General features: G+C 51.0%; 3 protein-coding genes across 5 annotated transcripts in view; all 3 read left to right on the plus strand.

Annotated features, from left to right (window-relative positions):
• Positions 1-27,379: 27,379 nt before the first annotated feature.
• On the plus strand, positions 27,380-37,321 carry KRT78 (keratin 78). 2 transcript variants are annotated; one of them, XM_032173652.2, is made up of 9 exons: positions 27,380-27,763; positions 28,190-28,404; positions 29,491-29,551; positions 30,023-30,118; positions 31,593-31,757; positions 32,097-32,222; positions 36,450-36,670; positions 36,947-36,981; positions 37,062-37,321. In XM_032173652.2, exons 1-9 carry the CDS (start codon positions 27,380-27,382, stop codon positions 37,319-37,321), a joined length of 1,563 nt encoding a protein of 520 aa, XP_032029543.1. The 2 variants fall into 2 exon arrangements, with proteins under 2 accessions (XP_032029543.1, XP_032029544.1); XM_032173653.1 differs by lacking the exon at positions 27,380-27,763 and adding an exon at positions 28,040-28,093.
• Positions 37,322-42,108: 4,787 nt separating this feature from the next.
• KRT79 (keratin 79) lies at positions 42,109-55,052 on the plus strand. Its single transcript, XM_032173654.2, has 9 exons — positions 42,109-42,636; positions 44,798-45,018; positions 46,134-46,194; positions 46,308-46,403; positions 52,090-52,254; positions 52,443-52,568; positions 53,219-53,439; positions 54,080-54,114; positions 54,383-55,052. Exons 1-9 carry the CDS (start codon positions 42,160-42,162, stop codon positions 54,586-54,588), a joined length of 1,608 nt encoding a protein of 535 aa, XP_032029545.1. The 5' UTR covers positions 42,109-42,159; the 3' UTR covers positions 54,589-55,052.
• A 7,321-nt stretch (positions 55,053-62,373) lies between these two features.
• The window catches only part of KRT4 (keratin 4), a 7,101-nt gene continuing 396 nt past the window's right edge, over positions 62,374-69,078 (plus strand). The window contains exons 1-7 of one of the 2 annotated variants that reach the window (XM_032173658.1): positions 62,374-62,877; positions 64,495-64,709; positions 65,655-65,715; positions 66,990-67,085; positions 67,614-67,778; positions 68,126-68,257; positions 68,687-68,901. In XM_032173658.1, the coding sequence (XP_032029549.1) occupies positions 62,374-62,877; positions 64,495-64,709; positions 65,655-65,715; positions 66,990-67,085; positions 67,614-67,778; positions 68,126-68,257; positions 68,687-68,901 (1,388 nt within the window). Of the gene's footprint in view, positions 62,878-64,494; positions 64,710-65,654; positions 65,716-66,989; positions 67,086-67,613; positions 67,779-68,125; positions 68,258-68,680; positions 68,902-69,078 lie in introns of both variants that reach the window. The other variant, XM_032173657.2, reaches the window with a different exon arrangement.

The raw sequence follows: 69,078 nt of genomic DNA on the forward strand, positions 1-69,078 counted from the left end.
GCATGGGTGGTTGTGTATTTGCGTGACTGGCACTGGACGTGCTTGTGTGAGAGTCTTGCATGGATATATGTTTGTGGGATGGTTGTGCGCCCCAGTGACTGTTGTGTGTACATGCTTGTTGGAAAGGCCTGTGTGGCTTTTGTATATTGTTTGGGGAACATATCTGTTGTGAGTTAGTGTTCATATAGGTGTTTTCTCAAAGGCGTGTGTGTATGCATGCCTGTTCCTCTGTGTGTACATCAGTAGTCCGGGTCTTAGGCCCAGAGGGCAGAGGGACACTGGTGGGCTGTCCAGTGTGAGTGCCTGTGGGGAGCAGAGGAAGAGGTCTAGGTTTTCTGGGTTGAGGCTTGAGTGGGTTTGGTCAGGCCCCTGAGCTGATTTGTTCCTACAACACCCTCATAATCCTCTTTTTGGTGGTTCTGTGTGTGTGTGTGTGTGTCAGTAACGACTTGCACACCATTGTGAATCTGCGTGTAATGACTCCACTGATTCCTTCATGTCTGTTGGTAACAGTTCTATATATCAGGTGTGCACCACATGAAACATGCATGTGTGTGTGCCTGGGCATCTTTGCAATGACCCCCACAGCTGGATCTGTGCACTGAGTGTGTCCAGCAGTCATTGTGCATGTGTGTGTGTGTGTGTCCTACAAAGTGTGTGTGGGTCAAGCTGCAGGGTCCTTCCCCAGCCCCGGGATCTGGCATATCCTGTTGCCTACTCCAAACCCCACCATGTACTGACTCTTGGCTTCTTTCTCCTTCCCACCCCAGTCCCTCTCACGGTCCTCGGGGATCCTCTCTTGGTATGGGAAAGCCTGGATGAAGTTGAAGGCTGATCTCCCTGTGGAGGTGGTAGAGTTTCCTCCAGGTTTGCTGTGGGGCCAGGTGGAGGCCACTCCTGGCTAAGGTGCTCAGGGAACAGCCACAGCCATGGAAAGAGCATACACTTTAGAGCCAGAGAGTCTTGGGTTCAAATCCAGATTTGCTCACATACTGTGCCAGTGTGACCTTGAGCCACCACCTAGGCCTCAGTTTCTCCCCAGTAAAATGGGGATTATGTTTGTTTTTGGAGTTGCTGTGAGAAGCATCGATAAGGTGAACACGAAGCTCCTAGCATGGCACACATGGCCCACAGTAGTCTCTGGACAATTGTGGGTCCTTTTCCCTTTTTGAGGGATCACTTGGTTTAAGGTCACTTTGAGATCTTGCTTTAAAATCACTTTGCGATATTGCAGGCACTGCTGTAGGGATTGAGCCTGGCCGGCAGGGTAGCATCTGGCCTCTGACCTTCAGGGGCCCTGGCACTGTGGAGAGGGCAGAGCCAGAGCTGGAGAATTCCCCAGAGCTAACCCCTGAGGGGCCTGTCCTGGCCTCTGTGAGACAGAGGCACAGAGCTGCTAAGCTTTTCCCCACTTCTGGGGAAGTGCGGTGTAGGGGGGCACAGAGATGATCTTGAGTGGTGGAGGTGAGTGACACTCCAAAGAGACAAACAGGCAGATTCCAAAAAGCCACAGTCCATCAGCCACACCCATAAAGATCTGAAGACACAGAGACACCCCCAGAAAGACAGGCACACAACCTCCCGTTTCTGAGGGACAGAAGGCCCCACCGCCCATGGACAGACACACAGCCTCCCAGAAGAACAGATACCAGATTCCCCTCCCGAGAGCGGGACAAATTCTCCCACAGGGAGAGAAACGCATTCTCCCCCCAGCACTCTCCTCCGCCCCGGGGGAGGACGCGAAGGGGGCGGAAGGCAGGTCAGGCTCCCCCTGCTGAGTCAGGCTCTCCCGGCTTAGCGGGCAGGTCTGGGGTAGGAAGAAGCCGGGCGCCCGTCCAGCTCCAGAGGTGGGGTGCAGGATGAGTCACCGCGGAGCGGGCGCGACCGGCGCCGCCCTGGGCCCCCGGCCCCCGTGGGAGCGCTCGGGCCCAGCCAATCCGCGGCCGCCACCCGGCCCTAGCGCTCTGCCCCGCCCCGCCGCGCCCCGCTGGCTTCCAGGTTCCCAGGGCCCCTAGCCGCCCCGAGAGACCCCTGACGCGGCACCCAGCCAGACCCCGTGGTCTCTACTTCTGGAGAGAGGCTGTCGGTGACGGAGCACAGGGCTCTCAGGGGAACCAAGAGGAGGCCCTCAGCCCCTCTTCGAGGGGCCCCTCCCCGCCACTCCCACCTGCGGATTAGGGGCACGGGTGGCTCTGCGGGGGGTGGGAGGTAGCCTCGCTCTTCTTACTTCTTACCAGCCTCTGAGCTCTTCCCGGATTGTCTCTGCGGGGCACTCAGCTCCTCCTTGAAGGAGACAGGCTGCCTTGTTTGCCAGGCTCAGGGGCACAGGGGCATTTCCTGCCACGGCCTTGACGGCGTAAGTTCTCTGTCCACAGTCAGCAACACCACACGCTGTTGTCTGCTTCAGAAAATGCGGTAGGGATATGTGCTAGGGAAAATACAGTCAGAAAATATGCTCGGAGGGTCACTGTCCCTAAGACCCTGGTGATGCCAGCTGTTGGCAGGTGCACCTGACTTGCACCTGGGCCACAAAACACACACACACACCCCACACACATGCACAGGTTTAGACGGTGCAGACACACACACACACAGACAGATGTACAGATGTTCAGATGTTACACGATTCTCATATATAGCTCTTTATTTTCGGGCACACAGAGAGACACATTCAGTGGTAGAGGGAAGTCTCCTGGTTCTGCCTCTTAACTGGTGATCTGACTTTGGGTCAATTATTGGATCTCTCCAACCCTATGGCCCTATCTGTCAAATGGGGATAGCTAGAATATCTTCCTTAAAGGATTGTCCTGAGGATTAAAGGAAACAACAGCTGGAAAGTACATTGAAATAATAAATGGTAGCTATGATGATCTCCCCCACAGATACAGCCACACACACAGGCATGGACACATGCAGATTTACACACACACAAAACCTCAGACATCAATACATGTATAGGAGCAGGCACATATCAACACAGGTGTATTTGCACAAAGACACAAAGACACAAACAGACCCCCCCCCCTTCCCCCACCACCAAGGAAAACAACCCCCGCAACAACCATGAAAGCAAGTTTTACTGCCCAGGGTGTGATGGGAGCAGGCAGCCCAGCTGGGTTGGGGGTGGAGGCCTCCGCGTCGGGCGGTGCCCGCCCTGCTCAGGTTCCCACTCAGCCCCAGGGACAGGACGCCTTCATTCTTCCAACACGCCACTCTCTGTCCCCAAGAGTAGTCACCCCATCTTTTCTCCACTGTCACCTGAAATCAGGCCCTACCCTCTCCCAACAGCATGAGCTCCAGGGTGGGGGCCCCCAGGGTGGTTGTGATTGGTGGGAGGGCACGGTGGTCTGGTTCTCCAGGGACGGTTTTGGGGTCAGCAGGGGTGGTGGTCCTCTGGGTTGGTGGATTCCGGTTTTGGGGATTTGGCTGCTTGGCCTGGGAAGTAGCCCGAGGGGGACCGCCAGCCCCTGGGAATGGCTCTCTGGGCCCTGGACAGTTTTAGGCAGCTCTGCTCTACTTTGCCTTGTGCAGCTCCCCAGCTCTTGCCTGACCTCCTCCCTGGAGCTGGGGGCATTTGGAAGTGGTGCTCTAGAGCCAGGGAGAGCTAGAGGCATCCCTGCTCCTGACCCTGGCAGTAAGAATCCTTTCCTGTTCAATCACTGCCACACCAGTCTGGTCTTCCAAGTAGTGTTTTCCCATTGCCCTGTCGTTTCCCCCCACAATGAACCCTCGGTTACTAGATAATCCTAGTATCAGAGACTGCAAGGGACCCCCAAGGCTACTGGGTCTAGATTCGAGGTAGAAAATTTCACATCTGAGGTCACACAGTGATTCTGTAGCAGCAGCAGCGGGATTGAACCTGGGGCTCCTGCCTCCCCATCCAGAGAAGCCCCGAGTCTCAGGGCTCCCACCACCTCCCCCACTGCCCATTTTCACAGGGAGCAGGTTTGCGCCCCTCCCGTGGACTATGTGGTCCTAAGGGCTTTTGTTGGAGACCAGAGCAAGGAGATGCTTGGGCCCTGGCCTCTGGGACTCCCAGCCTGATAGGGGAAGAGAGTGTCAGATCCAGGCAACAGTGGAGCACCTGAACACACCAGGCCGGGAGGCTGGCACAGATTCTGGGAGGGTTATCAGGCAGTTGCCTGCAGAAAAGTTTTGAGGGAGAGGAGGGGCATGGACAGGCCTCTGGACCGTGGGGCGAAGGGTCTTGAGGGAAGGTGCCTGAGGCTTGCTCTGTCCCCTTCATGGAGTAAACTTGCTGCTTCCAGTTCCGGGGACTAGATTCTGGGGGTTGGCCATAAGATACCAGGTGACTCTTTGCTTAGAGTACAACTGAAATGGCCCAAATGCTTCACCCAGGCCTGGACCTGATGTAATGTCCTGTAGTATGACCTCCAGGGCTGACCCTGGCCAAGCTCAGGGGCTGGTCTCCTCGGGGGAGCTGGGGAAAGCGGTGATTTCTCTGATGCCTTGCTGACCTCCATTCTCTTGCTGTGAACCAACTCAGTCCAAGCTTCTCAGGGGCCAACTGACTCTCAAATGTGACCACGTCCTTCCTGAGGGTCCTCCAGAGGACTGGGAAGCCTTCTCAAATGCCCAGGCTTTCAACAACCCCCTTCCTGACTCTCAGATTTTGTGCCCCCACTCCTGCCCCCAGGGCCTGGATGAGTCAGAATGGTGGGGCTCCCAGTTGGCAAGACTCAATTTTGCTGGCTGGGAGTTTTTTCAGGGTGCTAATTAAAAGGAGCCACCCAGAGAGAATGACTTCACTTGTTCACACACACACCCTTTTGCCCTGCCCTCCCTTCTGCCCCCATTCACACGCTGAGCCAAGGCAGGGGCGGTGGGTGGGGGGAACCCAATGGCAAAAGCGTGAGCATCTGTGTATGTCAACAAGCAAACTGCAGGCTCAGAGCATTTTTGACATTTTTTTTTCCCTTAGTCAAATGTTGCAGTCGCTGCATTTCCCCTGCTGTTTCCCTCCCGGCTGAACTGGACAGGCAGAACTGCCTCTGGGTGGGAAGGGAACTAGGTGTCTCCCAGTGGGCCCCAAATAACACCACTATGGTGGGGAATCCCTCCCTGGCCTGACCTCAATCCCGCCAGCTGCAGTCTATTCCCACCAGCGTCGTCTTCTGTGGATGGGACCCCAGCTGGAGAAACCTTGGTGGGTCCACGTTCAGTACAGGCTTCAGCGAGGTTCTCTCCAGTCCTTCACAATCCTCTGTGTTCCCTAAATTCTTCTCCAAGTAAAATCACAATCTCTTCCAGTGCCGGGTGGCAGGATGGGGCTGTGGCACCCAGGGTAGGCACTGGTGCAGGTCCAGTGGTATCTGGATGGTGTTGCTGATGGCCTAGAGCCCCCAGATATTCCTGCTTTGATGCTTGGTACAACCCATATTGACCTCCTTTGTTTTAGCTAATTGGGGCAGCTGTGAGTTTCTGGATTCTATCTGGCCTGGGTCGGTGGACTGCCTTCAGACTCCGGGGTGCCAGGGAGCAGAGGGTGTGTTGGAGGTAAAAGGGCCAGGCTGGTGCCGCCCTGGGAGCTGGGGGAAGCGGGAGCTGGGGGGAGCCCGAGCTCACCTCTCCACCTCCTCCCTCCATTCTAGGATTGCCCTGCAGGGGTCGCCCTAAGCCAGGCTTCCAGGCGGCCAAAGCACCCACCCTCTTCAGACTCCGGGTCCTCCCTCAGGCTCCTTGACCCCCAAACTGGGGGTTCTCTTCTCTCTGTGGGGTCCCCTCAGCCCTCGGGAATCCAGGAAGGGACATGAGGAAGGGACAGAGACAATGTGTGACCCAGAGGCTCTGAAGCGACAGGAGTGACAAGTGTCAGAGCACATGCAAACGACATGCAAATGAGCCTGGCCAGTGCCAGAGGGTGTCTGGGCCCAGGCACTGTCTCCAGCAGCCCTGCAATTGTCTGCCTCTTCTCTACCCATCTGTGTGCGTTAGGGTCCGTTTCTCTGCCCTTCCCCACAAGTAACCCACTGCGCCAGGCATGTGCTAAGTACTTGGAAACCTCAATTGTCACCATAACCCATGGCAGGGACCATTATCCTCATTTTTCATACGGTTTCTGTATGGCTCCCGTGGGGTTGTATTAGTGTTTCCCAGTCTTCCTGCCCCCTACAAATTAATAGGTGTTCAGTGAGTCTGAAAATAATGTAACGGGGGCCCCACCCCCACCACCTAGAGAGCAGAGTTCCTCTGAGAGGTCCCTGAGAATGGGGGCTCTGGGCTGTGGTTTGGCACAAAAAGACTGGGGCAGAGGGTCAAATGTGGGAGGGGGATCTAGAGAAGACATTTTGACTATTTCCCAGCTTCCATGGGGCCACCTCTCCCTGCCTGACCAGGGTCCCTGGACCTAGTCCTTCTGTATATTGACTTTGTCCTTTCAGAGATGGCTGTAGCCACCTAACTTCAGTCCCCTTTGTGGCAGCACCAGCCTATTACCCTGTGGTGGGTCAGGCTTGCCAAGAAACTTTTAAAGGGGGTTTGATGTAGTTCTGTGCCTCCCTCTTGCAAAAGGCCTTCATGAAGCCTGGGGGCTTCGAGTGACACTTGTCCCCTCTCCTTTCCGGAATAGAGCTCCAGAGACCTGGAAAGGGCTGTGGGGAACCGACGCCCTGCTCCTCCTTACATTTGTCACCGCGTCTTCCTAGCACTTAGCAGGGCCTGGGGAAGCTGGGATGGGGCTGGGGGTGGTGGCCCTAGGTGAGGTTTGCTCTGTCTCCTCCTCAAAGTGTTCTGCTCCAGCCCCAGCTGGCACTTTCATTCCAGTTTCCTCCTCGCACATTCTTCATTTCCCTCCCCTGCTGTCTCTGCTGCTTTCCACACCTTCCCCGGTCCCTGCCCATCTCCTGTCTCCTGAATCTCCAGCCAGGTCCCCCTCTTCTCTGCGTCTGCCCCTCTGGGAACCTTCTTGGCTGGTCACTCTGGAGTCCCACTGAGTTTCTCTTCCCTGGAGACCCTCGGGGCTTGAGCGCTCCTCTCTGTGGCTGGGAATGAGATGGCTCCAGGAATGAAACCCTGGCACATTCCAGAGTTTGGAGGCTCTTGGTTGCCCAGGAAGCTCCCAGCATGTACACTCCTTGGGGCCTGAGGCCCCTGGCCCACCATTGGCTTTGAGGCAAATGGCCCAGGCCTCCCTGGGGCAGTGACAGCCCAGGGAAGTAGGCACTTGGGCTCAGCCACAGGCCTCCTTTCCACCATCTCTGCACCCTATTCCCTCCCACACTGCATGCAGCCATGCGCCTGCCCTCTCAGTCAGGTGGCACAGAGGCCTGGCCCCCCTCCTCATCCCTTCTTTCACTTAACAATCTCTCCCCCTTTCTTCCCAAGGCCCCTTACACTCCCCTTCACTGGAGCCTTCGCTAGCTGCCCAGCCCATGGCTCTGCTAGTTGCCCCATCTTGCCTGAGTGCATTCTCTCTTTGGATTCCTCCATCCCCTCTGGTGGATGGGTGGCTATTCCAGCTGGAGAACAGACAGATGCAGGCATAGACCTGAGAAATGCTTTACAGATAGACCTGGGTTCAAATTCTTACTCTGCCACTATTGGTTGTGTGATCTAGGACAACCAAGCCTCAGTTTCCCCATCTATAACATGTGGTTAATCAGAGGTATGCTATGTAAAGCACCTGTCATGTAGTAGTTGCACATTAAGTGATAATTCTACTTCTTTTTTTTTTTTTTTTTATTTGAGACAGGGTCTCCCTCGGTCTCCCAGGCTGAGTGCAGTGCAGTGGTGCGATCATGGCTTACTGCAGCCTCAAACTCTTGGGTTCAAGTGATCCTCCTGCCTCGGCCTTCCAAGTAGCTAGGACTATAGGCACGCGTCACTACATCCAGCAAATTTTCATTTTTTTTTGTAGAGACGGGGGGGGGGGTCTCACTTTGTTGCCTGGGCTGGTCTTGAATGCCTGGGCTCAAGTAGATTCACCTGCCCCAGCCTCCCAAAGTGCTGGGATTACTGGCGTAAGCCACTGCACCTGGCCTAATTATTCTTGATACATATAATGCTACTGACAACTGAGACAACTTCCTGGAAGAATGGTCTTCTTTGCGACCCTTGAATGAAAGGAAGGGACATTCGTGACATTCAAACCCTGCCTCTAAGTGGCCCTTTCCTCCTGAGATGCCCTCCCCACCCAGCCCTCTTTCCTGATTTTGTCTTCTTGAAGAGATGCAGGGGGTGTGGAGTGCCTGCCTTCCGGGAAGGGGGTTGGTTGTGTGCTCTGAAGCTGCCACCCCCTACCCTCCACCTCTCAGTTCCCCCTGGCAGGGAGTGGCCTGCTTGCCCCGGGGTAGTGCCTGCCTGGGCAGGTAGCAAAGTGCTCCCAAAGCCTGGAGAGGGGCTTAAACTTCTGTTGGTGGTTGGGAGCTGCCCTGGACACCCTGAGTGGCTGGGGAGAGCACGTGGGCCCAAGCAGGGAGGGAGAAATGGGGGGTGTGGCATGCGTTCTGCTGGCATAGAGCATTCCCGGGGCAGGGGTGGGGGTGCAGGGCGGGGGTGGCTGGTGCTGGTTTCCTTCCTTAGTTTCGATCAGAGGAGTGGGTTTAAGGCTGAGCTTGGTTGAGCTAGCAGCTCTTCTTCAGGAAAGCTGAAAGCTTTGAAAGAGAAAAATATCGTTTGTTCCAGAGTCAGGGACACTGTCCTATCAGCCTGGGGTACTTTTGTCTCTGATGAAGACCCCTCACCAAGAGATATGTGTTTGGGGTGGAGGTGAGGAAGGTGAACATTCACACACAACCTTCACACACCCGCACCTGCACATTTATAACACACCCCCATACACACTCACATGCCTAGCTTCTGTCTTTCTCACACACACCCGTACACACTGATACATGCAAGCATCCACTATACCCATCCACAGAAGGTACACATTCCCACCCCACCCTTCCACATACACCAATGCCTGGCTCACTCACACATAACTGTGTTACTTTCGTAGCCCCTATGATTTTACTGGTCCGCACATGCCCCTGCATGATCATAGATGATCTCTGCACCTTTGCACTCATGCCCCCCCCATTTATTTACACACATCCTACAAGCTCCCTGCATACTCTTGGCCCTACACTTTTTCTTTCTTTCTCTCTGTCTCTTCCCCTCTCATCTCAGGGAGCCAGAAGGGATGGTTGTCCTCAGATGACAGTGAGAGCAAGAGGAGATCCAGGCAAGTCAGCATCTAGTAGGCCAAGCCTGGTGGGGAGTGGGGCTCAGAAGATAGTAATAATAATAATAATAATAATAATAATAATAATAATAATAATAATAAAATCGAGGCTGAGTGAGGTGGCTCACGCTTGTAATCCCAGCACTTTGGGAGGCCGAGGTGGACAGATCACGAGGTCAGGAGATCGAGACCATCCTGGCTAACATGGTGAAACCCTGTCTGTACTAAAAATACAAAAAATTAGCCGGGCCAGGTGGCAGGAGCCCATAGTCCCAGCTACTCTGGAGGCTGAGGCAGGAGAATGGCATGAACCCGGGAGGCGGAGCTTGCAGTGAGCCGAGATAGCGCCACTGCACTCCAGCCTGGGTGACAGAGCAAGACTCTGTCTCAAAAAAAAAAAAAAAAAAGATAATAATAAAATCGAATAGTTGGTGGGCACTGCTGTGCTAAGCACTGTTCTGAGCACTCTGCACATGTCATCTTGGTTAACACACACAATAGCCCTAGGAAATAGGAATGATTATCCCTCCTTATTTTTATTTTTATTTTTTTGAGACAGAATTTCACTCTTTTCACCCAGGCTGGAGTGCAATGGCGTGATCTCGGCTCACCGCAACCTCTGCTTCCCAGATTCAAGCGATTCTCCTGTCTCAGCCTCCGGAATAGCTGGGATTACAGGCATGCACCACCACGCCCGGCTAATTTTGTATTTTTAGTAGAGATGGGGTTTCTCCATGTTAGTCAGGCTGGTCTCGAACTTCTGACCTCAGGTGATCCACCCACCTCAGCCTCCCAAAGTACTGGGATTACAGGCATGAGCCACCACGCCCTGATTTTTTGTTTTTCTTTTAGACTGAGTCTTGCTCTATCGTCTAGGCTGGAGTGCAGTGGGGCGATCTTGGCTCACTGCAACCCGAGGCTCCCAGGTTCAAGTGATTCTTGTGCCTCAGTCTTCCGAATAGCTGGGATTACAGGTGCCTGCCACCACGCCTGGCTAATTTTTGTATTTGTAGTAGAGATGGGGTTTTGCCATGTTGGCCAGGCTGGTCTTGAACTCATGACCTCAGGTAATCCACCCGCCTCTGCCTCCCAAAGTGCTGGGATTACAGGCATGAGCCACCGCGCCTGGCCGATTATCCCCTTGTGATAGCTGGAAAACGGAGGAAGGCACAGAGAGGTTAAGTCGCTAGCTTGAGGCCCCACGGCTAGGCCGTAGTGGAGACAGTGTCTGAACCCATGCAGTCGGACTCCTGATCTGATCTTGACCATCAGGCCCTAGGGCCCCTCTCTCCCTGATTCTCAGCCTCATTTTGTGTTCTGCCCAAGGCGTCTCCAGGATCTCAAGAGTTACCTTCCGAGAGTCTATGCACTGTGAATTTTCCCACGTTGGCCCAGGGCCTACCCGGACTTCTCAAGGTCCAGAAAAAGGCCTGGGAATCACCAGTGCTCTGAGTCCCTATTTGGGGGCCTCTGGCCTTATCCCCACATCAGGGAGGTGGTGGCAGAGAAGAGGCTTCCAGGAAGATCATGAACTGCCCCTTGCTTCCATTCCAGGCGTCCAGCCCAGCTCCCAGGCATCTGGGTTGCAAGAATCCTGGCCACCTGCAGGGGGAGTCAAGAGTGGGAGAAACTGGCTCCTGCTCCTGCTCCTGCTCCTGCTTGCAAGGGAATACCGGGAATGGGTCTGGGCCCTGGAAAATCCTGGACAGGTGTCTGAGAGCAGGACTGGATTAGACTGTGCTGCCTGGTGAGCCACCGTCTGGCTCCTATGGACTCCAGCGTGTGTATGTGTGATCGTGTGCCTGTGTGTGTGTGTGTGTCTGTGATCAGATGAGGCTTCTAGAGCAAGGCTCAGATCTCCTCTGGGAAAGAAATCAGGCGGTGGACTTGTGAAAACCCCTGAGAATCTGTGCAAGAGAATATTCTGAGCCTTTCACAGTAATCTAAGGATGTGTTTATTGACAGAGATGGGGGGAAAGCCTGCTTAAATTCATATGTGTAATATGATCCTACTTATGGGAAATATATATATATATATGTATATATAATTTTTTTTTTTTTTGAGACGGAGTCTCACTCTGTTGCCCAGGCTGGAATGCAGTGGCACAATCTTGGCTCACCGCATCCTCCGCCTCCCAGATTCAAGCAATTCTCCTTCCTCAGCCTCCTGAGTAGCTGGGATTACAGGCATGTGCCACCATGCCTGGCTAATTTTATATTTTTAGTAGATATAAAAAATATATTTTTATATTTTAGTAGGGTTTCACCATGTTGGTCAAGCTGGTCTCGAACTCCTGACCTTGTATTGTGATCCACCCATCCCAGCCTCTTAAAGTGTTGGGATTACAGGCGTGAGCCACTGTGCCTGGCTTTTTCTTTTTTTTTTTTGAGATGGAGACTCACTCTGTCACCCAGGCTGGAGTGCAATGGCATGATCTCAGCTCGCTGCAACTTCCACCTCCCGGGTTCAAGTGATTCTCCTGCCTCAGCTTCCCCAGTAACTGGGATTATAGGCAACCGTCACCATGTCTGGCTAATTTTTGTATTTTTAGTAGAGACAGAGTTTCACCATGTTGGCCAGGCTGGCATCGAACTCCTGACCTCAAGTGATCCACCTGCCTCGGCCTCCCAAAGTGCTGGGATTACAGGAGTGAGCCACCACACCGGGCCTGGAAATATGTATTAATATGAATAGATGATGCATCTATTGCAGTAGAATATACTGCTATACCAGACACGTGAGTATGGTCACACATTGCATAATGAGGTCTCGGTTGTATATATGGTGCATATATGATAATGGTTCCATACATTATAATGGAACTGAAAAATTCCTCTTGCCTATTGACATCGTAGCCATCATAATATATCAAAACGCATTACTCACCTGTCTGTGAAGATGCTGGTGTAAAAAACCTATTGTGCTGCCAATTGTATCAATATATAGCACATGAAATTACATATAGTACATAATGCTTGATCGTGATAGTAAAGGACTATGTTACTGGCTTGTATATTTACTCTACTTTTTATCATTATTTTAGAATGTATTCCTTCTACGTTTTTTTTTTTTTTTGAGATGGAGTCTTGCTCTGTTGCCCAGGCTGGAGTGTAATGGCGTGATCTCGGCTCACTGCAACCTCTGCCTCCCAGGTTCAAGCGATTTCTTGCCTCAGCCTCCTGAGTAGCTGGGACTACAGGCATGTGCCACCATATCCAGCTAATTTTTTGCATTTTTACTAGAGACGGGGTTTCACTGTGTTAGCCAGGATGGTCTCGATCTCCTGACCTCGTGATCCGCCCGCCTTGGGCTCCCAAAGTGCAGGGATTACAGGCGTGAGCCGCTGCACCTGGCCCTTCTACTTATTTATGTTTTATTTAGAGGCAGGGTCTCATTCTGCTGTCCAGGCTGGAGTGCAGTGGTGCAATCATAGCTCAATGCAGCCTTGACCTCCCAGGCTCAAGCGATCCTCCCACCTCAGTCTTCCAAGTAACTGGGACTACAGGTGTGTGCCACCATGCCCAGCTAATTTTTGATTTTTTGTAGAGACAGAGTCTCACTATGTTGCTTAGGCTGGCCTCAAACTCCTGGACTCAAGCCATCCTCCTGCCTTGCCCTCCCAAAGTGCTGGGATTACAGGCATGAGCCACTGCACTCAGCAATGATCTGTTTTGTTTACAGCTATATCCCCGTTGTTAGAATAGTGCCTGGCACATAGTAAGTGTCCAATAAATATGTGCTGACTGAATAAATTGAAAGATATTTGTATATAGAAACACCTGGAAGGTTAAATACTAAAATGTTAATAGTGGCTACTTCTAGGCGACAGAATTTTAGAAGAGTTTTATTTTTTCTGATTTTATTTTATTGTCTGTTGATTTAACATTTTTAATTCTGAGTATTATTTATATAAAGAGAAGGAAGCACCAAAAGGGTTAGGATCTTCTCCCTCTACATCTTTTTTTTTTTTTTGAGAGGGAGTCTTACTCTGTTACCCAGACTGGAGTGCAATGGTGCGATTTCGGCTCACTGCAAACTGCCTCCTGGGGTTCAAGCAATTCTCCTGCCTCAGCCTCCTGAGTAGCTGGGAATAGGGGCGTGCACCACCACGCCTGGCTAACTTTTTGGTATTTTTAGTAGAGACGGGGTTTCACCACATTGGTTAGGCTGGTCTTGAACTCCTGATCTCAGGTGATCCACCCACCTCGGCCTCCCAAAGTGCTGGGATTACAGGTGTGAACCGCTGTGCCAAGCCCCCCTCTACATCTTTAAAACTACAAACTTTCTGCCGGGAGTGGTGGCTCATGCCTGTAATCCCAGCACTTTGGGAGGCTGAGCTGGGCGGATCACCTGAGGTTGGGAGTTGAAGACCAGCCTGAGCAACATGGAGAAACCCCATCTCTACTAAAAATACAAAATTAGCCGGGCATGGTGGCACACGCCTGTAATCCCAGCTACTCCGGAGGCTGAGGCAGGAGAATCGCTTGAACCCGGGAGACAGAGGTTGCGGTGAGCCAAGATCGTGTCATTGCACTCCAGCCTGGGCAACAAGAGCGAAAACTCCATCTCAGAACAGACAAACAAACAACAGAAAAACAACAAAACAAAACAATAAAAAACCAACCAAACAACAACAAAAAAACCCTCTAAACTTTGAGTTTAAGAGGCCAGGCAGTGGGTGAGACCTGCCTGTTCTACTCCCTCTGCTTCCCCACCCAACATCAGCCTTCCCCAGTTCTCCCTCTCTCTGCCCCTTCTTCACCCACAAGCTTTAGCTGGCAGGGCTCGCTGGTCTTTCAAGCCACCTTAGCAGGCAGAGTCATTGGAACAATAGATCAGGCTGACTCAGGAGCTGGGAGAGGGCCCTGGGCCATACAAGAACCCTCCCCACCTGCCAGGTCAGGCCAGCAAGCAGTGCCTCTGGGGCCAAGGGGAACTGGGCTGATGTTGCAGCAGGAAGGAGTGAGGTTAGACCTGAGAGCTTCCTGATGGTAAAGGAGGCTGCAGCAGGTCAGCGAGGTCACAGAGCCCGTGTTTGTTCCTGGAGGGCAACAGGTGCACTCCACTCTCCCCTAAATGGGATTATTCGTTGCATCTGAAGCACCCAGCACAGTGCTTGGCACTGAGAAGTGCCCAGTCAATGTTGATGGGTGGATAATAGTATGAATGAGCTTGTCTGAAGTGGGGTGTTGAGGTCCCGCTCCCTGTGTCTCCATCCTAGTCTCAGGGTTTGTTCCAGGCTGTCCATATTGCAAGATGAAATGAGTCCTGGCCTAGTGGGCTCTAGTCCCAGCCTTCTTATGTGTCCTTGGCCTGTTGCTCTTCCTTTCTGGGCTTCAGTTTCTTGTGCAGTGAAACAGCGTGTTGGACGAGATATTCTGCGAGATCTCACTGCTCTGCCACCTGCACTGGCAAGTGTTACGCCCCTGTGGGATGCTTTTGCTGTTGGCTTGCTCTAGTGTGTGTTACTTTGATCTTTTTTTTTTTGAGATAGATTCTTGCTCCACCCAGGAGCACACACTTGCTCTAGTGTGTGTTACTTTGATCTTTTTTTTTTTTTTTGAGACAGATTCTTGCTCCACCCCAGGCTGGAGTGCAATGGCGCGATCTTGGCTCACGCAACCTCCACCTCCCGAGTTCAAGCAATTCTCCTGCCTCAGCCTCCCAAGTAGCTGGGACTACAGGCACCTGCCACCACACCTGGCTAATTTTTGTATTTTTAGTAGAGATGGGCTTTCGCCATGTTGGCCAGGCTGGTCTCAAACTCCTGACCTCGTGATCTGTTCACCTTGGCCTCCCAAAGTGCTGGTATTACAGGCGTGAGCCACCGTGCCCGGCCTACTTTGGTCTTCTTAACTAGGGTCTACGTTTCCCAAGGGCAGGCATGAATCTGGTATGGTTCTGTGTTGCCCCAGCACCCACAGCACTGGGCCCTCCTGCCTGGCTGTGCCTAGCATGCTGCTGTCTGTGCCCCCGAGCCCAGCTCACTCCACCCTCTGTAGCCCCGACCAGCTGTGTCACTGTCATGACCCAGGAAAGGTGGTTACCTGGAGGAGGGACCTGTGGGTTTTCCTTTTGAGGAGTGGGTGGGCTTCAGGGAAGAGCACATCAGTGGGTTTAGGGATTAGATTAGATATTAAGAAAATTTCCTCTCCCTTCCAGGATAGATTGGGAGAGATGACTCAGTTTCTTGTTTCCCCTTTCTAACTCTGCTTTTCATTACTTCTCTCCTTTGGGAAAGTTTCCCAGACTAAACCTCTATGTTCTATCCCCAAGTCCTGACACCTAACGCTGCTCCTGTTTCTGGTCTTATTTTCTTGGGTTTGTGTGTGTTTAGGTGTGGGTACCACTTCCTCTGTCAGGGAATTTCTGAAACTTTTTTTGAACAATGATCTCTAATAATAAATTCATTTTATATTACAGTTCTGTGTGCACGCGCGCACACACACACACACACACACCGAACAAAATTTCATGGTGCAATATTACCCTTACTACCTGTGATGCACACTTATGTGCTGGTAAAGACTCATGCAATTGATTTCACAATCCACTAGTGGGTTGTAGCTTGCAGTTTTGAAAATACAGATCTCCTCTCAGATGGAAGTTCCTTGAAGACGGGCAGAACCTTAGTTCCAACACCCAGGGCACAGCACTCAGATGGCCACGGGAGAGAAGCTGGCGAGACGGTTGACAGGGAGGGAGCTGGTCCATGTAATCCCCCACCCTGTCTCCCAGTCCGGGTGTTCCTGCTGCAGCTTTGACTGAACATCCTCAGGGTGTAGGAATCCTGGCAACTTTCCGCTGGAAGTTGCCCTTCACCCTCTGGGGTGTTGGGAGGCTGTCCTTAGTAACAGGCCTCATAATATTTGCCAAGTCAGGAGCTGTTGCTAGCAGCAGGGCACCCAACTGGCTGAACCTGATTGGGTCAGGGTTGCAGTGGCTGGGTACTAAGCCCTGGACAGGCATGTCTGGAGTCTCAACTCAAGTTCTTGTCTGAACACTTCCCTCTTCCCCTCTCAGGGGCCCCCAGAGTTGGAAGCTCTGTCTAATCCCCTTCCTCTCTCAGGCACCAGCAGTTTGTTCCTGGATGTGTGTTCCTGACTCCCAGCCTGGGACAGTCTCCCTTTCTTCACCCCTGGCCCATGGTGTGCTGGGCCTGCTTGAGCAAACTCAGGAGACCTGATTGTGTGCATCTCTTCCCAGCTCTGCATTCAGTGACATCATGGTGGCAGCTTGAAATCAGCCATGGAATATTTGCAGCACGGAAAATAGCAAACGCTACAGAACAGACTTATCTTCCCTCCCTGACAGAGAGCCCCTTGTGTAACAATAACATGCCACTGCCCCATCCCTGAGCAGAGTGCTGTGTGTTGCAGCAGAGTGGCAGCGGGTGTCTTCTCCCTTGGGCTCTCCCCATAGCCCCAGCACCAGGGAAACTTCTGGTCTCTTTGTTATACAGGAAACATGTACATATACACACTACATGAAGGCTGTACAGTGTTCCCGGGAAGACTATTGGGGCGGTGTATGTTTAGAAGATCTGGGTTTTCATCCTAACTTGGCTTCTTTCCATCTTTGACATCTTGGACAATTGCTTTATTTCTGTGTCTGTAGAGTGAGGAAAACTAATACCCATATCTCAGATTATGGTGAAGATAAAAGAAGATGAAGGATCTGCACAGGCCCAGCACAGTGATTGGCACTGAGAGTTCCCAATAGTATTTTTATTTATTTATTTATTTGAGATGGAGTCTCACTCTGTTGCCCAGGCTGGAGTGCAGTGGCGTGATCTCTGCTCACTGCAACCTCCACTTCTGGGGTTCGAGTGATTCTCCTGCCTGAGCCTCCTGAATAGCTGGGATTACAGGTATGCGCCACCACACCCAGCTAATTTTGTATTTTTAGTAGAGATGGGGTTTCAGCATGTCGGCCATGCTGGTCTTGAACTCCTGGTCTCAAGTGATCTGCCTTCTTTGGCCTCCCAAAGTGCTGGGATTACAGGGGTGAACCACTGCGCCCGGCCTACCCAATAGTATTTTTTAAAGTGTGTTGTAGAACATGATCATGTTAGCCACCATGGGTAAAAGGGCCATTATTATTCCAAAGTTTGGCATCATCCCTCACTCCCACCCTCAGCGTGGAACTTGGAGACATATACTTCAGTTCTGGACTCCCAATGTTTTGCTAATCCTTTCTCTCCAAGGTCTCTGCCTTAGGAATGCCCTCCTGTGGGTTTCGGGGCCTCTCTACCTGGGCATGGGTGGGCTGCAGAGGCAGCAGCTTGGCTTACCTGTGGGGCACCCTTTCCCTGTTGCAGTGAACCCGTTGCCTGGGTGGGTGCCACTTTCCTTCACTGCCAGTTCAGTGAGGGGAGAGGGGGCCACCTGCTGCAGCCCAGCAGGCAGGAGGGTACCAGGGGCAGAGAATGCCAGAGTGTGCTCTGCCTGGGTATGGGGTAGAGAAGAGGTACACTCTGTAATCTGCTCCCTCCTTTCTCTCTTGCCCGACAGGCCAAGATTGGTGCTAGAAGTCAGGGAATAGCCACATTCATCTTTGCCCTTCCTGGCTTTAGAGAAACTTAGAGCCCTTCCTCAAGGGATTTTAGTAGAGAGTACTCAGGGTACTGTGTAAGCCACTGAAGAAACACAAGATGGACTCAGATGGCACGAAGACAAACGTCTTACTTTTTTTTTTTTTTTTGAGATGGAGTTTTGCTCTTGTTGCTCAGGCTAGAGTGCAATGGCGTGATCTTGGCTCACCGCAAACTCTGCCTCCAGGGTTCAAGTGATTCTCCTGCCTCAGCCTCACTAGTAGGTGGGATTACAGACATGCTAATTTTGTATTTTTTTTTTTAGTAGAGATGGGGTTTCTCCAAGTTGGTCAGGCTGGTCTGGAACTCCTGACCTCAGGTGATCCACTCGCCTTGGCCTCCCAAAGTGCTGGGATTACAGGCATGAGCCACCGCGCCGGGCCTTTTTTTTATTTTGAGATGGAGTCTCGCTCTGTTGCCCAGGCTGGATTGCAATGGCGTGATCTCTGCTCAGTGCAACCTCCGCCTCCCGGGTTCAAGCAATTCTCCTGCCTCAGCCTCCCGAGGAGCTGGGATTACAGGCATGTGCCACCATGCCTGGCTAGTTTTGTATTTTTAGTAGAGACAGGGTTTCTCCATGTTGGTCAGACTGGTCTTGAACTCCCGACCTCAGGTGATCCGCCCACCTTGGCCTCCCAAAGTGTTGGGATTACAGGTGTGAGCCACCGCGCCTGGCTAAATGTCATACATTTTAATAGTTATGTTTTATTTGAATAAGAATTAGAGCATTAAGAATTAGCACACAGAAGCCAAGATTTCAAGGCTGTTATTGTTTAGGGTCAGGATAAGAAAAAAGTGAACTGATTTAGATTTGATTTAAAGAAAAATCTTAAGTACACCATAATACCTATGGAATGTCGATGCGGCTTGATGGTAAAGGTTGAATGCAAATGACTGATGTTCAAGATAGGATATCCTGGGTTAGAATTTGGCAAGTACTTCTCAGCTGCAAAAGCCAAAAACTGAGAGAAGCTTCCATTGTGCCTGGATCAGGGAGGTCACTGGGGTGTCAATGGTGAGGGAGGGGAGGCTGACCAAAGGCAGGGACAGGACACAGCAGCCTTTTCTGTGCAGGCCCTCTCAAACAACACAACAGTGGCCAAGCCCTTCATTGGCCTGTGAAAGCCAGGGGACCTGAACACATGTGGATGGGCCAGCCTCCCCTTCTCCCAGGCGGAGCTCTATCCTCACCTCCTAGCCTACACTCTGCTCCCTTTGTGCCTGGAGGCTCTAGACCCCAGGAGATGACTTTTGTTTTTTCTTGGAGCATGCCAAGAATAAGAATGCCTGCTGCTTCTGCTTCAGGAAAACCCGCTGCCTTCCACAGTCTCTGAATTGGTGCCTCCAACACTCTATTGCCCTTACTGGTTTTCACGTAAGTTTCCCAGTTCCCCAACACTTCCTCTCCCTCACCAGACTGCAAGTTCCTCCAATGCAGAGACTTTGATTAATCTTCATTGAACCTGGGCTCCCATGGTGACTGGCACCTGGTGGTGCTTACGAAATGTTGAGTGAATGACTGTTGAGGGATGAGTTTCAGTTTGGGATTTAGGTACGTTGCTCCACTTCTCTAGGCTTCAGTTAGCTAAGGTATCCTTTAACACTGACACTCCTGGGGCTCTGAGAGGAACACGGTGTGGTGGTAAAGTGCAAAGACTCTGAAGCCTGCAGCGTGTGTCCAGATCCTGGCTCTGCCATTTACCGTTATTGTTCTCTTCGTGCCCCTTTCTGTAAGTTTCCCCTTCTGTAAGATGGTGATGATAAAGTACCTACTTCATAGGGTTGTTAGCATTAAATATTTTAAAGTTGGAGTGTAAATGTAAACACTAAATGCTTATGATATGTAAGTTCTGAGAACTGGGCCTGTCGTAAAGGCCCCCTTATTGTTTGATCTTTGGATAAAATAGCTCACTGACAATGTTATCTTTTTTAAAATTTTTTATTATTATACTTTATGTTCTAGGGTACATGTATACAATGTGCAGGTATGTTACATAGGTATACATGTGCCATGATGGTTTGATGCATCATCACCTCATCATTTACATCAGGCATTTCCCCTAACGCTATCCCTCCCCCAGCCTCCATCCCCCAACACGCCCCGGTGTGTGATGTTCCCCTCCCTGTGTCCATGTGTTCTCGTTGTTCAACTCCCACTTATGAGTGAGAACATGTGGTGTTTGGTTTTCTGTCCTTGTGATATTTTGCTGAGAATGATGGTTTCCAGCTTCATCCATGTCCCTGCAAAGGATATGAACTCATCATTTTTTTATGGCTGCATAGTATTCCATGGTGTATATGTGCCACATTTTCTTTATCCAGTCTATTATTGATGGACATTTGGGTTGGTTCCAAGTCTTTGTTATTGTGAATAGTGCCACAATAAACATATGTGTGCATGTGTCTTTATAGTAGCATGATTTGTAATCCTTTGGGTGTATACCCAGTAATGGGATTGTTGGGTCAAATGGTATTTCTAGTTCTAGATCCTTGAGGAATCGCCACACTGTCTTCCACAATGATTGAACTAGTTTACATTCCCACCAACAGTGTAAAAGTGTTCCCATTTCTCCACATCCTCTCCAGCATCTGCTGTTTCCTGACTTTTTAATGATTGCCATTCTAACTGGCATGAGATGGTATCTCATTGTGGTTTTGATTTTGCATTTCTCTGATGACCAGTGATGATGAGCATTTTTTCATACGTCTGTTGGCTTCATAAATTCTTCTTTTGAGAAGTGCCTGTTCATATCCTTTGCCCACTTTTTGATGGGGTTGCTTGTTTTTTTCTTGTAAATTTGTTTAAGTTCTTTGTAGATTCTGGATATTAGCCCTTTGTCAGATGGATAGATTGCAAAAGCTTTCTCCCATTCTGTAGGTTGCCTGTTCACTCTGATGATGTTTTTTTTGCTGTGCAGAAGCTCTTTAGTTTAATTAGATCCCATTTATCTATTTTGGCTTTTGTTGCCATTGCTTTTAGTGTTTCAGTCGTGAAGTCTTTGCCCATGCCTATGTCCTGAATGGTATTGCCTAGGTTTTATTCTAGGGTTTTTATGGTTTTAGGTCTTACATTTAAGTCTTTAATCCATCTTGAGTTAATTTTTGTGTAAGGCGTAAGGAAGGGATCCAGTTTCAGCTTTCTATGTATGGCTAGCCAGTTTTCCCAGCACCATTTATTAAATAGGGAATCCTTTCCCCATTGCTTGTTTTTGTCAGGTTTGTCAAAAATCAGATGGTTTTAGATGTATGGTGTTATTTTTGAGGCCTCTGTTCTGTTCCATTGGTCTATATATCTGTTTTGGTACCAGTACCATGCTGTTTTGGTTACTGTAGCCTTGTAGCATAGTTTGAAGTCAGGTAGTGTGATGCCTCCAGCTTTGTTCTTTTTGCTTAGGATTGTCTTGGCTATGCAGGCTCTTTTTTGGTTCCATATGAAATTTAAAGTAGCTTTTTTTTCCAATTCTGTGAAGAAAGTCAGTGGTAGCTTGATGGGGATAGCATTGAATCTGTAAATTACCTTGGGCAGTATGGCCATTTTCATGATATTGATTCTTCCTATCCATGAGCATGGAATGTTTTTCCATTTGTTTGTGTCCTCTTTTATTTCCTTGAGCAGTGGTTTGTAGATCTCCTTGAAGAGGTCCTTCACATCCTTTGTAAGTTGGATTCCTAGGTATTTTATTCTCTTTGCAGCAATTGTGAATGAGAGTTTACTCATGATTTGGCTGTTTGTTCTTGGTGTATAGGAATGCCTGTGATTTTTGCACATTGATTTTGTATCCTGAGGCTTTGCTGAAGTTGCTTATCAGCTTAAGGAGATTTTGGGCTGATACGATGGGGTTTTCTAAATATAGAATCATATCATCTGCAAACAGACAATTTGACTTCCTCTTTTCCTGATTGAATACCCTTTGTTTCTTTCTCTTGCCTGATTGCCCTGGCCAGGACTTCCAATACTATGTTGAATAGGAGTGGTGAGAGAGGGTATCCTTGTCTTGTGCTGGTTTTCAAAGGGAATGCTTCCAGTTTTTGCCCATTCAGTGCTGGGTTTTTTTTTTTTTTTTTTGACAGGGTCTAGCTCTGTGGCCCAGACTGGAGTGGAGTGGCGTGATCTTGGCTCACTGCAACCACCGCTTCCTGGACTCAAGCCATCCTTCCACCTCTGTCTCCTTAGTAGCTGGAACTACAGGCGTGTGCCACCATGCCTGGCTAATTTTTGTATTTTTTGTAGAGACGGGGTTTTGCCATGTTGCCCAGGCTGGTCTTGAACTCCTGAGCTCAAGCAATCCACCTGCCTTGGCCTCCCAAAGTGCTGGGATTACAGTTGTGAGCCACGGTGCCCAGTGACAACATTATCTTGATAGTTTTTGTAGGTCAGACAGAGGCTCTCTGGGATTCAATGAGACATTCGACAAATTTTCTGATGTTCTTGAAGGCAAGATGGGAAAAATGGGATCTGGAGAAAAGTACAGCTGGGTAGATTCCCAAACAGAGGGAGGGTTTTTAAGAAGAGCACACCACGGGGCCCTGTCCTTGCTTTTCTTCAAGACCAGGCCACTGGAGCAATAGGAACTCCCCCACCACACCAACATGCCAACTTGCAATCAGCACAGACCCTCTCAGCTCCTTCCTCCTCTTGGTTTCTGTGCTCATGTATGTATCTTCCATGAGACTGGACAGGTTGGGGAGGTGGCTTATGCATTGTGTATTTCTTGTGTCACTTAGCTGAGTGTTCAGCCAATAGCAGATGCTCAATAACACATACTCATGTGCACATAGAGTAAGGAAACCACATTTGCCAAATGAATGGGATGCTCCCAGCTTGGGTGGGCAGGTTGTGGGGGATGTTTATTGTTTCAGAAAAGATAATTGAGAATCAGAAGGATCTCCAGAGATTGGCAGGAAATCACCAAGATGAAACTGAATGGGGATTCATTCATTCAACTAATATGTACTGAGCACCTACTGGCTGCCAGGCACTGTTCTTAAGTGCAGAGAAGACAGAGGTGAGCAAAAGCGACAAAATCCCTGCCCTCATGGAGCTCACATTCTAGTGCAGGAAAGCTGCCAAACAGAATAAGTGAGTAGAATACACGGTGTATGAGGAAGCGATAGATGCCAAGTAGAAAGAAAGCAGGGAAGGGGAGAAGAGTGGCAAAGGAGGGTTGGTCTCAGGGTTGCAGTTTTGGTTTGGGGCAGCCAGAGAAGGTGGATGAAGGCCAGAAGGAGATGGGGAGCAAGCTAGGAGGGTATCTGGGGAAGAGCATTCCAGGAAGAGGACACAGCGAGTGCCAAAGCCCTGAGGCTGGAGTGTTCTGGAGTGTTGGAGAATAAATTAGGGGATAAACTAGGTTAGCCTTCTTTTGTGCCTTATACTTTTCTTATTGTAATTACAATTAAAGATTTGTTTCATATCTGTTTCCCCAATAGACTCTAAGGTCTCTTAGTTCAGTGGCTGGGGCTTGGTCTCAGGTAAATTTCTGTTTTTTTTTTTTTTTTTTCTTTTTTGAGACAAAGTCTGCCTGTGTTGCCCAGGCTGGAGTGCAGTGGCGTGATCTTGGCTCACTGCAACTGCTGCCTCCTGGGTTCAAGCAATTCTCCTGCCTCAGCCTCCTGAGTAGCTGGGACTACAGGCGCCTGCCACCACGCCCGGCTAATTTTTGTATTTTTAGTAGAGACAGTGTTTCACCATGTTGGCCGGGATAGCCTCCAACTCCTGACCTCAGGTGATCTGCCTGCCTCAGTCTCCAAAAGTGCTGGGATCACAGGCGTGAGCCACCGTGCCCGGCCTGGTCTCAGGTGAATTTCTAACTCTCAGCACAGGGCCTGAAATATGGTAGGTGCTCAACCATATGTTGTTGAATAAATGAATAAATGTGAATAAATGACTTTTGGGTGAAAAGATCGACTGCACAAGCAAGAACTGGCTTGACAGCAATTAGAGAGAAAGGTTGGAGAGTTGTAGCTGTGGCCAATGGTGAACCTAGGGTGGTACAACGAGAGAAGGGGCCACAGGGAAGCCACAAGAAGCTGTGCTGAGATGCTGGGCGCGGTGGCTCACATCTGTAAACTCAGCACTTTGGGAGGCTGAGGTGGGCGGTTCGCTTGAACCCAGGAGTTCAACATGGGCAACATGACGAAACCCCATCTCTACCAAAAATGCAAAAATTAACCAGGTGCGGTGGTGTGTGGCTGTAGTCCCAGATATTCAGGAGGCTGAGGTGGGAGGATAGCTTGAGCCTGGGAAGTTGAGGCTGCAGTGAGTGGAGATTGTGCCACTTCACTCTAGCTTGGGCGACAGAGCAAGAACCTGTCAAAAAAAAAAAAAAAGCTGTGATGGCAGGGGCTTTCCCATTGACAAGGGCCAAGGTTGGGAGAGGCTGCAGAGCATGAGGTGTGGTTGAGAAGAGTTAACCTGGAGCAGAGGAAACTGAGGAAATATATACCCATTAGAGCCTTGACACTGCAGGATTTAATATTAAGTCCATGATGTGAGCCAGTTATACTTTTGCTGCTGCATGAATTGGGATCTTTGTGCACCTTCGTGTGCAAAACCAAGTCACTCGGCTGCTGAGGGGCCTGGTTCAATCTCCAGACTGTTTTGTCATTCTCTCCATCACTGCATGACCGTCTTTCTAAGTAGAGCAATTATTTCTAAGTAGGGGCAGTATCTGTTACAGCAGCAATTGCAAATCTGGGGATTTTGCAAGGTCCCTGGGTATAATGGTCATGGATAAAAATTCATCTCTTTAAACAAATAGTTATTGATGCCTAGTGTATGCCAGATGCTGAGCTGGATAGAGGGGTGGACAGGACATACATCATGGAGCTGTGATTCAGTGTTTAGTGGTGCTGTCTTAGAAAGTTTGAAGGGCGGGCATGTGGAACAGGGAGGAGGTTCATTGTGGGCTGCTCCATGGGGCAGTGGTCTGAGTTGCGTACAGGTGGTGCCTCCAGCCTGAGGAGCTCTGTGGGTGGCCTTGAGCAAGTCCCTAAGATCCCAGAGGGATGGGCCAGAGCAGACTTAGAGGTCACCTGGCAACCTCTTAGGTTGCCCAAGAGTATATTCTCTATGCCCTGCCCCACACCTATGGGGCCTCAGGGTCCTCTAGTGTAAAACAAAGGCATTGGCTCAGATGACCTTGAAGTGCCCTTCTGGCTCAATTATTATCTATAAAATTACAAATATGGGGAAGTTCCATGGAGGTGGATTGGGCCCCATGCCAAATGTGGCCTCTGTCCTCCACCCTTAATCCTGAGAGGGAGGGATGGTAGAGTTCATTTCATGGAGATCTTTCTCAAGCACATTTGTGGGGTCTGGAAGGCAGGCACAGAACCTTGCCCCTGCACAGTGGTCCCCAGGGGGTAGGGCTTGGATTCCCCTGAGGAATCAGCAGAATTCAATGCATTTCCCAGCCCTCTTCTGGACTCTGGGGCTGCTCCACATTGCCTCCTCTCTCCTTGTTGCACCTAATTCTCCTCCTGGGTCTTTTCTCTCCTGTTCTCTTCCTTACCTGGTCCCTTGCTCCTTGAACTCCTCTGTTCTCCCCACTGAAGGCCCTGCCTCTTCTTCCTCTTGAGGTCACCTGCCATTCAGTTTCATTCAGGTGTGCTGCCGGTTGGGGCCAGGGGAAGGAGGAAGGGGCTTTTAATCCTCTGGAGGGAGGTGAGGCACACTCACTGCTATCTGGCCTTGGGGTGGAGTATCTGTGGGATTGTTCAAATTGCTAAGAGTGACTTCCTCATAGCACATCTCTTGAGTGTTCAGTATTCTGAGCCCTTGTTTGTCCTAACTTTGAGTTGCATTGTCAAAGGTCCCAGTATCCTTGCTTGCGAATGTGCCAGGCTCTAGAAGAGGGGAGGCGGACAGGGAGAAATAGCCCCCTTGCCATGTAAATAAGAAATTTTAGATACTTCCCCAAATCAGAGTGGTCCAGCTTTGCCGGCCAGTGGTGGAGGGGCTGAAGTGGAGTCTACCGGATGCCTTCCTTCCAGGAGTCCTGCCACTCAGGAGAGGTTGTACTGAAGTATCAGATGAACCCTAGAGTTCTCCTTCACCCACCAGACTTTCAGGCCAGAGGCAGAGGCTGTCCTGTGGGGAACCCCAAATGTTCTGTTTCTGCTCCCAGTCCATCAGGAGTATTTTTCTTTCTTTTTTTTTTTTTTTGAGACAGAGTCTCGCTCTATCACCCAGGCTGGAGTGCAGTGGCACGATCTCAGCTCACTGCAGCCTCTGCCTTCTGGGATCAAGCAATTCTCCTGCCTTATCCTCCCAATTAGCTGGGATACAGGCGCCTGCCACCACGCCTGGCTAATTTTTTGTATTTTTAATAGAGACGGGGTTTCACTGTGTTAGCCAGGATGGTCTCGATCTCCTGACCTCGTGATCTGCCCGCCTTGGCCTCCCAAAGTGCTGAGATTACAGGCGTGAGCCACCGTGCCCGGCTTAGGAGTATTTTTCTAAATGCACCTTGCTTTTTTGTTGGAGATGGAGTCTAGCTCTGTTGCCCAGGCTGGAGTGCAGTGGTACGATCTTGGCTCACTGCTCAACCTCTGCCTCCTGGGTTCAAGCAATTCTCCTGCCTCAGCCTCGTATGTAGCTGGGATTGCAGGTGTGCACCATCACACCTGGCCAATTTTTGTATTTTTAGTAGAGATGGGGTTTCACCATGTTGGTCAGGCTGGTCTCAAACTCCTGACCTCCAGTGATCCACCCACCTCGGTCTTCCAAAGTGCTGGGATTACAGGCGTGAACCACTGTGCCCGGCCCTAAATGCACATTTCATTTCAGAGCCTGGGTGGCTCTGATTTGTAACCTGAGGAAGCGGAGCCTGATGGCAGGTGGATGGGCCTGGCCCCAAGTGCTTGTGGAAGGAGCAGAGCCATAGGCTGGGTCAGAAACGTGCTGTCCCATGCGATCCTGGATGGAGATGCCTGATTTCAGTGGGTGGTGCCTCATGGATGATTGCTGGGTTGGGCAAGAGGAAAGACTTGGAAACCCTGTTTTTCTGTTTCATTTCCAAATCCTGGAGTGTCTTTTAGCCAAGGATGGCAATAACACCTCCACTAACCTCCTCTGTTTGTGGCGCTGCAAGGGCCTTCCTTCTCCAACTCCTTGAGGCAGATTCTCCCTTGAGAATCCATGGCACTCTGATGCTTCCTCTGAACCCCTTCTAGTTTTCTTTCCTCTTCAACCTCCCCTCGCTTCCCTGTCTCCTTCAGGAAGCCTTCCCTGAGGGCCTCAGTGACTTTGCTCCTGCCATCCCTCCCTGTCCCTCAGCACTGACATCCCAGTCTCCTGCCTGCTTCCTTGTCTTTGGGCATGCCTATTTCTCCAACAGCCTGGGAGCTCTGAGGGCAGGGTCTGGGTTTCCTTCTCCCTTGGCTCTGCATGTGCCGGACACTTATTCTCCAGGCACGTCAGAGTAAGTCAGCTAGAGCCAAGTGACAGATACAGTCAGGTCAAGAGGATCTTGCTCTCCAGGGCCCAGCCCAGGTACGGGAGTGGATAAAAGTCTCGTGCTGGGGCCCCAGGGCAGAAACTCACACACCTTGACAATCTGTCTGTCCGTCTGCAGCTGCGTGACTGTCTGTCTCTGCCATGTCTCTCTCCCCATGCCGGGCCCAGAGGGGCTTCAGCGCTCGCTCAGCCTGTTCTGCTCACTCAAGGGGCCGCAGCAGGGGAGGCTTCAGCAGCAGGGGCGGCTTCAGCAGCAAGAGCCTTAATTCCTTTGGGGGGTGCCTGGAAGGCTCTCGTGGGAGTACCTGGGGGTCAGGGGGAAGGCTGGGGTTGCGGTTTGGGGAGTGGAGTGGTGGGCCTGGGCTCTCCCTGTGCCCTCCGGGGGGCATCCAAGAAGTGACCATCAACCAGAATCTGCTGACCCCACTGAAGATTGAGATCGATCCCCAGTTCCAGGTGGTGCGGACACAGGAGACCCAGGAGATCAGAATCCTCAACAACCAGTTTGCTTCCTTCATTGACAAGGTGAGGGTCAACTCAGCCAAGCCCCTGTCTCTGTGCCTCCCTTGGAGGAGCTGCTCTTGATGGACTTGGAAATGGGAAGTTTGGCCTCCTTCTACCACTTTTCTAATAACTTCTGCAGCAAAGAAGTCCCTCCTGTGGACTAACTGGACTCTCTCTGGCTATGCTGAGGCCCTGTTGTTCCATGATTGGGGCTCAGGGACAGAGAACTGCCAGCCAGCAGGGGGGAAGGCCCTGCCCCATTAGTCTGTCCAGTCATTTTGTTGTGTTCAGAGTGTCATGGAAGGTCATGAGGCTTCCCCTGCCCAGGTTGGGCAGGGAGACAGGGGAAAGGTGAGGCTGATGGGAGGGTCCCTCAGGCTTTACATTCCAGAGGCTGTGCACAGGGAGTCCCACGGGAGCCTCAGGGATCCTCTGCTTCTGCTGCAGGTGCGGTTCCTGGAGCAGCAGAACAAGGTCCTGGAGACCAAGTGGCACCTGCTGCAGCAACAGGGGTTGAGTGGCAGCCAGCAGGGCCTGGAGCCTGTCTTTGAGGCCTGCCTGGATCAGCTCAGGAAGCAGCTGGAGCAGCTCCAGGGAGAACGAGGGGCTCTGGATGCTGAGTTGAAGGCCTGCCGGGACCAGGAGGAGGAGTATAAGTCCAAGTAGGCACACTGAAATTTCCCCATGCCATGTGGGCGGGGTCTGGGATGACTCAGATTGGGTCTGTCAGCCAGGAGGTGTCCCACATACTGAGCACCCAGAGGCACATGACTGGCCTCCCCTCTACCCCTCTGCGTCCCCCTTTCCCAGGCTCTCAGGTGCCCACCTGCTACAGGTAAACGAGGTGTCCCGCAGTCCCCACCCAGGTCTGGAGAACCTTGGAGAAAAGGCAGGGAGACCGGTGTCCTACACGCCCCAGCTACAAGGGCCCATGTTTCCGGTCAAGGCTGGGAAGGGCTTATTTAAACAATGCCCCAGTGGTTTTTTTTTTTTTTTTCTTGAGAAATTCCTGTTCAGCGGGCTGTGGGCTGAAGTGATTCAGATGTTCTCTGGTTCCAAGGAGGGAAGGGAATCAATTTAGTGGGGCTGTCCCCAGGCCTGTGACACAATTCACATATGGGCTGTGGTTCTGGGCTCCACGCCTAGGTCACCTGGTGGAGTGTAGAGAGCCCTGGACTAATGGGGGCTTGGGTTGGGGCAACTGTGAGTGAGGGGTAGCTGTGTGGCCTGGGCAAGGCATCTCATCTCTCCCAGACTTGGTTTCCCTTCTGTAAACTTGGGAAATGTCACCTGCCCTTCTGGCCTCCCAGGGCTGTTGGGAAGATGGGATGTGAGGTGGAGGAAGGAAGATTCTGGAAAGAGCCCGGGATTGGAGTCAGGAGACCTGGGTTGGCTCTGCTTTGTCTACCTAGTCATCTGTGGGGTCTTGGTCAAATCGTCTAATCTCTCTGATAAAACCCAAACTTCCTGCCTCAACTGATGGGTGTGAGTAGCAAGTGGGAAAAGGTATTCAAATGTGCCTTATAAACTGAAACAATGTGGCTGTCGTCATCAAAAGGACATGGGCTGAAAGGGTGGCACAGGTACATAGCTAGGATGTGGCAGGAAAGGAGAGAAGGGCTGGTTATCGTCCTGTTTGAGGGCATTCTAAGGCAAGGAGTCTTTTTCAGGGAGGTCATGCTTAGACGTGGGGGCATGAGCTCTGACCATGGAGCCTCAAACTGCGTCTTTCTCTACTTATTTGGCAGGTATGAGGAGGAGGCCCACAGGCGTGCCACACTTGAGAATGACTTTGTGGTCCTCAAGAAGGTGAGGGTGGGGGCCAGTGCTCCACTTACGTCCTGAGCATCCACTGTACACGGAGCCTAGTCCTAGGCTGGGAGGGAAAAGGTGGGAGGTCCTGATTTAGGACAGGCTATCACTCTGCCTGCAGGGGTCCCCTGGGGAAATGGGACATCTGCCTAGGCACAGGGACCCCAAGACAAGATCTGACTAAAGGACTGCTTGACGAGCTCTTGATGTCACTGCAGGAGAGGGCGGGGAGGGAGAGGAAGAAGCAGAACTGGTTGCGATTAATCAGGGAAGACTTCCTGAAGGTGATGTTGGGTCAATGTTGGGCAAAGGAGAGAGCAGGACAACGTGGGGCTGGAGGAGGAAGGAGGGGGTCTTGGGAGGCATGGTGGATGGGTGTTGAGCAGTGCATGAACAGAATTCCTGAGCCAGAGTAGGGCCCCCAAAGGGGAAGAGGTGGTTACATGTTTTCTCTCCCCCTGTCTCCAGGATGTGGATGAGGTTTTCCTGAGCAAGATGGAGTTGGAGGGCAAGCTGGAGACTCTGAGAGAGTACCTCTACTTCTTGAAGCATCTGAATGAAGAAGTGAGGCTAACCGAAGGGCAGGCAGGAGCCAAGAGAGAGGACTGGGTGGGCAGGCTCCCCGTGGCTGTGAGGAGAGTGGCCAAGAGGGGAAGTCTGTTAGGGTGGCTTAGATTCTGGGTCATTCAGTCACTCGACAACCAATTACTGAAAACTTTCTATGTGAATTGCTAGGTCCTGGGGATACATCAATGAATAACCAGAAAAAAATCACTACAGATAAAAAAATTGCTTTCTTTTTTTTTTGAGATGGAGTCTTGCTCAGTTGCCCAGGCTGGAGTGCAGTGGTGCGATCTCAGCTCATTGCAACCTCCGCCTCCCAGGTTCAAGCAATTCTCTGCCTCAGCTTCATGAGTAGGTGGGATTACAGGCACCTGCCACCACGGCCAGCTAATTTTTGTAGTTTTAGTAGAGATGGGGTTTCACCATCTTAGCTAGGCTGGTCCTGAACTCCTGACCTCGTGATCCACCTGCCTCGACCTCCCAAAGTGCTGGGATTACAGGCATGAGCCACCACACCCGGCTAAGTTTGCTTTCTATTGGGAGACAGACAATAAGCCACAGACTTAGTAAATAAGGAAATTATATAGTATGCAAGAAGGTGATAAACGCAATGGAAAAAAGGAAAATGAGAACAGAGAAAGGATTGGGAACATGGAGCAGGTGCCAATTTCAAATCATGTGGCCAGGGTAGGCCTTATTTAGGAGATAAAATCTGAGCAAAGATTTGGAGGAGGTGAGGAAGGTCACCACGCAGGTGGGTTTCTGGGATTCCAGGCAGTGGCTGCAGCCCACAGTGGGAGTGTGCTCTCTGAGGAAATGCAGGAAGGTCAGTGTGGCCAGAGTAGTAGGAGCGAGAGGGAGAGGAGTGTGATAAGAGGTCTGAAGATGGCCGGGCACGGTGGCTCATGCCTATAATCCCAGCACTTTGGGAGGCTGAGGCAGGTGGACCACCTGATGTCAGGAGTTCGAGACCAGCCTAGTGAAACGCTGTCTCTACAAAAAACACAAAGATTAGCCAGGCTTGGTGGCAGGTGCTTGTAATCGCAGCTACTAGGGAGGCTGAGGGAGAAGAATGGCTTGAACCTGGAAGGCGGAGGTTACAGTGAGCCGAGATCGCACCACTGCCCTCCAGCCTGGGCAACAGAGTAAGACTCCATCTTAAAAAAAAAAAAAAAAAAGAAGAATAAGAAAAAAAAGAGGCCTGAGGAGTGATAGAGGCTGGGTGATTTCGGGCCTTGCAGGCCATTTTCCATTAATGTCCAAGCTGCAAGAGACCTCAGAGACCACCTCCTATGGCTCTCATTTTTGAATGAGGAGATCGAGTCCCATGGTGAGCAGGGCATACTCAAAGCCACCTGGGATGAATGGGGGTCACGGCGTGTAAGCAGAAATTCACCATCCTGCTCAATCATCCTAGGCTTCACGGGGAGAGGGAGCTGGGAGTGGGTGGACACTGAGTCTGTCTTCCCTGCAGGAGCTGGGCCAGCTCCAGACCCAGGCCAGCGACACGTCTGTGGTGCTGTCCATGGACAACAACCGCTACCTGGACTTCAGCAGCATCATCACTGAGGTCCGCGCCCGGTACGAGGAGATCGCCCAGACCAGCAAGGCTGAGGCTGAGGCCCTGTACCAGACCAAGGTGGTGGGACCTGGGGGCAGCACCATGCTGGAAATGGCTAGGTCTCCATGCCCAAACTCTAGGGTGGTCATTCACCTCGATCCCATTGGGGCAGATCCAGTTACCTCCCTGAAGGTCTGGGGCTGGGTGGGCAGGGCCATTTCCCCTCCAGGTGGGAGGCGATAAAGAGGAACCGTGGGAGATAAGCTTGGACTTCTGGAAGTACATCCCACTGTGTCCTGGCTCAGGCGTTTAACCCACACTCCAAATAAGGAGTGAGAGATGGCTTTTCAAACATGAGGAGATGGTCAAAGGTGGCGGTCCTCTCAACTAATGGTGTCCCCTCTGTTCCCCTGTCAGTACCAGGAGCTTCAGGTGTCTGCCCAGCTTCATGGGGACAGGATACAGGAAACGAAAGTCCAGATCTCTCAGCTGCACCAAGAGATTCAGAGGCTACAGAGTCAGATTGAGAACCTCAAGAAGCAGGTAGATTCCCAGAGCCCCCCAAATGTCCTCTCATTGCCTTTGTGCCTTCAACTCACTTCCCAGTTCCTAGCTTCTCTCTCCAGTTGAGTTGCCAGTGAGTTTGTGTCGAGGACCTTGATAACTTGCTGGAGCTTTGGATAATTTGGGGAGAAGAGAACTTCAAGCCCCATCTAGGGTGAATTCAGCCTTCCTGCTGTGACTTCTAGCCGCATGTTGGCTTTTGTGGGATAGTGCCACTGCCCTGCACTTCCCTGGCGTTGGGGAGGGGGCTGACAGCATTGTAGCCTATGTCTAGGTGTACATCTTGCTTTCAGCCCCTTGGGGAGATGGTTAATTCATCTGTTTTCTCTTTTCTTATCTTTCTCTTTTCTTTTTCTTTCCTTTTTCTTTCTTTTTTTTTTTTTTGAGACAGAGTCTTACTCCACTGCCCAGGCTGGAGTACAGTGGCGTGATCTTGGCTCACTGCAACCTCTGCCTCCGGGTTCAAGGGATTCTCCTGCCTCAGCCTACTGAGTAGCTGGAATTACAGGCATGTGCCACCATGCTTGGCTAATTTTTGCATTTTCAGTAGGGACGGGGTTTCACCATGTTGGCCAGGCTGGTCTCAAACTCCTGACCTCAAGTGATCTGCCCATCTCAGCCTCCCAAAGTGCTAGGATTACAGGTGTGAGCCACTGCACCCAGGCTCATCTCTTTTCTTTTTCTTTCTCTCTCTCTCTTTTTTTTTTTTTGAGACAGAATCTTACTCTGTTGCCCAGGCTGGAGTGCAGTGGTGCAGTCTTGGCTCACTGCAACCTCTGCCTCTGGGTTCAAGGGATTCTTCTGCCTCAGCCTCCTGAGTAGCTGGAATTACAGGCGCTCACCACCATGCTTGGCTAATTTTTGCATTTTTAGTAGAGATGGGATTTCACCATGTTGGCCAGGCTGGTCTCAAACTCCTGACCTCAAGTGATCTGCCCGCCTCGGCCTCCCAAAGTGGTGGGATTACAGTTGTGAGCCAGTGAACCCAGCCTCATCTCTTTTTTTTCTTTTCTTTTCTTTTCTTTTCTTTCTTTCTTTCTTTCTTTCTTTCTTTCTTTCTTTCTTCCTTTCTTCCTTTCTTCCTTCCTTTCCTTCCTTCCTCCCTCCCTCCCTCCCTCCCTCCTTCTTCTCTCTCTCTTTCTTTCTTCTTTTTCTTTCTTTCTTTCTTTCTTTCTTTCTTTCTTTCTTTCTTTCTTTCTTTCTTTCTTTCTTTCTTTCTTTCCTCTCTCTCTCTCTCTCTCTCTTTCTTTCTTTCTTTCATGGAGTTTCACTGTTGTCCGCCCGGACTGCAGTGCAATGGCGTGATCTCGGCTTCATGCAACCTCTACCTCCCAGGTTCCAGCAATTCTGCCTCACCCTCCAGAATAGCTGAGATTACAGGTGCTCGCCACCGCGCCTGGCTAATTTTTGTATTTTTAGTAGAGACAGGGTTTCACCATGTTGGCCAAGCTGGTCTCCAACTCCTGACATCAGGTGATCCACCAGCTTCAGCCTCCCAAAGTGCTGGGATTACAGGTGTAAGCCACCGTGATCAGCCCACATCTCTTTTCTTATCTCTTCTTTTGATTCTTACTTCTCAAGCTCAGCAGGGACTTTAAGGTCAAACACTGAAGGTCCTGGTGCCCTGTGGGGGAAGTTGGGAGCCAGAGCCTCAGAGAGTAGGTGAGGTGGGCGGCAGGGTGGGGCTAACTTCTCCTTAGGTAGGTGCATTACAAGGGTCAGAAATAGAGGAAGGGATTGGCAAGGGGAGGGAGGCCGTTTCCTGCTCCTCCTGTGGTGTAGAGACCTCACTTCTAGATGTGAAGTGTTCTGAATTCTCAAACTGTTAAGTATTCTTGCACTCATACTTCCTAAACCCAAAATATCAATTTGGGGATCAATGGAGGATGAAGAGCAGAGACCGCAGAGTCAGGCCATTTCCTCAAGCACTACAGCTTGATTTGAAAGTCACATGTGGTCCCTTGACTCCCAAGCAGAGCCCTCTGGGAAGAGTTCTGGGAGTATCCAGAACCCACACTTCATCCCAGACCATCCTTCTGGTTCTTGTTTGCAAAGAGAAGCAGGGCTTGAGATGAATGTGATGAATCCTCTTACTCAATTTGCTGCCACTATGTTTCACCAACAAATTTGGACCCCTTGCTTTGGAGTCCTCTGGGGTGGCTGTTAAGATCCTGATTCCTGGCCTCCTGGCAGAGCTGAGGAGTCAGAATCTCTAAGGATGGGGCCCAGAAACCTGCTTTTTAAATGAGGTTGCCCAGCTGGTTCTGAAGCATGTGGTCTTGAGAGTCCAGTGGCAGCACGCAGGAGTGTGTACTGGGTACCTGGGCCTGGGAATCACAGCTCCTCACACAGCAATGTGCCTTTCCCAGGACAATCCCTCCTGGGGATATAGCACTGTCCCCTGCTCCTTTTCCTGCACAAACATGATGAACTGGGCTCCCCTGTGCAGGCCCCTGTGGGTTAGGATCCCAGTTCTGCCACTCTTCTGAGCCTCAGTTTCTTCATCTATAGAGTAGAGATTATGTTTCTATCCACAGAGTGGGAATCGAATAATAACAGCCTTTAGACAATTCCTTCTTTCCTGAGTCAGATGTGAGGGCAAATCAACTGTAAGGCTGATAAAGACAGGGATCTCATCCTTCCTCTAGCTTTCTGTTGTAAGCAAAAGGATTATATTTTTTTTCTTTTTTTTTTTTTTTTGAGAAGGAGTCTCGCTCTGTCACCCAGGCTGGAACGCAGTGGCGCGATCTCAGCTCACTGCAACCTCCGCCTCCCGGGTTCAAGCGATTCTTCTGCCTCAGCCTCCTGAGTAGCTGGGACTACAGGTGCGTGCCACCACTCCCGGCTAATTTTTTTTTTTTTTTTGTATTTTTAGTAGAGACAGGGTTTCACCGTATTAGCCAGGATGATCTCTATCTCCTGACCTAGTGATCTGCCCACCTCAGCCTCCCAAAGTGCTGGAATTACAGGCATGAGCCACTGCGCCCGGCAGAGATTATATTTTTCAAGCCCCAAATTGAGGCACATGGTTTGATGTACTCTGACAACAGGACAAAGTATTTGAAATGGGACTGTCTGAAAAAAATGAGAACCGTTGTGGCCCTCAGGGGGAGCCTTGCAGATAGTGATCCATGGTATAGGAAGAGCTTTAAGCACCCTGGGAGAGGTGCCGAGGGCTGGGGGTGGGAAGAAATAGGGAAAGAGCACTTGGGGAGGTGGCACAGGAGTGGTACTAGTGTCCTAGGCCTGTCATGACAAATCACCACAAATTGGGTGGCTTAAAACAACAGAAATGTAATCTCTCCCAGTCCCGGAGCCTTGAAGTCTGAAGTCAAGGTGTTGGCGGGGCCGTGCTCCCTCTGAAGGTGCAGCGAGAGTACTCCCTGGGTCTTGCTAGCTTCTGCAGGCTCCAGGAGTTCCTTGGCATTTTTCGTCTTATTGCTGCATCATTCCCATCTCTGCCTCTCTCTTCTTCTTCTTTCTTTTTTTTGAGATGGAGTCTTGCTCTGTCTCCAGGCTGGAGTGCAGTGGCATGATCTCGGCTCACTGCAACCTCCACCTCCCAGGTTCAAGCAATTCTCCTGCCTCAGCCTCCCAAGTAGCTGGGACTGCAGGCGTGTGCCACCGTGGTCGGCTAATTTTTTTTTTTTTTAGTAGAGATGGGGTTTTACCGTGTTAGCCAGGATGGTCTCGAACTCCTGACCTTGTAATCCACCTGCCTCAGCCTCCTAAAGTGCTGGGATTACAGGCGTGAGCCACCATGCCCAGCCCTGCCTCTCTCTTCTGATGAGCTCTTCTCTCCATGTCTGTCTCTGTGTTCTCTCTTCTATTCATAAGGACACCAGTCATTGGATTTAGGGCTCACCCTAAATATGGTATGATATGATCATGAGATCCTTAATTAATTACATCTGTAAAGACCCTACTTCCAATAAGATCACATTCTGGGGTCCTGGGTGGACATGAAAGTTTTGGGGGATTCTCTTCAACCTACTGCAGGAGGTAAGGAAGTGAGGGAAGCCATACCTTCCCTGAGAATGAGAGGAGCCTGTTGCAGGGGTGGTGTTGGTACACACGGCCATGGATAATTTTGAGCTCATAAGATTATGATCCGCCCCAGACCTCAAGTGATATCCACAGTGGGTGCTTTGAGAGGCTATGTTGGACTTACAACCACCTTCTCGTTCATTTCTTCCCCGCTTCCAGAACGCCAGCCTGCAGGCCGCCATCACTGATGCTGAGCAGCGTGGGGAGCTGGCCCTCAAGGACGCTCAGGTCAAGGTGGACGAGCTGGAGGCTGCTCTGAGGACGGCCAAGCAGGACCTGGCCCAGCTGCTGTGCGAGTACCAGGAGCTGATGAGCACGAAGCTTTCCCTGGATGTGGAGATTGCCACTTACCACAGGCTGCTGGAGGGCGAGGAGTGCAGGTGAGGGAGGCTTGGAGGGACCTGGGAATATGAGGTTGGGGAGGAGGATGGGATGCCAACACAGTGAGCTGCTTGCTAAAGAGGATTCTGAGAGATTTCCTGACATTGTGAGGTGCTAAGGGCAACCGACGCTGCAGAGAGGGATTTTAAGTTGGGGACCGTGGATTTTATCTGCTGAGAGGGTGGGTGACCTGCTTTGAGGGGCTTAAAAGCTCATGGGGATGCATTATTCGCAGTATTTCTTAGCGCATCCCCCTCTTGTCCTTTTTCCCCTAGGATGTCTGGGGAGTGCCCCAGCCAGGTCACTATCTGTGAGTATCAGGGGACTTTAGGGATGGGATCCCCACGGGGAGCTGAGGACCCTGCTCTGACCCGGTGCGTTTCTTGGCAGCCTCGGTGGGAGGCAGCGCTGTCATGTCTGGAGGAGTTGGTGGAGGCTTGGGGAGCACTTGTGGACTCGGTAGTGGGAAAGGCAGCCCTGGGTCCTGCTGCATCAGCATCGTGACCGGAGGCTCCAACACCATCCTGGGCTCTGGGAAGGACCCTGTTTTGGGTTCCTGCTCTGTGTCTGGCTCCAGCTCTGGCTCCAGCTGCCACACCATCCTGAAGAAGACAGTCGAGTCGAGTCTGAAGACATCCATCACCTACTGAGCGACTCAGCAGCCACCTCCTTCCTGAACACATTTGGCCTGCTCCCCCCATCAGCCGGCTCTGCAAGGTCAACTCCGTGACCACTGCCCACAGCCCAGGCCAGCCCACAGCCCAGGCCAGCCCACAGCAGATGCTGCAAAAATCAATAAAGTCTCCCCTCCTGCTGTTCTGAATGCTCTAAGTGCTTGCACACCTCACCTGGCAAAACAAAAGCTGTGTGGCTCCCCAGCTTCCTCTCCTCGGAAGGCAATTGTGGCATATCTGTGTCCAAACGTGTCCTATTGGCATCTCACTCCACATCCCAGCCACTCTATCAAGGCATCCTTCAAGCTGTCCAGTGTGTTCCTTGGGGAGCCCTCCATCTCCCACACCTCCACTGATGTTCTAGCTGTGCTCGTAGCTCACTTCCTCATCAATTGCCTGTTTTAAGAGGTTCTAGTCCTGACCGGGGGCAGCCCCCTTCCTTCTTGCTCCTCCTTCTTCCTGACTATGCACCAAATTTTTCTCCTTCTAGGAACCTTCTCTAATTCCCATGTCTAAACTACTGGGCCCTTCCTGTCCCTGGCAGTCTGGCTGCACCTGTTGCTGTCCCAGGCTCTGTGTCTGTCTGGTTCTGGTAAGGGACTCAGCTTCTCTACTAGCCTGGCACTCCTGCACCCAGGATAAGGATGTGCTCAGCTTGTGCCTGGGGGCTCTGATGGAGATTGGGGCTCAAACTCTGCCCCTACCCCCTTATCTGTTGGCTCTCATCTTATCCTTGGGCAAGTCTGAACATGAGGCTAGAAACTTCTCCTCCTTCCTCTCCTTCAGGAAGCTCTGCAGGAAGCCAGGAGTGTGGGAATCGGGTGGGGTGCCAGGAGGGGCTGGAAGGATCACCTTTTCTACACACCCCCAGCAGCCTCATGGGTGCCTGCAGTTGCTCTTTCAAACTCCATAGTCTGGGCTGCAGGAGGTCACACTACGCCTCTCCTTGCTTTAGAGGGAGGGCAGACCTTTCCTCAGATCCATGAATCGCTCCTTCCAAATTATGCAAGAAGGCTTTGCAGCTTTTTGTGAAGGAGACCGGAGCCAGTGAGGATGTGGCTAGAACTCCTAGGCTTGAATCCCAGCTCTGCCGTTTCCTAGTGGTGCGATCTTGATCAAGCAGCTTGACCTCTTCAGTTACCTCTTCTGTAAAAAGAGATTAATAATAATATGTACCTCACAGGGCTGTGTGGCGACAGTGCCACTAGGATCCCAGAAGGAAACTAAATTCATCCAAGGTAGTTCAATTAAATTGACTTTTTGAAAAAGTATAATTTCCGTTTTATTTTTTCCCCAGAGGATAGTCTTTTCTTTAGTGCTGAGGGATTCAGCCCCTTACATGGGCGTTGGTGGAGACTGTGGGCAGCACCGGCTGTTCTGACTGGGGATATGGGTGTTGGGTCCTTCTGGGCTTCACAAGGCTGCTTCCTGCCTGGCCTGCTATGAGTGACTCACCTCACATGGTAATGCAGTTTCACATACAGCCTGGGAAGCACCCAGACATCCAAGACACTAGCTTTGGAAATGATCCTGATGGCGGTGGCCTCTACCACGTTTTTCAGACTAAGACCTCCTTAATGGCCTTGCCCTGGCGCACGTGTCAGGTGGAGTCTGTGCAGTGAATAGGCTGCACGTGGCTGTGGACGTGATTGTTGTTCCTTCTTTTCTTTGTCTTCTTGGAAGTGAGGACCTGAGAGGGCTAAATTGACTTTAAGGAAAGGATTACTTACAGAGGTGTGGGTAGGGCTGAGGGAACAGGGATGGAGAAGCCAGGGACCAGCAATGGCGAGAAGCTGTTACCACACCTAGAGTGAGGTCCACCCTCTCAGTGTGTCCAAGACTGAGAGGACTTGCAGGGCTAAAGCCGGGCAGTCCTGAGAAAATCAGGATGGGCTGGTCGCCTTATGTAGAGCTGAGGATCAAGAGAAGCAGTGAGGTGGCAGAAGCTGTGATCATGGGGAGATGCAGTCATGTCCCCAGACAGTGGTCTGAAGTGGTTGGAAGCAGAGAGTGAGCCGGGAAGAAACATCTGACCTCTCTCCTCCCTCTGATCTCCTGCTAGTGTCTCCCTTTGGTCAACTCAACTGGAAGCCAGAGTGCCAGGGAGCAGCCCACAAGGGTCAGAGGAGGGTGGAGAATGGAGCGGGAGGGAGGCAGATGGAGCATCACCCAGCGCGGAGACTCAGCATGCCATTGCAGGGAAGGTGCCCAGGCCACTGTCTGCCGCATAGTACGTGCTCAGTAAGTGCTGACTGTAATGATGATAATTAGCTCAGAAAGCCCTACCCTCGGGGGACTTCTTTGTCCCTGTAACTTTCCTATTGCTCAGCACCCAGCCTGGCCCACGGTAGGTACTAGGTTGGCAGTATCCCCTGTCTTGCCCCCTCCCTTTGGCGGTGGCAACCTTCATTCCCCTCTGCTTTTGTGTCCTGCCATCAGGGAGGGACTCTGGGCAGGTGACAGTCTCCAGAGATGGAGCCCTCAGTAATGAGTACAGCAGTGAGCAGCAGCTCTTCCTCTCTGTGGAGGGCAGGAGGGGAGGAAACTTTTCCTTCCTGGGCTACAGAAAGAAGGTCTGAGCTTGCATGTCCTGTCTGAAGGTAGAGTGGAGAGTAAGGGCTGGTGAAGGCAAAGTGGCCTCCCAGGCTTCTGTCTGGGCCTGGGCTGTGAGCCTGGGTGGGAGGGAGGCTGTCTCCAAGCAGCAAGCAGGGAGCTCCATGAGATTGTGCCCTGGACCCTGTGCACCTGTCACCAGCTCCCAGCACAAAGCGTGGCCCAGAGAGCGTGCTTGGTAAATGTGTGTGAGGGACTGGCGTGAGTGTCCGTGTCTGGGGTGAGGAGAGGCTTGTGTTTATTGACTGCCTCTCACTCTCACCAGCCTGGCTGCCCTGTGACTCAGAGGGCTGACAACACTCCCTTGCCCAGGGGGCCCACAGCCGTGTCCTGGAGGCTAGGGCCCACTCATGACTGTTTCCTCCTCCCACGCGGCCCAGGGAGAGATAAGGGAGGCTGAGAAAGTGATCTCGGCCTGGGGAAAGGAGATGAAGGTCAGTGGGAAGGGGCGGCTTCATCCAGGGATCGCTTTTCCGAAGGGCTTCCACGGAGGGCCCTGCTTATAGGCAGAGGAAATGGAGCTCAGAGAAGTTTCGAATTGCCTCAGGACACACAGCTCAGTGTGGGAGACGTCTCGGCTTGGCTCCCTGAAATGCCCAGTGTCCTAACTCCAAAATCTCCTCTTGGATATTAAGGGACTAGTTCTGCAAGTGCTCTCACTCCCATTCCTCTTGGGAGCCGGGTTCAACTTCTTCAAGCAACTGGGAGCCACTGACAGCCTCCCAGGGACCCTAGGAGAAGATCCCACAGCTCCCTCTAGTCCTGGAGTAGGCTGTCTCTTCACTTGCCCTCCCTGGGCTGTACGGAACATGGGAGGGAGGCCAAGCCTTCTCCATGGCAGTCCCATGTTCTCTCTGTTGGGATCCTGGGGACACAGGCTGGCTGGTTGTCCTGTTCATCTGATGGGGGTGGGGAGCACAGTGATGCTGTCCTCGCTCCTTTTTTTCAGGCAAGTCTCTGTTCACTTTGAGCCCATCTTCTTGCTGAGAGAAGGGGGTGGGGAGGGCCAGTGTCTGAAGTCACCTCCTCAGTCACCCCTCGGCCCTGACAGTTGACGTCTCTGTCTTTGCTTGGGGCTGTGTTTGGTCCCAGCAGACTGAGGTGAATAGGAAGTAGGGGGGACGATATGAGGTGATTTAAGGAACTCCCCTGGCCCCTCTGAATCAGACACATGGGCTCCTGCATGTGGGACAGGGGAAGATGGGAGTGACGGGGCTGCTGCGTGGGCCTCCTGGGGCTCTTTCGGAACACCTGCTTTTTGGAGCTGTGCCTGTCTCCACCCAGGGTGGTCTGTGTCCTCGACCCACCTCCAGCTCCCTCCAAAGTGGCTGAACCTTTCTGTGGGGACTCTGCTGTGGGGTAGAGGGTCAGGGATCTCAGGTATTGGTTAAATCCTCTGCCCTCTCTTCAGCCTCCATAAGAATGTCCTTTGCTCCCAGGCTTCTGGGCCCTGCCTGAGGACCCCAGGCCTTTTCTACCTCCTGATGAAGTGCCTGGGCCCCGCGGTTGGGCAGGGATCCTCTTTCTGTCCTTGAATCCACTTTGCCAGCACAGGCTCACTTCCCAGAAGGCTCTGCCACTGTACGGCAGAGGCACAGGCTATCCCCACTCTCACCCTGTCACCTGTGTCACCCACCCTGGACCTGAGAGGAGCAGTGGGCCGTGGGCTGGGGGTGGGATGGGAGCAGGCCTGGATGCTCTCTCTGGCAGCCCATTGCCAAATGCTCCTTCTCCTACCACCTGCACAGCCCCAGGCCCTGCAGCCTTGGCTTACGACAGGGGCCTGGGACAAACCCCATGGAACAGAGTCCTATTGACAGTGGCCACTGGGGCTGGGTGGGAGGACAGCAAGTCAGCCACTGGGTGGTGGGGGTGGCCGTGGGAGCCCGTATCATCCTGTGCCAACCGAGGAGAGCCTGGGGGCAGGGGGAGAAGGTGGCATCCTGCCCCAGACAGTCTCGGCTCAGCCCCAGCTCTGGAGCACAGGTGATAACCGGGAGGGCCCCTCCCTCCTGCTGGGGGAGAGGGCACTCCCCGTGGCCCGCAGGACCCCTCCCTCTCCCCCTGGGGCGATGGCGCAGGAGTGTCTGTGGAGCTGGGGAGCCGGCCCAGTTGGGAAAGATAAAAAGCCCACAGTGACCCAGGAGCTCACGGCACTCCCTTCCTGCCCTCTCGTCCTGCCCTCCGGCCTCTCTGCAGCTATGAGGTCCTCCGTCTCTCGGCAAACATACTCCACCAAAGGGGGCTTCAGCTCCAACTCTGCCAGCAGAGAAAGTGGGTCCCAGGCCCGCACCAGCTTCAGCTCAGTGACGGTGTCCCGGAGCAGTGGCAGTGGTGGTGGGGCCCGCTGTGGCCCCGGCACAGGTGGCTTTGGCAGTCGAAGCCTCTATAACCTGGGGGGCCACAAGAGTATCTCTGTCAGCGTGGCCAGAGGGGCCTCATCGGGGCGGGCTCTGGGGGGCTTTGGCTTTGGCAGCAGGGCATTTATGGGACAGGGGGCTGGCAGGCAGACGTTTGGGCCTGCCTGTCCTCCTGGGGGGATCCAGGAGGTCACTGTCAACCAGAGCCTGCTGACCCCCCTCCATGTGGAGATCGACCCCGAGATCCAGCGAGTGCGCACTCAGGAGCGGGAGCAGATCAAGACCCTCAACAACAAGTTCGCCTCCTTCATTGACAAGGTGGGCCAAGCAGGAAGGAGGAAGGGAGCTCTTGGGGAAGAAGCGGGACCTCTAGTAGAGGGTGGGCTGGGCCAGGGCTGCTGTAGCCTACTTGTACTAGGATGGTGGTTGATAGAGCTCTGGAGCTCTCCCAGTCTGAGCCTGGGATGCCAAGACGTGGGTGGCTGGAGGCGGCCTTCAGGTCTTCGCTGTGCCTGTGTGGGGGAGTCTCCAGTCCACTCATGAGTCCTGTTTGCCAAGCCCACCTTGCCCATGTTGAAGCCTGTCCTACCACCATGATTAATACAGTTGATGACACAGTAGCCTTACCTCATCATCAAAAAATGGATTGTCCTCATTGCTCCTCTTAGTGGGGTGGCCTGCATTGCCTCTTGTCATTTTACAACTGGGGAAACGATGGCTCAGGATTCGAAAGAGTTGTTCAAGGCTAAGAGTATGGAGCCCTGTTTGTTCTGTTCTTTCAGGCTTGGAGGAGGCTTGAGAACAAGATGTGATCAAAACACAGTTGTGTGGGGGTGGGGTCCTGGGGTAGGCTCCCTTTTGCTTCTCCTTTTTTTACTCTCCGTTTGAGTGAAGAAGCTCAGTTTGGGGTGGACAATGAGGAGGGTGGTCGCCAGGTCACCAAGCTCTGGGGGTGTGGAGTTTGACCTGTTGCCCATAGGTGTGCCCTGAACCTTGCCCTTGCCTCCAGATGGATGGGGGCAACACTTGTGCTGGGATTTCCTGGTCTGTTTCACTGGCATTGTCCACCTCAGTCCTGAGCCAAGGCAGCGGGTCATGATGGGGAAGGTCTGGCAGACAAATGTACCTTGGTTCAGTGAATTGTGTGTTTCCAAAGAACATGCACATCCCTTTTCTCCTGAGGTACCCACAGTGCTTCTATGAAGAGTCAGAAATAGTGATATTGTGCCCATTTTTGAGATGAGAAAATTGAGGTCTAGAGAGCTCAAATGATTTGCCCAGGATGATACAAGGAGTTGGAGGCAGAGGTGGGACCGAGACCCAGGCCCCTGGACTCTGTGGTTTTTGGCACTAAGAGGTGTTACTGCTCATGATAGGCACACCTGCTGCATGGTGCTCCCAGGCCATGTGACTGAGGCCCAGGTGGTGTGGAGGTGGGACCTGGGGAGACTGGATGACAGAATATGAAGCAAGCCATCTTGCCTGCCTCCTCACACTCTCCCCTAGTGACTTTTGGTTTTCCTGTGGGACTGTCCCAGAGGCCAAACAAGCCAAAACCTTTCTCAGGCTTGCAGAATCACAGCCTTGGAGCTGGAGGGCTGAGAGATTATCTTGGAACCCCAGCTGGGCCAAGAACTCCCTGGGGGTCCTGTTAAACCCACACCATAAGCCTCCTTCTGAGTCTATAGAGGAAGGGCCCAGCCATTGGTATTTTAAAAAAAGACTTTTTTGGGAAAAAATGTTGAATTTACAGAAAAGTTGCAAGAATAGTACAACATACTCCTGTATACTCTTTCACCCAGTTCGCCAAGTTTCTTAATTTATTATTATTATTTTTTGAGACAGGGTCTTGCTCTGTTTCCCAGACTGGAGTGCAGTGGTACAATCATAGCTCACTGCAGCCTCCATCCCTCGGGCTCAAGTGATCCTCCCACTTCAGCCTCCTGAGTAGCTGGGACTACTGGTGCATGCCACTACACCTGGCTAATTGTCTTGATTTTTAGTGGAGACAGTCTTGCTATGTTGCCCAGGCTGGTCTTGAACTCCTGAGCTCAAGCACTCCTCCAGCTTCAGGCTCCCAAAGTGTGTGATTTTAAACAGTTGATTTACATTTTAAACAGATGATTTTAATGCAGAATTAGGGGTCAGAAACATAGATCTAGTCCAGTTTACGCAGGACAAGTGAGAGAGGGAGACTCAGAGAGAAATGATTCGACCAAGGTTACCAACTAGTAAATTGGTACTGCTACTGAGCTGGGCTTTTGTGCTTATTAACTTGTTAGGGTTCTTTCCATCAGACTGGACGGTCATTTCCAGCAGTCTATTCCCCTAAAGAGTGCCTGCCCACAGCAAAGTGTAGGTGCGGCTGCAGTGTCCCTATGGTGCCCTGGCCTTGGAGGGGAGGTGGCAATGGACCCCATCCTTTGCTCCTCTGGTGACCAGAGGATGACGTCAGCCCACCCTTTCTGCTCTGGCTCAGGTGCGATTCCTGGAGCAACAGAATAAGGTGCTGGAGACCAAGTGGGCACTGCTGCAGGAGCAGGGCCAGAACTTGGGTGTCACCAGGAACAGCCTGGAGCCCCTCTTTGAGGCCTACCTGGGTAGCATGTGGAGCACGCTGGACAGACTTCAGGGCGAGCGGGGGAGGCTGGACTCAGAGCTCAGGAATGTGCAGGACCTTGTGGAAGACTTCAAGAACAAGTGAGGAGAGCAGGCCAGGCGGGGCCATGTGGGAGTGAGGAGGGGCAGTGGGAAACCTGCCAAGAGGGCCACCCCATTCCCGGGGTCCCAGGTCCACCTGGGGGATGCACAGACAGAGCTGGCTCCCTCAGGTGCTCAGTTCCAGCACCTGCTGCCACCTGAAGAATTGGCAGGTTTGTTTGTAATTTAAAAAAGTTTTTAAAGTAGGGGGAATAGTATAATGAATCCCATGTTCCTGTCACCCAGCTTTAATCATTATCGACTCATAGCCAATCTTGTTGCATTTTTTACACCTCCCCACTTCCCTTCTTCTCGTGTAGTCTTTTTTTTTTAACTTTGCCTTTTTCTACGTGTTCCGATTCCCTTGTAGTCTTGAAGCAAATCCCAGGCATCTTGTCATTTCATTCACTAATATTTTATAAGTTATACTCATATATCTGCATGTGAATGTATTTCATCTATGACTCAATAAAACATACAGTGCCATAATCACACCTAAAAAATTTTAAAACAATAATTCCTCAATATCATTAAATATCCAGCCAGTTTTGAATTTCCAGTGATCCCATATATGTCATAAATTTAAAAATACAGCTTATTTGACTCAAGCTCCAAAGAAGGTTTATATATTATAATTGGTTGATATGCGTATTTATAACTTTTAAATACGCACATTTAAAAATGACTTTTCCCATAAATTGACCATGGCAATTTCTAAACTTTAAAATCTCATCAAAAGTGGTTGGGGAGGAGTTAGCTGGTTTGAATGACAGTGTGTTGTTGAAAGTGATGGTAAAGGTCAGCCACTGTTGACACATTTTCACTTGTCCCTCTAAAGCCCCCTAAGGGCTTGGATCAAAAGAGATGGCAGCTCTTGATTGCCATATTATTGCACAAATTCTGTGCCTCTTTCCCTAAAATGGGGTGGGGAGAGAGAATGTTTAAATCAAGGCAGGCCCCACGTTTCTTCACTGGTTGGCTACATTAAAGAACTGCTCCCCAGAGGTGTTCTTGATCAGTGAGGGACCCATCAGGGCTTCCGTAAGGCTGAGTGGGTCCCATGCCTGAAAGGCAGAGCCAGGCTGAGCCTGGCCTGAGTCTCCCGTGTGTAACAGGTACGAGGATGAAATCAACAAGCGCACTGCTGCGGAGAACGAGTTTGTGGTGCTCAAGAAGGTGAGCCCAGTGGAGTGGGGGAGGTGGTCCTTTGGCTGCCAGGGTACTGGGCTGATTCGGGGAGAGGTGACATCCCTGGGGGCTGAGGATCTGTCTTGCTCTCTCGTCCCCAGGATGTGGATGCAGCGTACATGGGCCGGATAGATCTGCATGGCAAAGTGGGCACCTTGACCCAGGAGATTGACTTCCTGCAGCAACTCTATGAAATGGTGAGGTGGCCAATGGGCAGGGAGAGTTTGCATATACTATAAACAGCACTGGGGGTTTTCCATGGAGGTCTGACCTGAATTCACCAGTGCAACCTCATTGGTGGAAGATGAAACCTTAACACTTTTTTTTTTTGAGACAGAGTTTCGCTGTGTTGCCCAGGCTGGAGTGTAGTGGCACAATCTCGGCTCACTGCAACCTCCGCCCCCAGGGTTCAGGCGATTCTCCTGCTTCAGCCACTGGAGTAGCTGGGACTACAGGTGCTTGCCACCATGCCCGGCTAATTTTTGTATTTTTAGTAGAGATGGAGTTTTGCCATGTTGGCCAGGCTGGTCTTGAACTCCTGACCTCAGGTGATCCACCCGCCTCGGCCTCCGAAAGTGCTGGGATTACAGGCGTGAGCCACCACACCCAGCCTAAAACCTTGACACTTTAATTAATGCTAGCTTCCACGTATTGAGTGCTTTTGACGGGCCAGGCACTGGGGCAAACTTTTAACATAATCTTCTCAATAACCCCAGAATGCAAGTACTATTATTGTCTCAATTTTATAGTCAAGGACCCTGGGGCTCAGAGTTACTTGCTCATGGTCACATAGCTAGGAAGAAGCATGCTAGAATTCAAATCTGGCTCTTGAACTCCGAAGTCTGACTCTTACCACTGTTATATTGCCCTCTTCCTGCCCGGTTTGTAATGGAGCAAGGGATGAGGAGGAGGAATGGGCAGAAAGGAGGGACTGGGATTCCAGATTGGAGTAGCAGGTGAGGTGTGGGTAGATTAAAGAATCCAGGAGGGGTTCCAGGAGACAAGAGGGCGTTGGAGACTAGAGTGAGAGGGTTGAACTTAATATGAGTTGATCGCAGAATCATAGACTCTTAGGGTCCGCAGGGACCTCAAGACCAACCTTCCATCCAGTGCAAGAAAACTTTCTATGACATCCCTGACATAACCCTATCATATGTAACCTCTACTCAAATACTTCCGGTGGCAGTGAGCTCACTACTTTTTAGGGTAGGCATTGCCATTGTTGAACAACTTTATTAGAGCACTGACTTGGATCTCCTTCTCATGACTTCTGCCCTTGACTTTGCCCAATTGTCTTCCGTGTGACTTATGCCTTTCACATGACAGCCTTTAGAAGTCATGATGATGACAGGATAAAAATCTGTGGCATGTGAGGACGTTCAGGAAACATGGCTCTTGGTGAAGTATTCAGAAGATAGAGGGGTGTGGAGGGAGGTACCAGATACAAACTTCTATTGATGCAGCCTAATAGTGCACTAGTTTATGTATTGTTTTAGAAGTCGTTTCACAATGTTGGCTTCTTAGAATCCCTTCTGGACTTTTTCACATAAATCCTTTCAAATGAGACATGCATCTACTCTCCTCCAACTTCCCGTATTTGGATAGCTGAATTTTGAAATTGAGTGGAATAGTTAACCATTCCCTTTCTTTCCTATGAAATGCCATTGTGGTGTCCTCCCAACCTTTTAAGCTATGTGGGCTCTTAGTAACTTGATTCTTTTATCCAGTGTATTAGTGATGCATAGCTTTGTGTTATCTGCAGATGGGATAAACTTTCAGTCTAGGTATTTGATAGCATCTCAGTGTAAATCATTGATACACAAGTTAAGGCAATCAGGGCCTAAAATAAAGTCCTGTGGGTCTTCAGTGGTGATTTTCCAAGGGACTGTTAGTCTGTTAACCAATAATTTGTGGTTAAATAGCCTCAGCTACTTTAAAATCCCCTTAACAGTACTGTTACCAGGATCACATTTTTCTGTCTTCTTTCAAGAATGCTATGAAAGGCTTGGTCAAACATTGTCCATGGCAGGCCTTTAGCAGTTTAATATTATAATCATGAAGGAAAATGAAATCCACTTGGTTCCACTTTTCCTTAGGGAACCCTTGATGGCTTCATGCCTCTCACACACATTTAGGAATTCATTCTGTGGGTCTGGAGGAGGTTGATGTCAGCTTTATTTGAAAAATTCCAAACCTCTCCTGTTTGAAAATCAGGCCATTTGCTGTGTTTGGGGTTTTGGGGTCTCCTTCTCTCCATATCTCTCAAGGATGACCAGGGCGTTCTTCCCCTTGGCAGTCTCTGGAGCCTCTGAGTGTATGCTCTTCTGGCCTGGATCCCTGTGATCTCTAACAAGGCCAAGGCCTCTCATCTACCCTGTCTTGGGTTCCCATTTCCCCTCAAGCATATTTCTTGTGCTTTCCACTTTGATGACCAGTTTGTTCTTGATGGAAAAGAGGCAAATGACAAAGCAGCTGAGCGATTGGCCTTTCCTGGATCTTCTGTAGGGATCAGCCCAAAGGGACCTCCGTGTTATTTCTGCCTAGAGTTCATCTAGCAGCCTCTGACCCCTGGCTTTGGTGTTTCTCAGGCTTATCCTTGGCTGGATTGCTTGCCTTCCAGCATCTCCGCACGGCCTGTCTGGATGGAACTTGCTGGGAAGTGTTCTGGGCTGCCGTGCTGAGTTTTTAGGTGCTTCCCCAGTTTCTACTTTGCCAGGGTCATTGATGGTCATCCATGGTCTGGGGCCTCCTTGTGGTCTGTTAGGTTCCATTCTCTCTCCCCCTTTTTTCTGAATGTTTAGGAATTGGTTTTTCTTTGGTCTAAGGACATGGCTGGCACACTCAGCATTCCTTTCCATTGCTATGCCTTGTTTATTTAACAAACATTTACAGAGCACCTTCCACATAGCAAAAAAGACAAAGTCTCAGCTCTTGTGGGGCCAGGTTATCAAGTGATAAGAGCTGTGGAGGACAGGCATGGGTGCAAAGGTACATGGGGACTCCGTGGCTGACCCTTCCTGGGAGGGCTGTGGAAGCCTTCGAGGGAGATGACATCTGAGTTGGATCTTGATGGAAGGGCTGGACTTCTAGAGGAGGAGCAGGAAGGACTTGGCAGCCTGAGGCCCAGCCTGTGCAGTGTCACGGAGGCATGAAGGAGCATGGTGCTTGGGGACCAGTGGGTGGTGAGTGCCCACATCGAGTGTGGACACAGTTAGGTGAGCAGGAGGCAAGGGAAAGAGAGGTAGGGACCAAGCCTGGGCCCTTTCCTGTCAGAGGTCCTCACGGCCCAGCAGTGCCTCCGTGGGGTGAGAACAAAGATCAGCACAGTCGTTTCCTTGCTGCTTCATGGGCTCGATCAGTCATGGAACCAGCATGGGTCTCAGTAGCCAATGCCATGGTCTGGTTTTGGCCAAGCCAGATCCCACGGCAATCTGGGGGGTGAACCACCTATCACTGGGTGTCTCATAGGGCAGGAAGGTAGCCTCCATTGTGGCCTCCCTCTGGCCTGGGGTGTCTGTGGAACCCAGTCCTTCTTCCGCTTGTGCCACTTCTGCCCGCTGGCTCCCTTTACCCTTGCCTAAAAGTCTCCACTATCTTTCCCCCTTACAGTCCCTGGTGTCTAAGGAGACACACACCTTAGCGATTCACAGAGCTCTTTCTGCTCCGATTTCACGAGCTCCCTTTCATTGGAAAGCCTGACCTTTTTTTTTTTTTTTGAGACAGGGTCTCATCCTGTCACTCATGCTGGAGGGTGCAATTGCAGCTCACTACAGTCTCGACCTCCTGGGCTCAAGCAATCCTCCCACCTCAGCCTCCCAAGTAGCTGGGATTACAGGCGCACGTCACCATGCCTGGCTAATTTTTGTATTTTTTGTAGCGACAGCATTCACCATTTTTGCCAGGCTAGCCTTGAACTCCTGAGCTCAAGTGATTGGCCCGCCTTGGCCTCCCAAAATGCTGGGATTACAGGTGTGAGCCACTGCACCTGGCCAAGCCTGACCTTTCTATCCCCTTGTTCCAGCAAGACCATTGCATCACCTCATCCACTCTTGATGCCATCCAGTAGAGAGATTTTGCCTCCTTGTCTTAAAAGTTTCGGGTTGATTTTCCTCAGAACTATGCTCTGACATGGGGCTGGAGAGAGACCCTGAGCTGAGGAGGGCGGGGGCAAGATGCTTCACGATGATGCTGACAGTTCATCTCTGTGGGGAAGGAGACAAAGCAGCTGTGACAACACAATCTTATCTGTGACAAATAGGCCTTATGGGCACCTCCAATGGCCTTCAGAGAAGTCTGGGCAAGTAAGAATGTACTTTACTCAGCACATGCCGTGGGTCATACATGGATCTTAAGCCCCACAACCACCACAGGAAGAAAGTATGATCAGGCCGCGTTACAGAAGAGGGAACTGAGGCATCGCGGGGTTTAGCTGCTACGTCAGCTACACGGCCAGTGCACGTCAGGCTGGAGACTTGATCTCAGGCTTGTCTATCTCCAAAACTCATATCTTCCCAAAAACCACAAGTTTTTGTAGTGACTAGATTGATTGGATCTCTAAACTCCTCATCCCACTTTTTGAAAGACAATCTAATTTAACAATCTACATCTACATCAGTATGGATATCAGTTTTGCCTTTGGTATTTCTCTTTTCCCCCTGTCTCCCTTTGTTCCTGCCTATCTCTATTTTAGTCTGTGTCTTCTCAGTTTCTGATGTCAGACTTCTGGGGTTTGAAACTGAGCTCCTCACTTACTGGCTTGTGATCTGGGGCAAGTTACTTCATCTCTTTGTGCTACTGGAAAAGGGCATGTAATGAGTTAGTACCTGCCACGTGCCTAACGCAGAGTCTGAACCACAGTGATGCTCAGCATGAGAGGGTTGTTATTATTATTCTGTTATAATTCCCTGGGCTGCCATGAAGGGCCAGTATTTGAGAAAGGATGGAGAGAAGACCAGAATACGGGAGGTGTTGAGTTTTAGGGGGAAGGTTCTCCACCCATCAGGGAGCCTCTGAGGACTACTGAGTGAATGAGTGATTTGTCAGAGCTGGAGTTTAGGGCATTCTATGGGCAGCCCATAGCAGGAAGGACCATGGGAGAGATGAAGCCAGAGCCCCACGTGGGAGCCATCACAGTCGTGACCCAGCGATCCAGCTGGTCCCAAGGCCAGAACAGAGACCTTCGATTCCCCATCACCTAACCTGCCATTCACAGCATCCTGAAGCCTACTTATGTGTGAAAGACGATGGTTCTAGAAACAGGAGGGCCCAAGAACATCACGACAGTCTATACCTTTCAGTGTGCTCTAGAGGGAACCACTTGGGCTTTGTGCTGCAACAGACTGGTCCCAGGCTCGGTCCCACCCTGGACCTGGTGCCCTTGGATGCATGACTCCTCCTCTCCAAACCTCTTTCCTCACTTGTCCATGGTCAGGACTACTGTGGATGGTGATGCAGTTGGTGACTTGGCTGGTGCTGGACGTGCTGCTTCCACCTGTAGGGGTGTCTTTCCCCAATTTGCACAAAGGCACCCTGTGAGCCTGCCATGGGCCCGCCTGCTGCACAGGGTGTTCTGAGGCCTAGAGGGGTTAGTGAATGTGCTAGCACAGTGCCGGGCACCAGTGTTAGTGCAGAGAGCTCCCTCTCTAATCTTTTGGAAGCTTGCAAACCCATAAAAATAAACAAAGTCTGTAAAAATGGGAGCTTCATTTTACAGCTGGGGAGACTGAGGCCTTTCCTTGCAGTTTTCCTTACTTTGCTCTAGGCTGGAGCCTGGACAAGAGCACAGGCCTCCTGATGCTACCTGGGGGCCCATGTCCTTCACCCTCTGTTGCTTCCTGGGGCCTGGAGCAGGGGTGCTGGTGGCAGCTGTCTCTGTTTCTTCAGGAGCTGAGCCAAGTGCAGACCCACGTGTCTGACACCAATGTGGTGCTGTCCATGGACAACAACCGCAACCTGGACCTGGACAGCATCATTGCCGAGGTCAAGGCCCAGTATGAGCTGATTGCCCAGAGGAGCCGGGCTGAGGCCGAGGCCTGGTACCAGATCAAGGTGAGAGGCATAGCTGGCTCAGGTGTGAGGCCTGGGGTCGGATCAGATCTTCTCCCATTGTGAGAGGCTTGGGCCTCTGGGAACCTTGGAGTCTGGGGGGCCAGATATACTCAACCTGCATGGGGCCTCCAGCTGTGAGGGTGGGCTGGGGCCATTTGAAAGCTCACTGCCACTTCTTTGGTCCCCAGTATGAGGAGCTGCAGGTGACGGCTGGGAAGCATGGAGACAACCTGCGGGACACCAAGAACGAGATTGCTGAGCTCACCCGCACTATCCAGAGGCTGCAGGGGGAGGCAGATGCAGCCAAGAAGCAGGTAGGACTCTACCTGGGGGGTTGGGGGTCTGGACTGGGTGTTGGCAGGGCCTTCTCATTGTCATCTCGAGGGGCTAGGCCTGCTCTTCTCCTGATGGACACAATAGAATGCTAGGCCATTGATTACAGGCTCCTTTTACAGGAGGGAAACTGAGGCACAGAGGGGGAAGGGGCTTGTCCAACGTCACACGGTATATGAATGGTAGAGCAGGTGGGACAACCTTCTCCAAGGAAACTGATCCATCCCATCTCCAGGAAGTCAGAACAGGAGGTAGAGGGTTCAAGGGGCCAGGTCACAGATGCTGATGCCGACTCCATCTTTAGGACGTCTAAAAAGTGTAGGTTCTTTCACAGATTGGAATGAAGCACCTGGTTACTAATAAGGCTGTGTTATTTATTTCATCTCTTCTGAGGCATTGGGCTGATCTGCAGCAGGAGGGGTTGAGGTTAGACTTCAGTAAGGACTTTCTTAGTGGCCTTAGTTGATCCTGCTTGTGTAATAGCATCTCTTCAGATGAATATTTCTCTTCTCTCTTTCCCCGTTGGTTGGGGGCAGGGATGTGGGAATGATGATGCCTCCATGGCTTGAGGGCAGAGAGATGAATGGGATGATCCCGGAGGGTGCTTCCAACACCTTTCTCCCCTGGGCAGTGTCAGCAGCTGCAGACAGCCATTGCGGAAGCGGAGCAGCATGGGGAGCTGGCGCTCAAGGATGCTCAGAAGAAGCTTGGGGATCTGGATGTGGCCCTGCACCAGGCCAAGGAGGACCTGACACGGCTGCTGCGTGACTACCAGGAGCTGATGAATGTCAAGCTGGCCCTGGACGTGGAGATTGCCACCTACCGCAAGCTTCTAGAGAGCGAGGAGAGCAGGTGGTGGCCCCTCCTGCCCGACCCAGAGAGCTGCTCAGGCCTGCCCTGGGGGAGAGCCCAAGGAGTGTGCTCTGGGGTCAAGAGGGAGAGGGAGGAAGCAGGGAGCAAGATCCTGACTCACGCGGGGGGAAATTCTGCTTGTGCCCACTGCCTCCACCACTCCTCTCCTTGGTTGGCACAACTCTTGTTAATCCTTACTGTGGCTGACAGCCCGGTAGGAATGGAACTTCCTCTTTCACCAGCAGATTTCACCAGCAGTGGAAGCTTTGGAAAAAAAAAATCCACCATCCCTGTCCTTAGGAAAGCCATGAAACAGAGAGAAACTGGGCAGAAACTAGGCAGCTCTGTCTGGTTGTGGGCTTGTTTCCATTGGGGCAGGGATGCTGTCCGTAGCCCACATGGGCAGAGAGGAAAGAAAAGGGGAGGATGGGAGTTGGCACAGCCTACTGGTGGCTCTGCCTTCTCTGCAGCACTGGCTTTTGGACCTGGGCACAGCCCTATACACATACTTCTCATGCTTCCTGGTCTCGTCATCAGGATTCACTGAGTTGATCCAATATAAAGGCAGAGGGAAGGAGAGGGTTTTCATGTGGGCACCAGGGACCACTGACTGCTCTCCCGGCCTTTCTGTGTCCCCTAGGATGTCTGGAGAATGTCCCAGTGCAGTCAGCATTTGTGAGTATTTACTCCCCACTTCCTGCTCCACCCCTGGCTAGGCCCCAGAACTCTGCTCAGTTTATGCAACCTGTCCTTGCCCTAAAGCATGGTCTACTCCATTCGAGCCCGTGGAGACAGGTTCCGAGGGTCCTAGTACTGGGCTTCTCTATCCATTTCCCATAGCTCTGCTGCCTGACTTTGTTCTGATTCCCCACTGATTTCTGGGTGTCCCCCAGCCCTCTCGTGGCACAGCCACCCTGATTAATCCAGACCCTTTGCTTTGCAGCTGTGACTGGCAAATCCACCACTGTGTGCGGAGGTGGCGCAGCCGGCTTTGGAGGTGGCATCTCCCTGGGTGGGAGTGGGGGGGCCACCAAGGGTGGATTCAGCACAAATGTGGGCTACGGCACCGTCAAGGGAGGGCCAGTCTCTGGGGGCACCTCCATCCTGAGGAAGACCACCACGGTCAAGACGTCCAGCCAGAGATATTAGCTGCTGAGTCCTGCAAGGGCCCCTGCAATTCTGTCCCTGCCCTCCTCACCCCACCTCTGCTGCCCTTTCCAGCCACTTCTCAGGAGCAGGAACGGCCAGGAGACCTCAGACCCAGGGTATTTTCATACCAGACTATTTGCATCTTGGGAAGGGCTAAAATCTACTCAGGTTTTCTCCTTGGTCCTGCGGTAGGATGGGAGGGGAGGTTAAAGTTGCCAGCTTGAGTGATGTGCTTGGGTGACTTGGGGGTGACCTTTTGACCACTGAGAGGAGGTTGAATTTCCCAAGCCATTAGGAGAGAGAGAAATTGGGAGTGGTCCCCAAAGACCCTTCAACCTCTCCGGTCCCCCACCAGACCCACCCTCTGCCTGAATCTACCCACATCCCCCTTCCCTGTCTGTGTCTCAATAAATGGTGCAACTGCAGCTAGCTGTCTGTGGCTGCAGTCTGCCCTGCCTGGGGAACTGAAATTGTGTCCATTGATTAACGTCCTGATGCCTGACACAGCAATAATCACACACTCACCACACCCCAATTGCCATCCTTACTTAGGTACATTAGTTTGATACCATCGCCACTCCAGGGCTGTACATAGCTCACAAGAGGATACCAAGGCTCAGAGGGAATATGTAAGCTGCTCAAGGCCAGACCTGCCTATTACCCAGCCACCCCTGGTGCTTGTTCAGCCTCCCACTAACTCTGTAGGAGCAGACAGCATGCTTTGTTCAGTGTAGAGATCTTAGGCTTCAGAACTAGGCAACTTGGGTTTAAATCCAAGTTCTGCCACTTACTAGCTGTATGACCTCGGTCAAGTTACCTAACATCTCTGAGCCTTAGTTTCCTCCTTTGTAAAAGTGGGTTGTGATAAGAACATGTGTAAAGCATCTGGCTTATAGAGGCCCTTTCGGGAATCAGGTTTCTTTGCTTCCCCACTCCCTGACTTCTGGATTCCCAGCTTATCCTCTTGGCCTCAGTGATGTCTCTCTCAGCCCCCACATCCAGTCGGCAAGAAAAATCTACACTTAATTGGATTTTGTGGTTTACAAATACATTACTTTGCCTGTGATCATCACCACAGCCCTAGGTTCAGTAGCGGGCACGTGGTGTTCCAGTTTACAGGTGAGGTGATTCACGCTCACAGAAGTGACCTCTCACGCTGTAGTCATCCAGCTGGCTGGAGGCGGGTCAGTAGTGTCCAGGGCTGCAATTTCAAGCCCTCTGTCCTGTCACCCCCAAAGCTACCTCCGTCCTACTCCTGCCTCTGTCACTCGCCAAATCTTACTGCTCCTCCCTCCATGTGTCTCTTGGTATCACCTCGTTTCCTCTTCATCTCCACAGTTCTCTACTCTGAGTCTGGACCCCACTCCTCAAGCTGTACCCAAGTGATTCCCCGGTTGGCTGGCCTCTCAACCCTGCACCTCTCAGGCCCTCCCCACCCTGCTACCAAACCAGTCGGCCAGATCCCAGGCTGTCACCACTCTGCTCCCTTCCTTGGCAACCTTAGGGCTCCTGGCCCTTGCTGGGATGCACCCCACACTCTTCCAGACTGATCACTCCATCCTCCTCAGAGGAGCCCTGAAGAGCCCTGAGAAAGCTTCCTCCAGGGCTGTGGAAGGCCAGCAGAGGGATTTTCAGCCAAACCCTAAACTCCAGCTTAGGAACACAAAGGCCTAGAGGTTTAGGTTCAGCTCTGCCTCACCAGCCTGGGTGGTCTCTAGCTTCCCTTCTCAGACAGATGGAGTATAGTCCACCCCATGTACAACACTTTGAGGAATACTTGCTAATGCTCATTGAGTGCCAACTGTGTGCCAGCACTGCTGTCAAGCCTTTAACTGATTCTCTTCACAACAGCCTGTAATATAAATACTATCATCATCCTAATTTTGCCTATAAGGAAAATAAGGCACAGAGTGGTTAAGTAACTTGTTTAAGGTCACACAGCTAGGAAGTAGCAGAGCTAGGTGTGGTTATCCAAGCAATCTGGTTCCATAGCCCAAGCTCTTAACCACCAGGTTATTTTGCTTATATAGAAAAAGGAATAGACAGGTGGGGATGCTGGAGCTAGAAGGGGCATTGGATGTAATGGACTCCAGACTTTTTATTTCATAGATAAGAAAACAGGTTGAGGAAGGGGAAGAATGTATCCAAAGCCACGGTAACTTAGTGGCAGTGTTAAAAAAATCAGTTTTACTGAGATCATAGGCCAGGTGTGGTGGCTCCTGCCCGTGATTCCAGCACTTTGGGAGGCTGAGGCAGGTGGATCACTTGAGCCCAGAGTTCAAGACAAGCCTGGGCAACATGGTGAGACTCCACCTCTACAAAAAAATACAAAAATTAGCTGGGTTTGATAATGCATACCTGTAGTCCCAGCTACTTGGGAGGCTGAGGTGGGAGGATCACTTGAGGCTGTTGAGGCTGCGGTGAGCTGTGATTGCACCATTGCACTCCAGCCTGGGTGACAGAGGGAGACCTTGTCTCAAAAAAATTATATTTAGAGCTCAAAAACTGAACAGTAAAAACTTTCAATTGTCACGGAAAAAAGCCTCAGAGATTATATTGCAGCCCAGGGGGGCCACCAACAATAACGTGCTGCTTAGACATACTTGTCAAAGAGTGGGAATGGCCCAGACCCAGGCATTTCCAAACTGAGGACCCTAAGGGCTGCTTTCAGGGGTGCAGGGGGAGGTCAGCAGGTGAGAAGGATCATGGTCCCTCCTCTGCACCAACTAGATCATCTCTCCTTATCTGTTTTACTCATGAGGCTGTGCACGTGATTTTGTTTATGAGGGTGCTTTTGCCGCCAGGACATGCTGGGAAGCCCTTGTCTGTATGTGCCTGGGGTAGGAGGCCGGCAGGGGCAGCTCTCTGGCCTGGGGAAAGAGGAGCCCCTGGGTACAGACCCCCACGCCTGGCTCTCAGGAGTGCCTGTCCTCTCATTGCCCTCACTGGCCTCTCCCTAAAATGCTGATGGCCCTTTTCTGCAGAATCTCTGATCCTCATATTGGCTCTGGTTCCCCAAGAATGACTCAGGCCCGGTGGGGCAGTTGAGGTTGGGTGACCGAATGGGGTGAGGGTGCCTGCCTGGCCAGGGAGGGTAGTGTGAGCACTTTCCCACACCACACAGTGGGTTTGGAGCTGAGAGTGACAGAAGCCCTCAAGATCCCTTAATCCCAGGGCTGAATGTAAGGGCTTACCTCCCTTACCCAGAAAGCCCTGGGCAAACACTCTCTCCACCTGGCTCCACACCCCTGTCAGCTGCTCATCCCTCTGTGAAAAGATGGGGAAGAACTGCCAAACAAGGAAGGGTCATGGAGGGCAGTAGCTGAATCTGCGTGTGGAGGTCTGGGGAGGAGCAGGAGACCAGATTTTAGCTGTGGCTGCTGGGTAGTGGCACCTTGTTCAGCCACCTGCCTCTGGCCCAGATATGAAGGCAATGTCTTTCCCATTTTCAGGGAAAGAAACTCATCTCTCTTTCTCTCTCACTCTGGGGTGTAAAGGCGCTCTTGCATAGGAAGTTCTTCCTTATGTCTACCTTTGGTTTCTCAGGCTCAGTTTGAAGATTTTGCGAGCTTCTTGCAATTCTGATTTAATAATAAGGACACAGAATGTGGCTCTAGATTAGAACTTTCTTCCTGTTTGGATTGGGTTTATTGTAGGGTTTGTCATGAAATTAATTTGGATTTAGTTAATTGGAGGATACAAAACTGGCCCCTCAGGACAGTGTCATACCTTATTGGGTACTTGTAAGGACAGGGCCACATCAACCAAGCAACTGACCATGTGCCGAGGGTAAGGATAAAAAAGAGTGGAGCTGCATCTGCAGAATTTGCAGCCTGCTGGCCACACCCCATGGCTGTCCTGGTGGACCATGAGCTACAGGGCTGTATAAGTTGCTGTGTATTTTTTTCCTTGCATATTCTGTGCAGGCCAGACACTCATATAAAACACTGTACCTACCATTTTATACATTGTAAGGTCACAGGCTTTGAAGTCAGACAGATAGGACTGACTTCCCATCTCTACCACTTCCTAGTTGTGTTATCTCAGGCAAGTTACATACCCCTCTGAGCCTCAGTGTCTGCAGCTCCAAACTGGACATAGCAAAACACCTCTTTGGCTGGGTTGTTAGAAGAAGCACCTAGTGTTCAGCATATAACAGTAGTTCCAACAGAGAATCCCTTCTACCCAAGAGGCACCGCTGCCTTTCCTTCATCTTCCTTCTTGTATCAGGGATGGCACACCTCAAGTCACCTTCATGAGAAGTACCTCAATCGTAGCTCCATGATTTGGGTGGCCTACAAGCACAAAATAAGACTGATTGCATATTCTATATTGTTTCCCTGAAAATCCCCTTGGATCCTGGCTTGCTTTTTGTTCTAAGCAGTAGACACAACTCTAGGGGCAGTGAACCCACGCCATTTTCTCCTAGTGTTGGAGTGTTACAGCCACAGAGTAAAAGACGCAATAAGCACACTACGAGCCATCTCAGGGATTCACCTGTGCTCAGGCAAAGCCTATACCCCGGCCTGTGATAGTCCCCATCAAATCCCAGGGGCTACCAGAGAAGACAGCAGTGAATGGCAGGTGCAGAGGCTGAAGTGAGGCAGCCGGAGGGCTGAGCTCCAGGCCTCACTCAGGGTGAGATCCTGATGGCCCTCCCATGTCCTCTGGGGCAGGTAACCAGTCAATTGGACCTCAGCTTCCTAAGGGGGAGGCTCACATGTCTCCTCGGCTCCTGCAGCTGCAGCCCCCAAAGACCTGCAGTAGTTCCCACCCTCCTTCCAAGCCATGCCCATCTTAGGAGCAACAGTGGAAATCAATAGACTCTGGGATGCTAGTGCCTCCACAGCCCCTTTGACCCAAACAGCCAGTTCCATCAGGTTTATTTGGATGCCCATTCTGGATTGGTTGTGACACAATTTAGACAGAGTGGCTTTATACCAGGCAGAACAGTGTGAGTGAGAGGCCATAGAATATGGAGCCTTTGGGCCTGGCGCAGTGGCTCACGCCTGTAATCCCAGCACTTTGGGAGGCCGAGGCGGGTGGATCACGAGGTCAGGAGATTGAGACCACGGTGAAACCCCGTCTCTACTAAAAAAAAAAAAAAAAAAAAAAAATTAGCCGGGCGCGGTGGCAGGCGCCTGTAGTCCCAGCTACTCGGGAGTTTGAGGCAGGAGAGTGGCATGAACCCAGGAGGCGGAGCTTGCAGTGAGCCAAGATGGCGCCACTGCACTCCAGCCTGGGCAACAGAGTGAGACTCCCTCTCAAAAAAACAAAAACAAAAACAAAACCCCCCCAAAATAATATGGAGCCTTTGGGACCAGACTGATGTGAGTTTAAATCCTGGCTCCACCACGTGCTGCTGTGTGACCCTGGGAGCTACTTTACTTCTCTGAGTTTCTGTAAGGAAGGCTAATGGTGCTGACTGCATAGAGCCTCTAAGTAGACTAGTTGATCAAGTGTAGGTAAAGCATCCAGCACAGGGCTTGGCACAAAGTTGGCGCTTGGTGAATCTGGGCAGAAAGGATCAGTGAAAGTCCAACCCCTTCCTTCTAGGAGATGGTTCTGGCTCTAGAATGCTCACCTACTGCAGGTGGACTGACCCATGACCCAGGCATTCTTCTGTGATGGGGCCTGGGGCCTCCAGTCCTCATGGTCACAGCCCCTCCACCCCCTCTCCACTTACTTAGAGGCCATCTTGGCAGAGACAGACCAGAGGTAGGGGAGGGAGGGGTTGGGGGAATGGGGACAAGGGAGGAAGTGGCTGGAGAAGGAGCTGGCCGAACTCCCAGCCAGCCTGTCCTTCCCTGCCAGGGAAGATCCCTGGGGTGGGATCTCCTGACCACTCTGTCCTCAGCACTGGCCCCTGCCCTCTCTCTGTGCATGGAGGCAGGCGTTCACGGTCTCCTTGGCCAGCTTTCATTCAGCTAGGGGCAGCTTGGGTCTGTGGGATCATCCAGATGCTAGTGACTGCTCTTCTTCAGACCTGGGGTCATTTCATCTATGAGGAATTGAGGAAAGGAGGGAGAACAAAGACACCAGATTTCTTCTCGTAAATGGCAATGGCAAAGCCTGGGAAAGAAGAGAATGAATGCCTGCTGACCTCCTATATGCGAGGCACCATGGGGACATTGTCTAATTCCTTGTGAGGCAGGTGTCCCATTTGGTAGATGAGAAGATGGATTGGATGGTGTGTTAGTCCATTATTATGCTGCTGATAAAGACATACCTGAGTCTGGGCAATTTACAAAAGAAAGAGATTTATTGGACTTACAGTTCCACGTGGCTGGGGAGGCCTCGCAATCACGGCAGAAAGCGAAAGGCACTTGTTACATGGTGGTGGCAAGAAAGAGAATGAGAGCCAAGTGAAATGGGTTTTTCCTTATTAAACATCAGATCTCGTGAGACTTATTCACTACCACAAGAACAGTATGGGGGAACCGCCCCCATGATTCAATCGTCTCCCACCAGGTCCCTCCCACAACGTGTGGGAATTATGGGAGTACAATTCAAGATGAGATTTGGGTGAGGACACAGAGCCAAACCATATCGGATGGGTTCAGAGTGCTTAGATGGCCCATCCAAGGTTACACAGCTAGTTAGTGGCAACAGGAGGGATTTGAACACAGATCTGTTACACTCAGCTGGGAAGAATTTAAGTTATGGCTTAAAACTAGGATTTTGCGTTTAAAAACATTGCTCTGAGAAGGGATCCATAGGTTTCATCATTCTGCCAAAGGGATCCCCAGCAGCAAAAAAGTTACGAACTCCTGCCCTGAATTCTGCACCATTGCAGAAAATCAGAACACACCTAGCAAACAACTGGACAGCAAATGGAGCAGCAGAGTGCACACCACCAGGCTCCGCTGGAGAACGCCCGTCTAGAATTGTGCAAGCACAGATTGAAGGGAGGCCTGTGGGGCAGCATGGGTACCCAGGGCTGAGAAAGACAGTCACGGTTTTCTTAGGGGAGGTGTTTTGTCTTCCCCCATCTCCTTAGTACCTAGCTCCATGCCTGGCAGTTTCTCAGTAGCTGTTGGCCAAGTTGAAGTGAATCTGGATCTAGGTTGGAAGCCTAAGGCTGGAATACAGAATATTTCTCCTTTTTATAGGTACATGGAGCCAAGTACATGTAGAGGAATAAGAATGCTAAGAATAACAAATATATATGTGGCTTTTGACAGTTTACAGAGCACTCCATTAATCACTAGCTCACTCTATCCTGAGAAGTGGCAAGGCAAATATTTGTATTACTTCCAATGTACAGGGAAAGCAACTGGGCCTCAGAGGGTGACTTGCTCCAGTTTGCGGAGCCAGGAGGTGGCAGGCTGTGCACTCAGACTCAGGCTGTCTAACTCCACATTCTGTGGGGTGAGAGGATGGGTGACGGGGTGTCTTTTCTGGAGGAGAGAGGTGCCATGAGCCTGGCGAGATGGAGGTACAGTGGGTGCGGGCCTGGAGGGCTGGGCCCAGGCAGGGGCTTCTGATTAGGAGGCCCTGGGGCGCCGATTCAGGTTCTCCCAGAGAGGAGTGTGATGGGATCCAGTAACCTGTGCCCTCCAGATGACTTCTGTAGGTGTGTTTAGTGACATGCTCAACAGGTGCGGGAAGGATGGGCTTGTGCCAAGGGCCAAGCCCAGAGATGTTTCAGATTTTTCCCTTTATGCCCCTGCAACCAAGCCCTGCTGCTCCAGGACATATAAGAGACCAAGGCTGAGGGCTCCAGCACTCAGCGGCCTGGGCCCTCTCACTTCTCTGATAGCTCCCAGCTCACTCTCTGCAGCCATGATTGCCAGACAGCAGTGTGTCCGAGGCGGGCCCCGGGGCTTCAGTTGTGGCTCGGCCATTGTAGGCGGTGGCAAGAGAGGTGCCTTCAGCTCAGTCTCCATGTCTGGAGGTGCCGGCCGATGCTCTTCTGGGGGATTTGGCAGCAGAAGCCTCTACAACCTCGGAGGGAACAAAAGCATCTCCATGAGTGTGGCTGGGTCACGACAAGGCGCCTGCTTTGGGGGTGCTGGAGGCTTCGGCACTGGTAGCTTTGGTGCCAGCGGCTTTGGAGCTGGTTTCAGCACTGGTGGCTTTGGTGGTGGATTTGGGGGCTCCTTCAGTGGTAAGGGTGGCCCTGGCTTCCCTGTCTGCCCCGCTGGGGGAATTCAGGAGGTCACCATCAACCAGAGCTTGCTCAACCCCCTCCACGTGGAGATTGACCCTGAGATCCAGAAAGTCCGGACGGAGGAGCGTGAACAGATCAAGCTCCTCAACAACAAGTTTGCCTCCTTCATCGACAAGGTGAGCTGTGTCCTTGGCCGAAGAGGGGCAGTTAGAAGAGAGTGGTCCTGGGTCCTGGGGTTTCAGACCTGAGCCTGCCACAGGTGCTGGGAAGACCACTGAACTTCCCTGGGCCCCAATTCTCCAGCTCTTGAAGGGGCATCATGACTTTGAGCCTTCCTTTTTGTCCTGTGGCTGGTGGGAAGGTGGGATGCTCAAGGCAGTTAAGTGTTTGGAATTCCCTAGACGGGCTGTGGGATACTGGACAAATCATTTGGCTTTTCTGGCTCTAGTCATCCCAGCTATAAAGGGGGTTCATTATTTCTCTGCTTTTTCTCAGATTTTGGTTTTGAATATAATGCAGTTAACTCCATTAATCACTTAACAGTGGCCACTTCGGTTCTTAGAACAGAAGAAAACTAAGCTGATTTTGCAAATGAAAAAGGGACTGGTTCCTGTGGCAGATTCTAGGTCTCACCAGGGCCTTGGAAATTTACCTTTTTCATTCCTTTGACTGGACGAAACTGCTCATGTCCGGGTCTGTTCGAAGAAAGGAGACAGGTCTCTTTTCTTTTTGTAGCCCAACTTCCTTTTTCATGCAACGTCTAGAAGTTCAAGTTCTTTAAGCTCAGTTACAGTCATGCATGATGGATGACAGTGAGCGGTGCAGCCCCAGAGAGCCGAGTCATCCAAAGATTGATGACTGGGTGGATGAGTGCTGCCCTTTGGTCCAGGTTGCCCTGGTTCACCAGGCATCAAAGTCTTAGGCAGCTTCGATATATGGGGCAAGAATGAACACTCTTGGAGTAGAATAAGGTGCATATTTGTTCTTCTTGCTAGTTTGAATAAACCCATAGTAGCTTAAAGAGGTTTTACTGTGACTACAGGACAGGCAGATATGATAGCAAAAACTCAGGGCTCTTTGATGCATCCTTGTCTCATCTCATCTCATTTTACCTTTTGGGGTCAAAATGTGATCCGTCTCCCTTACCTGCTTTCCTTTCAGTTCTGAGGCTGATAAAGTGGAAATGTCATGCTAAGCTGCTGTCCTGGTTTGTCTGGCTAGATTTTTTCATAGAGGGAGGGAAAGTTCAGGGAAGTCCTTTGCAGAATGGAGTTTAGGTGAGACAATGTGTACAGGGCCTTGGTTTTAAATATCTATACTCAGTTGTTCACAGGTTCACAGGGACATACCAGGTCCATTGATAAGTAAGCTTATTTAAAAAATCTGTGCTGACTTTATCTTTCATTTGCCTTGGGTCAGGATCACTTTGAATGCAAGAGCCTCCAGACTGTGATGTCTCCTAATTTTAGTTTGTTATTTCATAGAAGTTTAATGTTCTTCTCTGGGGCGTTGGGTGCCAGCGGTTAGGAAGTTGTTCTTGCTGCACTGTCAGGTCCTGCTTCTCTGGCTGTGCTCTGTTCTCTACAACCTATGTGACCCCCTTGGTGCTATGGGCTCAAGAATGGGGCCATCATGTCCCTTTATGGTGCCCTGGAGATGCAACATAGTGGCCCTACTTGGGTGGTTCTTGGGCCGTGTGGTTCCCTGGGATTGACTGGGTTGGTGTTGCCTTGGCTGGCCCTCCTGCCACACTTCAGGCCCTCATCAGTTGGCTGGCACCTTTATCAACACAGGTGCGGTTCTTAGAGCAACAGAATAAGGTCCTGGAGACCAAATGGAACCTGCTCCAGCAGCAGACGACCACCACCTCCAGCAAAAACCTTGAGCCCCTCTTTGAGAGCTACCTCAGTGTCCTGAGGAAACAGCTAGATACCTTGGGCAATGACAAAGGGCGCCTGCAGTCCGAGCTGAAGACCATGCAGGACAGTGTGGAGGACTTCAAGACCAAGTAGGTGGGGAGAAAGGAGGGGATGCCATCTGACACATGTGCCCAGCCATGCCCAGGCTCCTGGGGCTCTCTCCAGTGGCTTAGAATCTCAGGCTCTGAAGGGGACTAGGAAGGCCCTCTAGTCTGTTTTCCTACATCCACATAGTCACGTTTTCTCAGGGTGAGGTCTGGTAACCACAAGTTTTTCCAAATGGAAATTTAATGATAGATTCAGGGATTTGGGTCTGCCATATATGAACAAGATCAGAACCCAAATAGATGAAAAGCAGTATAGTATGGTTAGAAGAATACAGGCTGCAGAGACAGATGGAGGTGGTTTGCATACTGAGTCCTCACTTACTAGCTGTGTGACCTTGGGTAAATAGCTGAACCTCTCTGAGCTTCGGTTTTATTCATCTTTGAAATGGGGATAACATTCCTAATTTATGGGTTGTGAGAATTAAATGGAATTAAATGAAATAGAGAAAGCATGTGGCATATTTCAGGACACAGAGGGACACTGAATACATGGCAGCTCTCATTAAACTCACTATGGGATAGGACTGACAAAATAAATACCAACCCCGTCTCTCAATTCACTCACCCACCAAACAAAGGGAAATGGAGTGTGCTGATGACATTGCTGAGAATTTAATCTGCCAAAATGGCCAAAAGGACAGCCCTTTCAGGGACATTAACTCAACTACATCATTGCTGGGTTTTCTATCGAAAACAGTCTCTTTAAAATTTGGTTTTCATGTATCTGAATAAACCCTGGCCTAAACTGGTACTTCCTATATTCAATGAATGTAGGTTAAATGAATATCTGTATGAATATGGGAAAAGTAACTAATTACATGGATATTTCCAAATTTGTTTGGAAATGCTTGAAAACAAGCAGCAGAGATCCGAGAAACACCATCTCACTGTGGGCTTTTGTCTTTTTCTCCCCGTGCCCACCTCCAGGTATGAAGAGGAGATCAACAAACGCACAGCAGCTGAGAATGACTTTGTGGTCCTCAAGAAGGTAAGAGATGAAGGATGATAGGGAGTGCCCTCAGGGTGCCCCTTCCCTTGGGGAGTGGTCTTTGGCTGAAGTCATGGGTTTGGTCCATCTCTGCCTCATCTCTGCTTCACTTGGAACTATCTAGATCTATACAGTCAAAGAAAGTGGGTAACCAAACCAGGTTCTAAGTAATTAAGTTTGGGAGGAAAGCCTATTTGCTTTTTTTTTTTTTTTGAGATGGAGTTTCACTCTTGTTGCCCAGGCTGCATTACAATGGCACGATCTTGGGTTACCGCAAGCTCCACCTCCTGGGTTCAAGCGATTCTCCTGCCTCAGCCTCCCGAGTAGCTGGCATTACAGGCATGCACCACCACTCCTGGCTAATTTTGTATTTTTGGTAGAGACAGGGTTTTTCCATGTTGGTCAGGCTGGTCTCGAACTCCCAGCCTCAGGTGATCTGCCTGCCTCAGCCTCCCAAAGTGCTGGGGTTACAGGTGTGAGCCACCGCACACAGCCAATTTTTATTTTTATAAATTCATGGGGTACAAGTGTAATTTTGTTACATGGATAGTTTGTGTTGTGGTGAAGTCAGGGCTTTTAGTGTATCCATTGCTGGAATAACATACATTGTATCCAATAAGTAATTTCTCATTATCCTCCCACCCCTCCCTTTTTCAAGTCTCCATTGTCTATCATTCCACGCTCTATGTCCATGTGTACACATGATTTAGCTCCCACTTATAAGTGAGGACATGGAGTATTTCTTTCTGTGCCTGAGTTATTTCACTTAAGATAATGGCCTCCAGTTCCATCCACATTGCTGCAAAAAGACATAATTTCATTCTCTTTTTATGGCTGAGTAGTGTTCTATTGTGTATATGTATCACATTTTCTTCCACCAATCATCGTTGATGGACACTTAGGTTGATTCCATATCTTTGCTATTGGGAATTGTGCTGCGATAAACATGAGTGCAGGTATCCTTTTGTTACAAAGATTTCTTTTCCTTTGAGTGGAATTCTAGCAGTGGGATTGCTGGATCCAATGGTAGTTCTATTTTTAGTTCTTTGAGTGATCTCCATACTGTTAGAAAAGCCTATTTGGATAATCAGCTTCCATGTCTTCAGGTGGCTCTAGGGGAAGAATATATAAAATAATTGGTCCCCCACCAGCTCACCTGCTGCTGAGTAGTCTTTCCTAAATGCTGCTGAGAACACCTGTAGGTGTCACTTACTGCCCCGTCCCCCTACTGGCATTCCTGCTTCTCATCTCTTATCCTCCTTCCTCCTCTGCAGGACGTGGATGCTGCCTACATGAACAAGGTGGAGTTGGAGGCCAAGGTGGACAGTCTTAACGATGAGATCAACTTCCTGAAGGTCCTCTATGACGCGGTGAGGGCTCCATCCTCCCCTCCATTCAGGGAAAGGGAATCCCCCATCTGTGACGCTGCTGGTTGGGATTCACAGTTCTTCGAAAGGACTCCAGCTCCCTTATTTTAGGGCAGTGGATTCTTATCAAGGTCATGCATAGAAAGGTTTGAAGTGGGAAATTCAACTGGGAGATTCTTAGAACCAGATGTGATCTTGGTCTTAGAAGGGGTGATTAGATCTAAAGAGTGCTTGGAATAGAATTCATTGCTGTCTAGCATTTTTTCTGGGGAAATAGATCCATTCCCTTCCCTTCCATCCAACACACCAGCACTCACTGCATTAGAGTGGCTTATGGTTCCTGGGGACCAGTAAAGACCAGAAGCATTGCTCTTCCATCCTGAACTGTCACAACCACTTGATTTCTACTTAGAACTTTACCTGTCTCTCCCCTTCCTACACATTGTGAATGCCAGCTCTACTCCTATCTTAGCCTGTATCAGGTCAGTGAAGGCTTTCCTGGGGGGCTGATGTGAGACATTTGCCCTGCAGGAGCTGTCCCAAATGCAGACCCATGTCAGCGACACGTCCGTGGTCCTCTCCATGGACAACAACCGCAACCTGGACCTGGACAGCATTATTGCCGAGGTCCGTGCCCAGTACGAGGAGATTGCCCAGAGGAGCAAGGCTGAGGCTGAAGCCCTGTACCAGACCAAGGTGGGTGGTATGGATCTCTCAGGAGATGGGGCTGGCTCTGGGGCTCTGCTTTTGATGTCTGTGAACAGGTGATCATTAGCTCAAGCCCAACAGAAGTCAGATATGAACAGACTCTCCCAGGCATCGTTGGTCCCGGTCTGATTTGAAACTACTTGACATTTGGTGTTATTCTTGCCACCTGATGTGAACAGACTCACCCAGGCATTATTGGTCCTGGTCTGATTTGAAATTACTTGACTTTTGGTGTTATTCTTGCCACCTGTGGCAATTCTCACTGAGTTCACTTGAGAATGGACCCTACCCAGATGCCCTTGACTCCTGGTTCTCTGTGTCTTCTTGAGTATTAGGTCCAGCAGCTCCAGATCTCGGTTGACCAACATGGTGACAACCTGAAGAATACCAAGAGTGAAATTGCAGAGCTCAACAGGATGATCCAGAGGCTGCGGGCAGAGATCGAGAACATCAAGAAGCAGGTGGGTGTCACTCCCTTCCAGATGGAGTACAAGGCCAGGGGCCTCAGGCAGACATCTCCAGAGTGGACAAGCAGATAAAGCATCGGGCCAGAAGACCCTGAACTTGTTGCTGGGAATTCATAGCTCTTTGTGCAAAGCATACCCAGATTTTTTCAGCAATATCCTAGTTGGCACACCATGAGGCTCCTATGCATAGGTTTCTTGGCTCTTCTTCATGGGTTTTTGCTCATCTTTATTTAATCAGTCTGGTGGAGGCATTGGTGGGCTATGGCTGGAGTGAATGAGATGCGTAAGTGTCAGGGAAAGTGGGCAGAACAGATAGAATCTTGACATCCTAACCCAAGGAAAGCTGGACCAGGGGAGGGGACAGGTGTAGAGGCCTTGAAGGCAGGGCACTGCTGACCACCTATCTAATGCCTTTGTCTATAGTGCCAGACTCTTCAGGCATCCGTGGCTGATGCAGAGCAGCGTGGCGAGAATGCCCTTAAAGATGCCCACAGCAAGCGCGTAGAGCTGGAGGCTGCCCTGCAGCAGGCCAAGGAGGAGCTGGCACGAATGCTGCGTGAGTACCAGGAGCTCATGAGCGTGAAGCTGGCCTTGGACATCGAGATCGCCACCTACCGCAAACTGCTGGAGGGCGAGGAGTACAGGTGAGGGGTTAGGCAGGGTGTGAACATGAGGGCTATAGAGGTCTAGGGCCATGAGCTTGTGCCTCTGCTGAGCTGCAAGCGTCAGTGCTGTGCCGGTGCATTACGAACCAGGACAGCTCAGCTAATAGGTTCACACTGGACCCTCAAACTCAGAGGCTGCTCAAGGATAAGAGAGGT

This window comes from Hylobates moloch, unplaced genomic scaffold (genome assembly GCF_009828535.3).
Source record: "Hylobates moloch isolate HMO894 unplaced genomic scaffold, HMol_V3 SCAFFOLD_13, whole genome shotgun sequence".
NCBI classification, from domain to species: domain Eukaryota; kingdom Metazoa; phylum Chordata; class Mammalia; order Primates; family Hylobatidae; genus Hylobates; species Hylobates moloch.

Excerpts from the sequence above, each read along its gene's own strand:
- KRT78 (XM_032173652.2), top strand. The coding sequence starts at position 27,380 with ATGTCTCTCTCCCCATGCCGGGCCCAGAGGGGCTTCAGCGCTCGCTCA. Across the intron at positions 27,764-28,189 it reads TTGCTTCCTTCATTGACAAG|GTGCGGTTCCTGGAGCAGCA; the intron begins GTGAGGGTCAAC and ends CTTCTGCTGCAG. Across the intron at positions 31,758-32,096 it reads AGGCCCTGTACCAGACCAAG|TACCAGGAGCTTCAGGTGTC; the intron begins GTGGTGGGACCT and ends TTCCCCTGTCAG.
- KRT79 (XM_032173654.2), top strand. The coding sequence starts at position 42,160 with ATGAGGTCCTCCGTCTCTCGGCAAACATACTCCACCAAAGGGGGCTTC. Across the intron at positions 46,195-46,307 it reads AGTTTGTGGTGCTCAAGAAG|GATGTGGATGCAGCGTACAT; the intron begins GTGAGCCCAGTG and ends TCTCGTCCCCAG. Across the intron at positions 53,440-54,079 it reads CTAGAGAGCGAGGAGAGCAG|GATGTCTGGAGAATGTCCCA; the intron begins GTGGTGGCCCCT and ends TGTGTCCCCTAG.